General features: G+C 50.7%; 3 protein-coding genes across 4 annotated transcripts in view; 1 reads left to right on the top strand and 2 right to left on the bottom strand.

Annotated features, from left to right (window-relative positions):
- Nucleotides 1-15,571: 15,571 nt before the first annotated feature.
- ELSPBP1 (epididymal sperm binding protein 1) lies at nt 15,572-29,039 on the top strand. Its single transcript, XM_059383039.1, has 5 exons — nt 15,572-15,650; nt 21,850-21,987; nt 25,224-25,370; nt 26,409-26,567; nt 28,882-29,039. The coding sequence occupies exons 1-5, from the start codon at nt 15,581-15,583 to the stop codon at nt 29,037-29,039; spliced, it is 672 nt and encodes a 223-aa protein (XP_059239022.1). The 5' UTR covers nt 15,572-15,580.
- A 3,870-nt stretch (nt 29,040-32,909) lies between these two features.
- On the bottom strand, nt 32,910-39,166 carry CABP5 (calcium binding protein 5). The gene is made up of 6 exons (XM_059382544.1): nt 39,104-39,166; nt 37,732-37,762; nt 36,712-36,855; nt 35,721-35,830; nt 34,188-34,335; nt 32,910-33,086 (listed from the first exon to the last, which is right to left on the bottom strand). The coding sequence occupies exons 1-6, from the start codon at nt 39,164-39,166 to the stop codon at nt 33,061-33,063; spliced, it is 522 nt and encodes a 173-aa protein (XP_059238527.1). The 3' UTR covers nt 32,910-33,060.
- A 1,354-nt stretch (nt 39,167-40,520) lies between these two features.
- The window catches only part of LIG1 (DNA ligase 1), a 38,386-nt gene continuing 9,466 nt past the window's right edge, over nt 40,521-69,440 (bottom strand). For both annotated transcript variants that reach the window (XM_059383025.1, XM_059383024.1), the window contains 24 exons: nt 67,638-67,764; nt 64,803-64,898; nt 63,350-63,451; nt 62,337-62,456; nt 62,094-62,169; nt 59,402-59,482; nt 59,133-59,189; nt 56,392-56,564; nt 55,813-55,979; nt 55,363-55,439; nt 54,434-54,525; nt 54,124-54,223; nt 53,129-53,214; nt 52,293-52,408; nt 51,222-51,317; nt 50,430-50,540; nt 49,790-49,861; nt 47,986-48,130; nt 47,775-47,857; nt 46,731-46,883; nt 44,491-44,544; nt 43,799-43,942; nt 42,291-42,383; nt 40,521-42,166 (listed from right to left, as the gene is read on the bottom strand). In XM_059383025.1, the coding sequence (XP_059239008.1) occupies nt 42,083-42,166; nt 42,291-42,383; nt 43,799-43,942; nt 44,491-44,544; nt 46,731-46,883; nt 47,775-47,857; nt 47,986-48,130; nt 49,790-49,861; nt 50,430-50,540; nt 51,222-51,317; nt 52,293-52,408; nt 53,129-53,214; nt 54,124-54,223; nt 54,434-54,525; nt 55,363-55,439; nt 55,813-55,979; nt 56,392-56,564; nt 59,133-59,189; nt 59,402-59,482; nt 62,094-62,169; nt 62,337-62,456; nt 63,350-63,451; nt 64,803-64,898; nt 67,638-67,764 (2,505 nt within the window). In that variant the 3' untranslated portion in view covers nt 40,521-42,082. The remainder of the gene's footprint in view (nt 42,167-42,290; nt 42,384-43,798; nt 43,943-44,490; nt 44,545-46,730; nt 46,884-47,774; nt 47,858-47,985; nt 48,131-49,789; nt 49,862-50,429; nt 50,541-51,221; nt 51,318-52,292; nt 52,409-53,128; nt 53,215-54,123; nt 54,224-54,433; nt 54,526-55,362; nt 55,440-55,812; nt 55,980-56,391; nt 56,565-59,132; nt 59,190-59,401; nt 59,483-62,093; nt 62,170-62,336; nt 62,457-63,349; nt 63,452-64,802; nt 64,899-67,637; nt 67,765-69,440) is intronic.

The following is a 69,440-nucleotide window of genomic DNA, read 5'->3' as shown; positions in this document are numbered from 1 at the left end:
AGAGAGAGAAATCACAAGTAGGCAGAGAGGCAGGCAGAGAGAGAGAGGGGAGAAAGCAGGCTCCCCGCGGAGCAGAGAGCCCGACGCGGGGCTCGATCCCAGGACCCTGGGATCATGACCTGAGCCGCACGCAGAGGCCTTAACCCACTGAGCCACCCAGTGCCCCTCCTCCTGCTTTTCTTTTCCCTCCTTTCTCCACTCCTCTCCTCCTTCTCTCTCCCTTCTCTGCCCCAAAGCTAGACCACCTGCCTCGCATGGGCAGAATTGCAGGAAAAGAAATACACAAGGAGGAATTTTAAGTTGTTCCCACAATCATCAAGGATCCATGAGCGGTACAGATTAATCCCAGTCTCAGACCTTACTGGTCTTTGAAAGCCAAGCCAGGGATGCCGGGGTGGCTCAATCGGTTTAAGCCTCTGCCTTTGGCTCAGGTCATGATCCCAGGGTCCTGGCATCGAGCCCCGCATCGGGCTCTCTGCTCAGCTGAGAGCCTGAATCTCCCTCTCCCTCTACGCCTCCCCTGGCTTGTGTGCTCTCTCACTCACTCTCTCTCTCTCAAATAAATAAAATCTTAAAAAAAACAACAACAACAACCAACTTGCAATTGCTAAACTACTAAAGTTTGCCTTTACCATCCCTGTTCCGTGTCAGTCACTACAGCAAGGCACGTCACCAATGTCCCACTCGGTAAATCTTTCCTCAGTCACGTTTTCCTTGTTATTAGCCATGTGAGATCCAGGAATCCCTCAGAGTGTGAATGAAGGAAACAGTTTCTCATGAGCACATCTTGCTGGCTATTTTTAATTTCTGTGATTTCTGTGAGTCTGAATGTTGCTGAATGGGCTAAGAATCCACACATCTCATATTATCACTAAACTTCTGCACAGACAAATATAATTCAGGGAAAACTTTTTTGAATCATGCATTTTCTAAGGTTTTTATTTTATTTATTTATTCATTTATGTAATCTCTACACCTGACGCAGGACTCGAACTCACGACCCTGAGATCAAAAGCTGTACACTCTTCCAACTGAGCCTGCAAGGCACCCCCGGAATCATGTATTTTCTAGAACATTGTAACTAGGATTTGCCTGAGCAAATCTCAAAAATCTTCAACGACCAAAATTTGTCGGCCATTTACAGCAATAATCCAAAAGCTTGCCTAAATTTTTAGCCTCTATAGACCTGAAAGAATGTTTTTCTCAAAATGTCTTGTAAAATCTGATGCTTTGAGGTTTGATTGGTGAGAACAAAATGTATTAGGGTCTCTCATTAAAAATCAATATTTTTATTATATCTAGAAAGAAAGATGATTGCACACGGTTACCAGCAAGAGTGCCAAAACTGTCATTATGCTTTTAATTTATGTTCATACTATTGAAAGTGTTCTGAAACAGGATTTTTTGGAAGACAGGTGGCCTACAGGGAAGAAATGTGATTCCTAAAGATTTTGTTTAGCAGTATGAATGTGGAGTACTGAGCAATTATTTACACATAAACACTTATTTTCTGCTTATTCTGCCTTGTTTATAATCATTTAAATCATCCCAATATTTTACCCTAAAGGGATACAATGTATCGCCCTCGCCCCGCAAGGACGACAAGACGCCCTGGTTCGGATGCATCTTCTCTCTCTTCTCTCTCTTTATTTCCGCAAGTCTACACACTTATATACATGACCAAGCAGCGAGCAGGGTACAGGAGGGAGCGAATCAGGCTGTGCACCTAAATGAACAACTTTGCTAGCAACCAATGCTGTTTACTTCCTCTTTGGGCGTTCTGCTTAGTCTCACGAGGCAATCCTAACCTGGCAACTAGCCAGGCGCCATTTTTTAATGGTGGAGGCCGCCCTGGCCAGGGGCCTGCCTCTGACATCTCCCCCTTTTTTCTTTTATGGCAGGGATCGTGCCTGTCTTAGGTTGTCAGTGGCGGGGAATATCCTTACCCGTCATCAGACGGCAGATATCAATGATCTGCGTCCTGTCTTAGGTTGGTTTATTTCCCCCACCAATCTTACCCGTCGTTGACTACCGATCCAGCATACTTAGCCACACTTGGGGGGATGTCACAGCCTCAATGGCTAACAAGGCCTGCACCATGGCTTGGTGTTGCCTATGTTGCTGTCGCCTCCAAATACTAGCAGAATCAGGCCCACTACGAGGATTATCATCAGACCAATTATGCTAGCCCATTGTTTCGTAAAGGTTAACACATCTTGCAATGTTTTGATTATCTCTGGAAGGGTTGCAAGCTCAACTCTGGTGTTATTTATCCTTGTTATGCCTAGTACCAGGTGCTGAGTATAGTTTTGGAATTCTGCGGACTAATTCCCCCGCAAGTATTGGGAGAGCTGTCGGGAGACATTCTGTAGGCTATGGGAGTTACACAAATTGCCGGGAAGGGTGCTATACATCCCAGTCTCAATAGGGCCCCCCATATGTCCACTTGTTCTTGAACCAAATCCACTCTCTGGTGTTGACTATCAGGATTTCTGCTTGCAGATGTGCATTGATCTGAGTCTATGTTTGAAGGGCAGCCGCCGTTCCTTCTGCAAGGGTGTTCACAGCTTCCGCAGTGGGTATAGTTGCAGCAAGTGAGACTGCTGCTGCCGTGGCAGCTGCTGTAGATATAGCCAATGCTGTCACAACGGCAGCTGTGATACCAAAATCTTTCTTTTTTCTGGATAGCACCACCACCGGTAACTTGTCCTCTGGAATGGAAACTGGGATAGGAACATGGGTAGGGATACGCATAATCACAGCCAGCTTGAAGGCCGTGACATTCCAGCACTGGGAAAGATAGCAATTCTTAGTGCAATTCAATGTATCATTCAGCTCACTAGCATTTGTTACGAGGAAAAGGAATGGTGGCCAGACGCATATAAGAACAGTTGAGGAATTTGCCACCATTTAACATGGACACTACTGAGATATCAGTACATGCTCCTAGCAAGTTACAGACCTGCCATGCATCAAAGGGAGAGGAGGGAATATGAGAGAAGAGTTAGTCACTGGTAAAGGATAAGCCATGCTTTAACCACTGCTCACAGCTCTCTGGCTTGAGTCTGCCACAGGAGGTGTAGCATCCCCAGAGTTATCATCAGCATCTTCAGCATCATGACTGGTGTTCGGAGGCAAGGCTGCACGCACCAGCCGTTCTGGGATCCAAATTGGAGCCTCCTTTTCCTGTGGAAAAACACATACAGACCCCCTACTCCATACTAACACTGGATCTGGTCCATTCCACTTTCCTGTGAGGATGTCCTTCCAAAGTACTATAGGCTTAGGGGAAGCGACAGCATCACTTACATGTCTGTCTACAGCTGATTTACTCGTTTTGTCCAACATTAAAAAATTCAAAATAAAGAGAATGGTGTTGAGCTTATCTTTAGGGGACCTGAAGGTGTCCCCTATTCCCCCTTTTTGTTTATAAAGCGCATTTTTTATTGTAAGATGCGCACGCTCCACAACACTCTGTCCTTGTGGGTTGTAGGGTATTCCATGTATCAAGTGAATGTCAAGTTGTTGTAGGAAGGCTTTAAAGGGTTGTGGGCTATAGGCTGGACCATAATCTGTCTTTAATTGGCGTGGCTTTCCCCATGCCGCAAAAGCCTGTAGGCAATGGGCGATAACATCTCTGGATTTTTCCCCTGTATGCACCGAGGCGAAAATTATTCCAGAGCAGGTATCTACAGACATGAACATATCTTAACTTTCCAAATTCCGAAACGTGTGACATCCATATGCCATATATGATTAGGTAACAAACCCTTAGGATTAACCCCCAAGGACGGTGCAGGTAGTAAGATCACGCAATTTCTGCAGGAGACTACTATGTCCTGTGCCTGTGCTTTTGTTATGTTAAATTTGAGGCGAAGAGTTAAAGCATCCTGTTTCTTCAAATCCTCCCCTAAGTGGTCCCATTGAGGTATGTTTAGCAAGCCTTCATCTAGGAACCTTGGAGCCGCCTTTTCCACTATATTCAAAAAGGCCCAAGCAGTTTTTGCTTTTATGTGGACGTTAAAGACTCGCCGCTAAATCCCGGCTCTAAGGCCGCCCCGCTTCTTATTGAGGACTTGTACAAGATTCCCACCACTTTGATCGTGGTCCCTTCCCCGCTTACCTGCTGTTTTAATAAGAAAATCCCGGCTCTATGGCCGCCCCGCTTCTTGTTGCGGTCTTGTACAAGTTTCCCACCACCTTTGTCGTGGTTTTACCCCGCATACCTGTGGACTTCTCCCTTGCAAGGTTTTTCTATTTTTACTCCCCGCTTTACCGCTGAATTCCCACTTTTGAACGTGGCTAATGTCCCCACTTACCTGTGGACCTTTACTCCCCGCTTTCCTGCAGATTACCTTGCAAGATTCCTTTATTTAGTTCCCGGGTGCTGGCGCCATTTATCGCCCTCGCCCCGCAAGGACGACAAGACGCCCTGGTTCGGATGCATCTTCTCTCTCTTCTCTCTCTTTATTTCCGCAAGTCTACACACTTATATACGTTTACATGACCAATCAGCGAGCAGGGTACAGGAGCGAGCGAATCAGGCTGTGCACCTAAATGAACAACTTCGCTAGCAACCAATGCTGTTTACCTCCTCTTTGGGCGTTCCGCTTAGTCTCACAAGGCAATCCTAACCTGGCAACTAGCCAGGCGCCATCTTTTAATGGTGGAGGCCGCCTTGGCCAGGGGCCTGCCTCCGACAACAATGTTCTTCTGAAAGTTAACAATCTAACTTTCTTAATCTTCCTGTAAATAAATTCCCTTATTCTATATGCCTGTTTGAAAGTTTTTTTTTATTTAAGATTTTATTTATTTATTTGACAGACAATGATCACAAGTAGGCAGAGAGTCAGCCAGAGAGAGAGGAGGAAGCAGGCTCCCCGCTGAGCAGAGAGCCGGATGGGCAGCTGGATCCCAGGACCCTAAGATCATGACCTGAGCTGAAGGCAGAGGCTTTAACCCACTGAGCCACCCAGGCGCCCCTGAAAGTTTTTAACAACTAATTTTTATACAAAATTAATGGCCCTCCCAAAGCTATTTTGTAACAGTAACATTGATTATGGTCACATTTTGCTCTTGCATAACAAATTACACATCTCACTGCTGTAATCTCTACATATAAAGTACACAAGATTTGTTTGCTCCTTATGTCTAGAATGCATACTAATATTTAATTTAATATTTAATATTAATTTAATATTAATATCTAATATTTAATATCTAAATGTAAATGTAAACATGAAAAATGAATCGGAAACCATGCCTCATTAGTGTTACTGATGTTTTACCTATTAAAACGCATTCTGTGCATATTAACAATGAAAACAGCTGACGTGATCACAAAAATCACCGATCAAGTTGGCCATCTGTCTGTCTTCTTTGGAAAAATGAAAAGGAAAAAAAAAGTCATTGATCAAACAAACAGTTGGGGATTCCAGGGAAGATATGGGCTGAGGCAATTGGACCGTCTGGCCAAAGGTCAAAGTTGAATACACATTTTAGCCAAATAACATGATCAAAACCAAACTTTCTGTCTAATTCACACCAGATGATTCCTCCCTTTTACTTAAATTTGCGTTTATCTGAACACTAATGCGATTGAGTGTTTCTTCCTCTCTTGCAAAATAAGCCATTCAGCATTCATCTCCTGTTCGTTCCCTTTGACTACATTTGTACTGGGTTCTTTGCCTTTTTCTTATGATCTGCATGAATTCCTCGAGTATGCTAGGTATTAAGGCCAAGTCAGTCCTAGACAATGCAAACACCTACCCCTGCTGCCCCACTCTCACCTGAGCCTCAGGATGCCCATCTTCTCACTCCTGGTCGGGGGGATGGGAGGGTGTCCTGCAACTGAGGTCGGGCATGCCGGCTCATAGCTTAGTCCTTAGCAGCTGTGTGAGCCTGGTCCCCAACTTCCTCTTCTCTAAGACAGGACTAATAGTGTCTGCCTGACAGGGCTTGTTGGGGGGGATTAAATAAGTTCTAGTGGGGGAAGGGCTGGCTGAGTGCCAGTTCACTGTCTTTTCCTCTGTACCTCCGAAGGGGAAGAATTGAGGAAAATTCTTCACCACAGAAGGAGGCAGGAAACGTTTCAAGGAACGCTCTCTGCCTCGCCGTCCCCACTGTGCCCTGTCTTGCCTTAGACGTGCCATTGGCACCCACTGTTGCCGCCACCAGTGTGTCAAGCCCTGTTATCTCTCAGTATATGGGAAGCCTGAGGAAAAGAGAGCCAGCCTTGTCCTCATGAAGGTTCCACCCTAAGCAGGAATGGATGGTACCAGGAAAGTCATTTGAAGTAGAGAGCCATGTTGGCATCCTAGCTAAGAGGATGGTAGCTCGCTCTGTGTGTATGAGAGAGCTTGGTGCTGGAAGACACCGCAGGAGGGCTCGGGGCTCCCTTTCGATTGGTGGTTCCGAGGCAGAGATGAGGTCTCTAACGTTGTTGTTCAGCATGTATAAGGTTTCAGCCACCCAAGATGAGTACGTTCTGGACATGTGCTATCTCTAGCTAACTAGCTAACTAGCTAACGCAGTGTCCATACCCAGCAACACTATCCTATGTGCTTAACAGTTTGTTAAGGGGAAATCTCACGCTGAGTGTTCTTGCACACAAAGCAAACACAAACAAAGGGATGGGAGGGAGCTTTTGGAGGTGATGGACCTGTTGTTACCTTGATTGTTGTGATGGTCTCACAGGTGTATGCCTGTCTCCAAACTTGTCATCAGACAGGAAATGTGTCCAGTTATATCTCAAGAGAGCTGTTAAAAAATTACAAATGCCAGTAGGTCGAGGCTGGAGCCTGGAAGACTTTATTCTTAAATAAAGCTCTCCAGTGATTCCAACATACATTCCTCTTTTATTTATTTCTTTAAAGATTTTATTTATTTATTTGACAGAGAGAGAGAGAGAACACAAGTAAGCAGAGAGGCAGGCGGAGAAAGAGGAGGAAGCAGGCTCCCCGCTGAGCAGAGAGCCCAATGCGGGGCTCGATCCCAGGACCCTGAGATCATGACCTGAGCCGAAGACAGAGGCTTTAACCCACTGAGCCACCCAGGCACCCCTACATTCTTATTTTAAGATAAGGAGTGGTTGGGGGCGCTTGGCTGGCTCTGTCAGAGCACACGACTCTTGATCTTGGGGTTGTGGGTTTGAGCACATGTTGGGTATAGAGATGACTGAAGAATAAAACCTTCAAAGACAAATAAAATAAAGCATGGTTGAGAGAGAAAGAGAGGCAGGGGGATGGACTGAGAGAAAAAAAGAAAGAGGGAGGGACAGAGCCAAATGCACGAGTTTATGGACACACACACGTATACATACAAGTGTGCACATGTATCCGGTGAGACATTCGAGTCAGAATGACACGAGGAGACCGAACAACACCCAGAGAAAGAGAGAGAAAGAGGAGGGAAGAGGAGACGGGGCTTAGAGCAAAAGGGAGAGGGGGAAGAAAGATGGTTCAGAAGAGGCTGAGAGAGTGGATCTCCACGACACAGAGCGGAGACAGAGACAGGAGCTGGAAGGAGGAAGGCAGGAAGGAGGCTGCCATGTCAGACATCGGAGACCTTAAACCCCTTATCTGAAAAAAACCCCCAAACCTGCGAGATGAGAACCTGGCATCAAAGTGACAATCACATGAAACCCCAGACTCAGCTGCTCCAAGTTCCACTTTCCTCACATATTTGCTGGATGATTTTAGCAAGTCCCTGAGCCCATCTGAGCCCCCATTTCTTCATCCTTAAAACCAAGAGGTCCTACCTGTGATCAGTGGTAATGTTTGGTAAATTTCAATGGTGTCAGTCCTGAAAGATACCAAGACAGGGCTGTGGACTTCTGGCAAAATTTTCAGAATGGTAGAATGGGATTTAAAAACGAGGGAAAATGAGATGATGTGTCTCAGAGAGCGGGTGGTTTGATTCGCTCACACCTCCCTTCTCACTAGAAAATTCTAGGGCACTTGGTCTCGCATTATTCACTTAAAACCTGCCCACTTCCTTGTAGCTGCATATCCAGGAGCACTTTCTTCTCTGTTAATTAATATTCCTGCTCCTGGGGCACCTGGGTGTCTCAGTGGGTTCAGCCTCTGCCTTCGGCTCAGGTCATGATCTCAAGGTCCTGGGATCGAGCCCCGCATCGGGCTCTCTGCTCAGTGGTGAGCCTGCTTCCCTTCCTCTCTCTCTGTCTACTTGGGATCTCTGTCTGTCCAGTGAGTAAATAAAAATCTTTAAAAAAATATTCTTGCTCATGATACCAGTCCCTGCACGATCCCATTAATGTACACATGACTGAATTTTATGGGCCTCATGGATATGCATGAGCTCATCTTGGGGCATCATTAACCATGGGGCTATCCCATCCAAATTTCCCCAGTTGTAACCAGTTACAGCAAACCTTCCTTTAGGGAGCTGCAGTGTCTTCCTACAGACAGGTTGGGGCCAAAACGGTCGGGCCTATCCCCAAACAATCCAGAGATTTGGGGAGCACAACCTTAAAGAGGGCTCGTGGAGACAGCTAGGGCCAAGAAGGACTTCTCTCAAAGGTACACCTCAACCTAGAAACTCGGGAGGGGTGTGAGAAGTGGGTCCTGCCCCCCCACCCCCCACAGCAAAGAAGGAGGGTTTAGAGCAATGCTGTCCTTTGGAGGAAATGGAACAAGAGCCATAAATATCATTGTAAATTGTATAGTGGCCACATTAAAAAACAAATAAGAACAGGTTTAGTTTATTTTAATTATATTTTTGTTGAATCATAATATTGAAAATATTATCATTTAATGTATAATCAACACCAAAAAATTTAATGAGATACTTTTATGTTTCTCTTTTCCATACTTCATCTCCAGAGCCCAGTAAGTATTTTACACTTACAACATGGGGCAATGAGAACTCACCACATTTCAAGTGCTCAAGAGCCACAAGTGGCCAGTGGCCACCATACTGGATGGTGCCCTGGAGCTTTGGGAAGGAAAGTTCAGAGAAAGTGGGGAAGGGGGCCGTATGGGGCAGATTCCTTTCTCTTTTAGGCAACTCAAAGGGGTGGGTGAAGCCACCTCTGGCTGGCTTCAGACTGACTGAGCTATGTAAAGCTACGGAAGGCTATCTGTTCCCCAAGTCTGGGGAAAGGAGATGGAAGAAGAGAACTAGCCCGGACAAATTGCCTATTAAGTTCCTGGTAGTCAACTACTGTCTTCATGGTCCCATGAATCTTTGCACTGTCCCTCTAAGGTAAGGCTCACTCTCCCTGTTTTATGGAGCAGAAAGCTGAGATTCAGACATCTTTCTGAGGTCCTGTTACTGCTCCTTCGAAAGGCAGTCCAAATACGTAATAGAAGGGGTGCGTGCGTGTGCATGTGTGAGGAGGTCTCACACAGAGGTTTTGTTTCACACATGGAGTCATCATCTGCGGCCAAAGAATGGAAGGACTCAGTGTTTTGAAGCAACATTAAAGTTCAGTGACCTTACGTCCATGAGCTCTTGTAATTCCCACATACCTTCCATAGTTGGATTTTTATCTCCACTTAACAGATGAGAACTTGAAAACTGGAAATCAGAGAGGTCAAATGATCTTCCCAAGGCCACCCAGGAAATAAATGGGAGAGGTGGGCTATCAACCCTGGTTGGTTGAGTGCCATCTTCTTCTCATGACTCCACTGTGACATTTTGGCTCAAGAGAACCAGCAAGCTGAGGTGGTAGGCTAGGCTGCCCCCTGGTGACCCTTTTAGCACCTTAATACTACCTGGCCTTGCTGTTCCATGTTGGGTGACAGATATGGGTGCCCATGTCTCATCTCTGATTACCGAGGTCAGAAATCACATCCAGTTCCTCTTGGTAGTTGCCACTGCTCTGTATAGATGGTAGGGTTCTGGAATACTTATTCGATGGATGGATAAAAAAGTAGATGGTGGAGGAATGGATGGAAGGATGATGGATGGGTTGGTGGATGGATGGAAGGATGGATGGTGGATGGATAGATGGATGGATGGATGGAAGGATGGGTGGATGGATAGAAGGATGGATGAATGGGTGGATGGAAGAATGGAAGGATGGATGGTGGATGGATGGATGGTTGGATGATTGGATGGTTGGATGATGGATGGATGGATGGATGGAAGGATGGATGGATGGATGGATGGATGGGTGGATGGATAGAAGGATGGATGAATGGGTGGATGGAAGAATGGAAGGATGGATGGTGGATGGATGGATGGTTGGATGATTGGATGGTTGGATGATGGATGGATGGATGGATGGAAGGATGGGTGGAGGGTGGAAGGATGGATAAAATGATATTAACAATGAAGAATATCATTAAGCAAGAAAAGCATTTCCTAGAAGGTAACATTTTAAAAAAAGATTTTATTTACTTATTTGACATAGAGAGAGAGAGTGAGCACAAGCTGGGGAGAGGCAGAGAGAGAGGGAGAAGCAGGTTTCCTGTTGAGCAAGGAGCCCGATGTGGGGCTTGATCCCAAGATCTTGAAATCATAACTTGACCCTAAGGCAGATGCTTAACCAACTGAGCCGCCCAGGTGGCCCTAGAAGGTAACATTTTCAGAAAAGCTTGGAAGATGATAAATAACAAAAAGTAAAAGAAAGAAGACTATCATAGAACATTCCCCAAATAAACTTACTTAATGAATTAATTACTACAAGCCTAACATGGTGAAGAGAAGACTGGCTGATACTATCATCATCATACCATTAATGGCCAATATCTACTGTGATCTTTCTCTACAGCAGGCACTGTGTTAAGTACTTTATATCTTTTATCCAACAACTCTGTGGAGTAGGTATGATTCTCATTTTGTGGATGAGGAAGTGCCCTGCCCACCATCACTCTGCCAGCTTCCGGGGATGTATCCACACGGGCTGTGGATGTGATCCCTGTGAAATGCTGGCACCCTAGCACTGTGCTTTGCTCTGTGGGTGTTTGCTAGATCTGGTCCAACATAGCTCCTTCTGAAAATTAACATTCTAAAGCCAGACATCTATATAGATTTTATAGATTTTCAATTTCATAATTTTGAATGGCCTCATATTGCTTTATCCAAATTTTAACCATTTGCACATTAGTGTGTGAGCATGTGTACATCCAAACACCTGTACGTGTATGTATATAATGTGTGTGTATTTGTGCATATGTGTAAGTATACACACCTGTAACATGTGCACATGTACATATATATGGGTGAATATACATAATTATTATTTTTAATTATGAAAGTCACACACATCTATGGTAAAACATTTAAATGGAGAGTCTCACAGTTGTCCTCAGCTGCTCATTCTCACTTCTCAGAGATCCTATCAACCAAAACTATGGTGAGAATGGCAGGATGCCAACTCCAACTACCCCACGGCCCAGGACAAAAGGTCCTCTGCAACGTTTGAATGTGCCAGTGCTCAGAGAATAGCTTGGTCCTAACCTGAATGTTCCAGACGTGGGTGTCTGGCTATTATGGCTCACTTTATGGTTCAACCATTGTCTTGAACCACCCCCAAACATTTTCTATTAATATCCAAATGTCAATCCAAGGAGACTCATTAACATTCCAGACTATCAGTTCCTATTGGCTCCTTGCATACATACAACACCTCAGATACCTAAGGGGAAGCATCCATGTAGAAAGAAGAGGAAGTGCAAAGGTCCTGAGGTGGAAGGAAGCTTGACCTGTGCTGGAAGCAGTGGAAAGCTTAGTGTAGCTGAGGCAGATCAAGGGAGAACAAGAGTGATAAAGAATAAACTTTGAAGGGAAGGCCATGGTAGGGACTGTGGATTGTATCACAAAAGGGATGGAGAACTATGAATTAATGGATGCCACTTGCCCCCACTTTAGTCTCTCCAGTGGCTTCCATTTACATTTAGAATCTAAGGGTGACTCTGCAGGGTCCGCCTCCATCCACCTTATCAAGCATCTCTCAGGCCTCACTCCTCCCTGCTCAGGCATTCCAGGTGATCCTTAAATACATCTAGCTCTTTCTTACATCCTGCCTCTTTGGCCCAGAAGAGCTGCCACTGCCCCAGGCTCCCCTCACATCTACATCCCACACTTCCTGCAAGCCTGTTTCAGTGTCATCTTCTCAGAAAAGCCTCCCTGACCTCCTGACCAGACGTCACCTTGCCCCAGTTATTCCTTATGGCAGCCTTGGTCCTTCTCTTTTATAACCACGATCATGAGCAAGAGTTTCATGCTTGTCTCTGGTTTATTTCCTTCCTGCCTATCTCCTTCGCAGACAGCCAGCCCCACGAAGGCAGGGTCCAGGCCTGTCTCACACACAGCTGTCGCTCATCTCTGAGCTCTGCAGACTACGCATGTTGCAGGCTCAGTAATATTTAAACGAATGCTTTGAAGCAAGCACCAAGAGAGGCCCAATCTGCAGCCCTGTGGATGGGACAGAGGAGAGCCTGGAGGCCAGGACATCCATGAGGGAACATGACCACTGCTTGGGGGAGAGAAGGTGAAAGCCTGGCTTTGCAGGAGCAGGAAAGACAGAGAGAAGGTGCTGGTTTCAAGAGCCCTTCAGGAAGTAGAAGCTACCGGGGCTTTGATGATTGCTAAGACATGACATGGAGAAAGCTTTACTCTTGGGCTGACCACTTGAGAGATGGGGAAGAACACTTAGTCCATTTGGGCTGCTGTTACAGAAATATCATACACCGGGGGACTTAGAAATAGCAGGTTTCTCGTGGTTCGGTTATCTGGAAGTCCAAGACCGTGGCACTGGCAGATCCAGGGTCTGGGGAAAACCCATTTCGTGGTAGATAACCCCCTCGTCACTGAGTCCTCGTGTGGTGGAATACACAAGGGAGATCTCTAGGGTCCCTTTGACAAGGGCACTAATCCCACTCATGAAGCTTCACCCTCATGACCTCATCACTCCCAAAGATCCTACTTCCTATTGCCAACACTTGGGGGTTAGGATTCCAACCTATGAATTTGGGGGAGACAAAAACATTCAGACCATAAGAAACATAGTGCAATTAAGCGAAGTCATGTGTGTGGGGGGGGGGGTGGGCGAAAGGGATATTTGGGGCTTTATATCAGGAGCCCAGTCTTGGAATCTGAGGTGCTTGAGGGCCATCCAGATGGACATATCCAGGAGGAAGGTGAAAATACAATCTTGACACTCAGAAGTGAAATTTGCCTGGAGAGGTCTGGTATGGACGATGATGTTGGCTGATACTTCTGGTGGGCTTAGTGCACATGAGGTAAGCCTGAAGACAGCGTCGCACAGCAGCTAAGAGCCCAGTTTCTGGTATTAGGTTGTCAGAATTCAGGTAGGAGCCCCACCGTTTTCGAGGTTTGTGATCCTCAGCAAGACGCTTAAGTTTTCTGTGCCTCCATTTCCCCAAATGTGCAACAGAGATGATACTGGTGCCTCCCACTTTGGGGTACTATCAGGATCATAATGAATTTAGAATAGTGTATAGCACTCAGTATTACCTGTTTTTTTTTTTTTTTTAAATGATCTCTCTTAGTCATAACAAGCCTAAATGGTAGGTAAGATTAGTATCCCCATTTTTAAAAAAGTATTTTAGTGGCGCCTGGGTGACTCAGTGGGTTAAAGCCTCTGCTTTCGGCTCAGGTCATGATCCCAGGGATCGAGCCCCGCATCGGGCTCTCTGCTCAGTGGGGAGCCTGCTTCCCTTCCTCTCTCTCTGCCTGCCTCTCTGCCTACTTGTGATCTCTGTCTGTCAAATAAATAAATAAAATCTTTTTTAAAAAGTGTTTTATTTATTTGATAGAGAGAGAGAGATCATGAGCAGGAGAAGGGGCAGACTCCCCATTGAGCAGGGAGCCCGACTTTGGGCTCGGTCCCATGACTCCAAGATCATGACCTGAGCCAAACACAGGTGCTTAACTAACTGAGCCACCCAGGCACCCCAGTAGCCCCATTTTTTTGGTGATGAACCTAAGGCTTGGAGAATTTAAGTAAATCTGAAGGTCACCCGGGTGGTAAATGGTAGAGTCAGGATTTCAGCCAGGACAAGCTAGCCTTCACAATCAAAGTTGGGGGGGGGGGTGTCCAACCTTGGAGTCTGACCCACCAGTCAGGGTTAGTCATGAGTCGGTAGGCAGTGAATGAGGCATTACTCAGAAAAAAAGTTTGGGGCATGGTGCTGTGGTTAAAGAGAATGAGAGAAATCAGAAAATGCTCCCATATGTAGCAAAAAGCCAAGTGAAAGGGTATGTTCAGAGACCCTGGTGCTCAGACCCTGGTCCTGTTGGAGGACTGGAATCAATGGTTTTGGGATTTTGTTTTCCCAACCCATCATTCAGATTTGTTTTTAAGAATTGATGTCATCTGATGTCTCTCCGAGCTTCCCTAATCTTTGCCTTAATTATTCATGAACACAATTAACAATTGACAATGGAAACATACTTTCATATCAGGGTCCGCCTGGACCCTCACGGCTTCCCCCAGAGCCAGGAGTTATGAACCTATGCTCTGCAGGTGAGAAGACAAAGGCCCACAGAGGGGAAGTGGTTTACTGAACTTGAGAACTCCGACGCTGGTGTAAACAGTTCTGCCGTTGAACCCGAAGTCTGTCACCTACCATCTGCGGTGCTCGGTTAAGTTAGGGTTAGACTTACCCTCTGAAATCTTGATTTCGCTCTTCTGTAAACAGAGCTGGTCATGCCTGCTCATCAGGTCGTTAGAAGGTGGCATACAGCAGGCGCTCAATACCAGGTAGACAGCAGGAGCGGTAATAGTAACTGAAACTCGACACAAAACCAGACCACCCATTCCAACCCTGGGTTGCTGTTTCTGTGGAGAACGGCACACCTATGTGTCATTAAGCAAAGGGCACAGAGGCAAATGGAGGTAGAAGTTAAGGCTGGGGAGGATGGTAAATGGGGATCATAAAGGTACTTTAATATCCAGCTGGAGGTGGGTGTGAGCACGAGGAGGGTTTAAGGCTACTGTTAAGACCCCCATGATGAGTAGAGCCTTTGGAGCCACTTACATGGATTAGAATCCTGCCATTTCCTCGCTGTGTAACCAACTGAGGCAGATCACTTGGCTTCTCTGAGCCTCAGCTTGCTCATCTGTAAAATGGGATTAAACTAGCTATCATTTCATTTCATAGTGTGTGTTGAGCTCCTAGCCTGGAAGGGAGAAACATAGTAATCGCTGAGCTCCTAGCCTGGTGCTCAGCGAATACTGTTTCTCCTTCCCAGCACAAGGACCCCTCCGTAATGACTGTGGATATATTTTTTCTTTCCTGTAAGAGTAAATTATTCTTCACTGCCCTCTAGGGGTAGGAAGTAAAATGGCATGTGTGACACCGAACCCTGGAATTAGTGGAAGAAGGAACACATAGGAGCAAAATTTTTGTCTTCCTGGGGCGCTGGGTGGCTCAGTCGGTTGAGCATCTGCCTCCGGCTCGGGTCTTGATCTTGGGGTCCAGGGACCTGGCTCCGTGTCAGGCTCCCTGCTCAGAGAGGAGTCAGCTTCTCCCTCTCCCTTTGCCACTTGGGCACACACACTCTCTCTTTCTCAAATAAATAAATAAAATATCAAAAAAAAAATTTTTTTCCCTTCCTTGAGACCAGAAAGAAGAGGCCAGTTGAGATGAACCCATGGTCCAGTTACCTGTTGGGATGGACGACCTTCGTCCTCTACTCCTTTGAGACAAGTGGAAGTGAGTATACTGGAAAATGATGGGGAGGATTTGGAAACCAGAAAGAACGAATGGGGCCAAAGCAAAGATTGCTGGAGTCAGGTAGAGAGAAGATGGAGAATAGAGAATCATTTGCTTCTGGACTGCCTTGACCATGGATAACTGAAAATGTGGGAAGCAAGATAAGTGGGTAGGGGCTATAATGGACATGGGCATTTTTCATGGCGGTCAGCACATGGTAAGGAAGTGCAGATGTGTTAATTAAAAGGAGGGGGCTCTAGGGGTGCCTGAGTGGCTCAGTTGGTTACACATCCAACTCTGGATTTTAGCTCAGATCCATGAGATTGAGCCCCGCGTCAGGCTCTGAGTTGGGCATGGAGCCTGCTGAGGATTCTCTCCCTCTCCCTTTGCCACTCCCCCACCACTCGTACGCTCAGTCTCCCTCTTTCTCTACATAAAAGGAGGGGGTGTCTATAATTCCAATAGATTGAGTCCTCAGACTCCAACTCAGATCTTCCACTCTTTTTCTTAGATTGTGGTAAAATGCCCAGAACCTGAAATCTACTATTTCAACTATTTTGAAGCACACAGTTCAGTAGAACAGCATTGACTTTGTTGTACAACCAAGAGCCAGCACTCTTTTCAGCTTGCAAAACTAGAACTCTGTACCCATTAAACGACTCACACTTGCCCTCCCTCCAGCTCTGCCAACCACCGTTCTATTTTCCGTCTCTGTGAATTTGACCGCTCTAGATACTTGATGAAAGTGGAATCAAATCGTACTTGTCTTATTGTGACTGGCTTGTGTCACTGAGCATAGTGTCCTCGAGATTCATCCATGTCGCAGCAGCTGTCAGAATTCCCGTTCCTTTTAAGGCTGAATGATATTTCACTGTGTGTGTGTACACACATACACATACATTTTGTTTATCCACTCATCCATTGATGGACTTGGATTGTTTCTATCTTCTGGCTATTGTGAATAATGCTGTTATAAACATTAGGTGTTACAAGTACTTCCTTGAGTACCCACTTAAAAAAAATTATTTACTTATTTTACAGAGAGAGAGCACAAGCAGGGAGAGTGGCAGACAGAGGAAGAGGGAGAAGCAGGCCCTATGCTGGGCAGAGAGCCTGACACGGGGCTCAATCCCAGGACCCTGGGATCATGACTTGAGCCAAAGGCAGATGCTTAATGACCGAGCCATCCAGGCGCCCCAAGAGAACCCACTTTCAATTCTTTGGGGGGATATAGCCAGAAAGGGAATTGCTGGGTCATATGGTAATTCTGTGTTTAAGTTTTTGAGGAACTGCCACACTATTTTCCAAAGCAGCTGCATCATTTTGTATTCCCATCAACAGGGCATAAAGTTTCAAATTTTCCACATCCTTGCTAACACTTGTTTTCTGTCAAAAAAAAAACAAAAAACCCAAAACAAACAAACAAACAAACAAAAACCCAGTAGCCATTCTAGTGGGTGTGAGTCCATGCTCTTAATATATCTAGGAATCTAAATCAGCTCCCCAAAGATCATATGGTAAACACAGAAGCAGAACCAAGAGAGACCCTGATTATATGTAGTTCACTCAAGCTATAGTGAAACAATTCTCCACAATGAATATCCTTTTCTACCTGACAAGCCCTTTCCCTTGGATAGGCTCAAGAAACCCTCATTTTTTTTTTAAGATTTTGTTTATTTATTTGTCAGAGAGAGAGAAAGAGAGAGCATAAGCAGAGGGAGGAGCAGGGGGAGAAGCAGGATCCCCACTCAATAGGGAGCCTGATGAGCGACTCAATTCCAGGATCCTGGGACCATGACCTGAGCTGAAGGCAGAGGTTTAACCAACTGAGCCACCCGGGCCTCCCTCAAGAAACACTCCTATTTTCATGCACTTGGATTCCATGAAGCCCTTTTTCTTTTTTTAAAATAATATTTTTAAAATATTTTATTTACTTATTTGACACAGAGAGACACAGTGAGAGAGGGAACACAATCAGGGGAGTGGAGAGGGAGAAGCAGGCTTCCCACCGAGCAGGGGGCCCGATGCAGGGCTCGATCCCAGGGCCCTGGGATCATGACCTGAGCTGAAGGCAGCCGCCCAATGGCTGAGCCACCCAGGTGCCCCCATGTAGTCATTTTTCAATGATCACATTCTATATTCCAGAGATTTCTAATATCTTTGGAATATAGGTCACTGGACAGGCACTACAGTCCATGAAATCCCGGATTGGTATAAAAAAAAGGTGTGCACTTACCAGGGTAGTGAGAACAGATCTTGAAACAGACAAACTCCAAACCATCAGCAGCTTAGCATGAAACATTTTATTTCTCGTTCCCATAAAGCCCAGTAAGAGTGCGTCTGGTCAGCAGGGGTCCATTCACCTTCCGCTATGGGGCTCTCCACCAACACCGAGGGCTTTTGGGTGCTGTGTGGATTCTTTGCTTGCAGCTGATAGACAAGAGCCAAGAGTGTGATAATCTTGGAAGAGAGGTTTTTTTTTTTTTTTTTTTTTTGGCCAGGAAGTGATATCTGTTCCTTTCTCCCATTTCCACTGGCCTGAACTCACAGAATGCTTAGCTGCAAGGGAGTCTGGGAAATGTGGCTTTGAACAGTACGTTTAGGAGGAAGATGAAGCTGGTTTTGAATCCACAGCAGTCTCTGCCACAGGGAATTATGAGCGTTTTCCCGAGAGAAGGTCTGGCTTCTCACAAGAACTGAGGAGACCCAAAAGGCTAAGAACCCAGAGTTTATTCAGACAGGGAACCATGCCAGATTTCCCAGTTCTTGTCTCATTCTGGTCATACCTTCCTGAGACCACCTCCACATTCCTGTGGCGAGACTTGGCACATATTTATGGTTAACTTATTCATATGGTTAACTTATCACATTGACTGAGTGATTCCCAAAGGCCGGGCACCGTGCAATGGGTCAGAAACATGGCAGTAAATAAACTTATGCCCTATACTCAGAGACCTCACAGCAAACGGGAGTGATAGACATGGAAACAGATAACTGTATTTTTTGACTATTTGGTAAGTATATTGATAAAGATTGGCTCAGAGTATTGGAAGAGTGTGGAAGAGTATTAATCTGGACTGAACCAAGTCTTGAGTAATGGGGAATAAGGCTAGGAAGAAAGAAAAGAGCAGGGTGAGGGCATGAGCCAAATGCCAAAGACAAGAAAGAGTATGGAGGAAGGTCGAGGAAATGTTAATCAGACAGTGAGAACAGAGAGGTCAGCAGGGCCCAGATGAGAGAGGATTTCAACCCAGTTAAGAAGATCAGACCATCTGCTGGGTTACTTTGCAGATGGCTAATAGTATCTATTATGTGTTGATTCTTACTAACAACTCCCAAGGATAATCTTAATCCTGGGTCAAGGGGGCATCTGCCTGCCCTCACTTCACCACCAGCATCCTATGCTCTGGTGGTGTCCCTGACTGAGAATCATTGATGATGATGATGATGATGGTGATGGTGACGATCGCTAACATTCGCTGGGTAGCAGTCATGTGCTCTTCTAAGCACTTTCCAAATATTAACTGATTTCAACTGTATAAAACCAAGACCAGAAAGTTCTGAGACCCAGAGGTTGAAAGCGCAATGTGAGTTCAAGGCCTCTACTTGCGTCAACCCACCAGCGAAGCTCAAAGATTGAGGTCTGCCTTTCCACCCCCTCCCAGGACATCCCTCATCCACCCTTATGATGGCTTAGGTCAGATCATACAGGCTAAGAATCTGATCCAGAAGAGATGGGGCTACTAGGTTGAAGGTAGAGAGGATGTCTTGTTCATCTGTATTGGTAACAGACTAACTATCCCCAAACGTCAGTGGCTGAACTCAGTAGCGTTCACATCAAACTCAGCTAGCACTTCGATGTGGATGTGTGGTGGGAAGCCTCTTCCGTTGAGATTCAGAGACACAGGATCCTTCTGTATCATGGCTCCTCCAGCCCCTAGAGCCTCAAGGTTCTCTGCAGGGTCATCCTTTTTATCTGAGTTTCTCAACCTGGCCACTGTTGGCATTTGGGGCCAGTTGGTTTTGTTGTGGAACCTGTGCATGGTAAGAAGTTTAGCAACAACCCTGGCCTCTACCTAGTAGATCCCAGGAGTACACCTACCAGTATCCCCTTCTCCCAGCTGTACACCTACCAGTATCCCCTTCTCCCAGCTGTAACAACCAAAATGCCTCCAAACTTTGTCTAATGTCTTTTTCTCCATTGAGAACCATGGCTGTATATCCAGCTGACAGAAGAAAGGAGCATGGAGGTTTGCTTGGGAGCAAGGAAGTAGCTAACATCATTTCCACCCACATGAGTTGTAACTGAGTCACGTGACCCCACCTAACTATAAGAAAGTCAAAAAATAGGTTCGAGCTAGGAACCCATTTAGTGAGTCCATGGAAGCTTTGTCTCACCGTGTTTGGAATAGGAACACACACACACACATACACATACACACACATGCACACACACTATATAACCTATCAGAATGTCTTTATCATAGTAAGCCTTCGTTATATCCTTGTGGGAGGGAAAAAGAGAGAGGAGGAGGGAATCACAGGATGAAGGCAAAGAGAAAAGCTATGATTTTGGACCATTAGATAAAAAATTCTAGTTCTCGTTCTAGTTCTGCTCAAAAAAAAAAAAAAGGCATTAAGTTGAAATGATTCCTTATCTTACATGGGTCTTTACTCCCTTCTCCATGATGTGAAGAATTTGAGCTAGAATTTCTTTCTCTCTTTCTTTTAATTTCTTTCTTTCTTTCTATTTCTTTCTTTCAAGATATTATTTATTTATTTGACAGAGAGAGAGTGAGAGAGGGAACACAAGCAGGGGGAGTGGGAGAGGGAGAAGCAGGCCTCCTGCCGAGCAGGGAATCCGATGCAGGGCTCGATCCCAGGACCCTGGGATCATGACCTGAGCCAAAGGCAGACACTTAACATCTGAGCCACCCAGGCGCCCCTAGAATAGAATTTCCTAAGATGTGTTTGGAACATTATTCTCCAAAGCTATCAAGGGATTGGGGAAAAGGACAATTTAAGATACTCCATACACCTCTTGCTAATTCAGTTCTCATTTGCATACTGGCCCTGCTAATGAGTCCTGCATTAAGGAAATCTGTCTAGCTTTTTTTTTTTTTCACGTGGCATTTTCTGAACTTCCATCTTCATTTTGTCAGTTCTTTCTTAAGCATCTTCTATGAGCAAGTGACTGTTCTAGTTTCCAAGGATACACTGCGTCAAAGACAAAGTCCCTGTCCTCACACCGAGGAATACAAAGGCCAAGGGTTGCATTTCTCTAACTTTCCTCATCCAAGTACCACCTCCTCAACATTTGCCATATCTGCACCCCAGCATCACTGGCTCCACCTTCTTCTTTAGATATGATCTCTTCTTCACTTTAACACCCTTATTTTATTTTTTTAAAAGATTTTTAAAATTTATTTGAGAGAGAGGGATTACAAGTAGGCAGGCAGAGGAGGGGGGAAGCAGGCTCCCTGCTGAGCAGAGAGCCTGATGTGGGCCTTCATCCCAGGACCCTGGGATCATGACTTGAGCTGAAGGCAGAGGCTTAACCCACTGAGCCACCCAGGTGCCCCAACACCCTTATTTTAAAGGATAGTTAACATCAGGTCTATAATCTATAAAAATGCTACTACTTGCCATAAATAGAAATTGCAAACAAAAATACTGTGAAAACAAAATCCTATTATTAGATTCTACTAGATGCTATTGTCCCAATACAGCTTTGAGCTTGTGACCTGCCCTCTTTTTGTTGTTGTTAAAAGGGAGATTATTCAAAATTAGAGACATGGTAGAGAAATAGCAGCATTAAAATGAAGTTTTCTCTTTTGTCATCAGAAAGATTGAAAAGAGCACTGCAAAATGAAATTGCTTTTCAGAATTAGTTAATGTGTGTCCTTCCATTACCTACCGTGATATTATGACCTTTACCAGATGTGTTTGCTGTAATGTTGATGGTGCTCTGCTGGTCTGAGGACAACTTTATCCCGGTTGTTTTCATGGTTCATGAGACTCCTTCCCTGTACTCTTGGTCTCAACAAAGCTGGACATGCCCTTATATGTCACAAGAAAGCTCGATGCTAAGACTTCACATGTCACCTTCAGACCCCCCCGCCATGGGAACCAAACCAAAACTCATCCTTGGCTCTTTGACTGTGATGAAGCCCCTCTGTTTTATCTCTCTTTCTTCCAGATCAGAAAGATTCATGTGTCTTTCCCTTCATCTACAAGGGGTCTTCCTACTTTTCTTGCATCAAAACCAATAGCCTCTCCCCTTGGTGTGCAACCAGAGCCATTTACGATGGGCAGTGGAAGTATTGCATGGTGGACGGTGAGTAGTGCCATGCTGTCCCCTCAGGAGGCCTCCTCAAATTATGGGTCACAAAAGAGAATGTGTGGATTTGTATAATATGATCATATTTTTGCACACGAGTTATGATACGTATTTGTGTGCCTAGAAATGCTGCAGGAGGCCAAGCACTGGATGCTAATAATGGGGTAATGATGTTAAAAACGATAGTGTTGAAAATGGAGCTCTCTGAACCACCGTATTCTTTGTCTCTTTCTTGATTTTCTAAATTAATAAGGAAAAACAGAGACAAAGTATAAGGGATTTGAGAAGGGATTTAAGAGACTCTGTTTACTTTTTTCTCAAAGCCCAAGACATTTTTGTAATTGTATGATTTCTATCTTTTGTGCACGGGACAAAGGGCATTTTGTTTTAACCAATATCCTATTGTTGGACATTTTAATTGTTCCTACTAGTAACCAGGTGTTGAATATTTAGAACCTACTTTTCCCTGTACCACTGTTCTTGACTCTCTTAGATCGAATTCTCCCTTTGATAATAAATATAACACCCTTTTTACTATCCCGAAATAAAATTTATAAAGAACATTACCTATTCTAAATTCCTAACCTCAAAATAAATCAACATAATTCCATAACTGCAGAAGAAGAGAAATAAAAAGAAGCAATATTGTTGTAAAGTAATTAAGCACCCATGACCCTATCTAACCTACAAGATATTAGAAAGTGGCCAGACTCTTGTACCTCCAAGCAGAATCTCTTTGATTGCAAGAGCTAAAAATGACTACAAAGAAGCCCCATTACACAGAAAAAACCAAACCAGACCTGGAAGCAGTACAATCCCTGGCTGAAAATATTGCTCAAACAATGCAAATCAGGATCAACTGGCAGAAACTGAACCTGAAAATTAGAGGGTTTTTTTTTTTTTTTTTTGAATTCTGGAACATGTCCCCAAACATGCATAAGATGTACAAAAGGGGACAAAACTCTGCCAGAACTGCATATACTAGACACAGTCAAGGCCCTGAGAGTCAACAACCTGCATTTGATTTAACCCCTTCAGCCATGTCACCAAGGGCTCCTATTAGATGAAGGCATCTTTTGCATCTTCTCCCTCAGATCTGGCTTCTGAACCAAGTACTGCTCTTTGAACCCATACTGGCGGGTATCTCACTCCCTGTGAATAGTGGTGGGGAAGCGGTTTTCCATGGCCATTTCTAAGTACTGCCTCACAGGACGCTTCTCGTGAGTGGAATATGGAGATCAGAAACAGATACCCATGGCAATCCCTAGTGACATTAGCTTACAATATTCATATCACTTAAACATATATTACTGTGCAGATGCTTTTCTGCTCATTTGCAGGCTTCCTCAATAAGGACAATGTGCCACTACTGTGTAAATAGAAGAACAGAGTCATCCCTAATTCTTTCTTCCCACCCCACAGGTGACCCACCAACTAGACTTAATTTTGTCTTCAAAGTAGATACTAGCTTCAGCTTCTGGGGAGCATCTGCTTCCTCTGTCTCCATCCTTCTTGAATCACCATCAACTCTGCCAGCCAATATTTCCTAATCGGTCTTCCCAAATCCCCCTCACCTCCCTCCAATAGATTCTCCGCATATCAGTCAAAGAAACCTTTTTGGGATGTGAAGTCAGGCAAGGCTACTTCCCTGCTCATGCCCTCTGTGGCTCACCGGCACACTTAGAGGGATATCCTGACCCCCAGATAGCCAATGCAATATTGAGAAAGAAAAAACAAAGCAGGAGGTATCACATGCCCTGATTTCAGGCTATATTGCAAAACTATAGTAATAAAAACCTATGGTATTAGCATAGAAACAGACACAGGGATCAATGGAACAGAATTGTGAGTCCAGAAATAAACTAATGCATATATGGTCAATTAATTTATGACAAAGGAGCCAGAAATATGTAATGGGGAAAGGACAATCTCTTCAACAGTGGTGTTGGGAAAATGGCATAGCCACATGCAAAAGAATGAAACTGGACCCTGTTTTACACCATACAGAAAGATCAACTCAAAATGATTGAAGACTTGAACACAAGATGTAAAACCACAGACCTCCTACAAGAAAGCATGGGAGTAATCTGTGAGACATCAGTCTTGGCAATGATTTTTTGGGTTTGACACCAAAATCAAAGGCAACAAAAGCAAAAATAAACAAGTGGGGCCACATCAAACTACAAAGCTTCAGTATAGAGAAAGAAACCATCAATAAAATGAAAGGCAACCTTAGAATGGGAGAAAGTGTTTGCAAAACGTGTATCTGATAAGGGGTTAATATCTGAAATATCCAAAAGAACTCCTACGACTCAGCTGGAAGAAAGAGGAAGAAGAGGAGTGGGGAGAGTTGGAGGAAGGCAAGAAGAAGGAGGGCAAGACGAGGAGACCCCTCACCTTGGTCTGGAAAGCTCCACTTGACCTTGCCCTTCCTGTCCCCATCTTCCCCTCCCTTCCTTGCCTGCTGAGCTCCAGCGACACTGACTGACATGCTTCCTGAGTATTTTGAACTCCTTCCTGTCTTTGAACTCTCACACTTTTATTCCTTCTGTCTGGACCTCAATTATCCCCAGTTTTTGCATGGTTGGCTTCGCCACATTGTGAGAACCTCTTCTCAAATGCCACCTGCTCCAAGTCTTCCTTCATCCCTTCGTCTATGAAAACCCCTCCATCATTTCCAAATGACCCTGATTCCCTCACTTAGTGTGAGTAAATCCACCCACTATAAACATAATGTTTATATTTGTATAAACATTATAAACAAATACAAACTATATTTGTAGCCCTACATTTGTGGTGGGAAATTCAATCTGTCTATGGAAGTTGCCATAAGACACCAGCACCTAGATGATAATTTTACTGTATTTGACCTCTCTGACACTTGACAATTTTTCTTTTTGGTAATGGCAGCATTCCTTGTATGTCAAGGTCTTGGCTTTATTTGTTGGTCATAAACCATCAAAATTCTTTGTCTTGACTTTATTCCTATAGGTCATTTTCTAAGAGATTCATTTTTAAGACACAGTGAAGTATGTTGTTTGTACAGCACACCATGGTTGAGATTGGGAACGTCGCTGGGGAAGTTTTGAGGATGAAAGTACAGGAAAAGGCTTTCTTAATGAAATGCTTGATGAAATGAGTGAATAAAATCTTTTCTGATGGAAGGATGATTAGATGACTGTCCCATGAATGGCCGAGAAAGTGAAACCACTCATGGGCTTCTTTTTGTACAGATTACCCACGATGCATCTTCCCCTTCATCTATCGAGGAAGGTCCCATAACACCTGCATAATGGAGGGCAGCTTCTTTGGAAGGCTGTGGTGTTCTGTCACCTCCAGCTTTGATGAGAAACAGCAGTGGAAATACTGTGAAATCAATGGTGAGGCACTGGCGCAGGGATGGGGTGTTTGGTGGGGAGGAGGGAAATAACAATGATCCTCCTGAGGGGATGGTAGCACAGGGGAGAGAAGAAGAATGGGAGCAGTCTTCTAGGAACCAAATGCCTTCTTGGAGAGTACATTAGGACAACCACAGGAGACAAGAATGTCCTGAGGCCACACTCCCCCAAGACCCCAATGTCAGCATGGAAAATCCAGTTAACCTGAGAATAAAAACCATGGGCTCACATTGGTTTTCAAGTGTTTCTGTTGCCAGAATTGCCAATAAACAGATTCACCAAGTGCTGGACCTTTCCTTAACATTTCACCTTAATAATCTCTTCACTTCTTAATGACCTCCATTCATTCTAGAGCCCTCTCTGTATTAGACTCTGATCCATGACCTCTACATATAACCTCCCATTGAATCTTTCCATGGAAGCTCTATAAGATGCCATTTTCTTCTCTATTCAATAAATGGTTGCAATAAAATTAAGTCCTGCCCAAGGTCACACTCCTAGGTGATGTCAGAGTTAGGATTTGAATTCAAGTCCATATGGCGGTGGTGTCCATGTTTCTCACTAAGTAGTGTTGCCTCCATTGGGATGAAGATTCACGTGAGGCACCTATCCATGGAGCATACTTATTCCTTCATAAAATCTTCACTATGTTCTTCCCTTGGCTCTCAAAAAATCCTAATCCCATAGAACACCTTAATTTATCCTTGGCCCAGCCATCCATCACTTGTATCCTTGTCCCTACCACCCTTATCCTTAAATCTCACAATAACTCTGTTATTGAAGCCCATAGAACACAAAGCCTCTGTTCAAATAGACAGTAAACTGTGTAGTGGTTGACATTTTGGGTTCTCCCTTGTATGCAAAGTAGACCTGATAACATCACCAGGAACTCGTTTGGGTGTGTTCAATGTTATGTTGCCTTTCATGAGATAAAACGTGGTGCCTCGTTCATGTGTGATAAATGGAAGCTCTTTTTGTTGTCTCTTCTCGTCCCTGGGACCTTTCCATGATTATTTTCAGAGTATGGGGGAAATTCTTTCAGCAAGCCCTGCATCTTCCCCTCCATCTACAGAAATAGCACGATCTCTGAGTGTGTTGAAAATGAAAGCAACAAACTCTGGTGCCCAACCACAGAGAACATGGATGCGGATGGGAAGTGGAGCCTCTGCGCCGACACAAGTAACCGGGGAAGGGGACTGGGTGGGCACGGGTGGGTTTCTTCATCCATCTACTTAGCATATGTTGGGAGGTGGGCATATTGGCGATGAGTAATTCAGGGTCTCTGCCTCATGGATCTGATGGGTGAAGAGCATAAACAATGCAACTGTGTGACAGGCAAAGTACAGGCTGCTGAAGATCCAAGAGAAGGGAGCCAGTGTCAGATTTTCAAAATGCAAAACACCTAACACTTGCTTATACAAACATAGAGTAAGCACATACTAAGGGTTTTTTAAAAAATATTTTATTTATTTATTTGAGAGACAGAGATCACAAGCAGGTAGAGAGGCAGGTAGAGAGAGGGGGAAGCAGGCTCCCTGCTGAGCAGAGAGCCCGATATGGGGGGCTCGATCCCAGGACCCTGAGATCATGACTTGAGCCAAAGGCAGAGGTTTAACCCACTGAGTCACCCAGATGTTCCTAAGGTTTAAAGAAAAATCTGGGGTGCCTGTGTGGCTCATTTGGTTAAGGATCCAACCCTTGATCTCATCTCAGGTCTTGATCTTAGGGTCATAGGATCAAGCCCCACATTGGGATCCACACTGGGCATGGAGCCTACTTAAAGAAAAAAGGCTATTAATAAGGGAACTAGAAGGATAGTGAAGCTAATTCAGGGGACATTATAAGAAACACATAAAGTCAGTGAAGAGAAGAATGTTGAGTGCAAGCAAGACTGTTAAGTTAGCTATCAAATCCATTAACGTATAATGGGCAATCAAACCTTTGTGATTATCTTGTCTGCCAGACAGAAGTTACTGGCATCTCTATGGAACAAAAATCATTCACAATGTATCAGTTTTCTACACGTTCCAGAGTTGGAGCCTCCAACAAATGCAACAGCAGGTAGTAAGTGAGATGAAGTTCCCTGTTTCCCTAGAGTAGGGGGTCTGTGAATCCCATCCTGCCTATGGGCCAGAGCTGGACCAATTTTTTTTTTGTTCCCCAACCTAAGAATCATTTTTACATTTTTTTATGATTGAAAAAAGTCTGGGGCGCCTGGGTGGCTCAGTGGGTTAAGCCGCTGCCTTCGGCTCAGGTCATGATCTCGGGGTCCTGTGCTCAGTAGGGAGCCTGTTTCCTCTCTCTCTCTCTCTGCCTGCCTCTCTGCCTACTTGTGATCTCTCTCTGTCGAATAAATAAATTAAATTTAAAAAAAAAGAAAAAGAAAAAAGAAAAAAGTCTAAAGAAGGATGGTATTTTGTGACAAGCAAAAGTATGTGAAATTCGTTACTTGGGACCCATATAAAAGAAAGAGACTGGGGCGCCTGGGTGGCTCAGTGGGTTAAGCCGCTGCCTTCAGCTCAGGTCATGATCTCAGGGTCCTGTGATTGAGTCCCACATCGGGCTCTCTGCTCAGCAGGGGGCCTGCTTTAAAAAAAAAAAGAAAGAAAGAAAGAGACTGTATGAGGCACGAAGCTGAAAATACCTACCATCTGGTACTTCTAGAAAAAGTTTGATGACACTGAGCTGGAGAATCAGGTGACTGTTAGGGACTCTTCAGACAATACTCTAGGAGGACGTGAAAAGGTCATGTGGCAATCTTTCGGTGCCATTGCATGTTTTGGATAATTTTGCTAACAAGGGAGAAAAAATGTAGATTTGGTGGATGATCAGGGCGGAAGCCCTTAAGGAACGAAAATAGAACATTTTTCTGTAAATGTAATATAACATTTCCTCACAAGGCACATTGCAGGCAGCCTGCCTGCACGTCAGGACCCTGGACAGCTCTCCAGCACTGCACTGGTCTAGATATTTGCACGGAAGAGGCAGGGTGCACCTTGCTGGGCTTCAGCTAAGAATGTGGACACTATGTGTCCGCACACGGCCACAGAAACCCCACCAGTACTGATTTGGCTTCCAAATAAATTTTAGCATGTGGAGGATTCACACACTGAGGATCTGGGATTAAAGAGGAGCCCCTGTATTACGTCCTCTCCGTGCTTTCCGCTCCGCTCCCTGGTTCCCTTGGTGACATGATGTTGTCCTTGTCTCTCCCCCTGCCAGGACCCCTTGTGCTTTCACTCTGTCCTTGTTCCCCATTCCACACCCCATGGAACTAAACTCAAATAGCTTCCCAGGGAAGAAAATCTCTGTGAGATTTAGGATTGGGTCAGCATTTCTCTCTACTAATGGGAGCCTCTGAGCAGCACCCAAACAACACACGCAAAGGTATTGTGGACCCAATTTTGATTTTAGGGTGGGCTCCGAAGCCTAAGACTTCACCACAGTGTAAAGGTACAGGGAGAACCACTGTCCTATCCTTTCTTCTCCCTAGGAATTTCCTCCTTGGTTCCTGGGTTTCCATGCCACTTCCCATTCAACTATAAAAACAAGAATTATTTTAACTGTACCAACAAAGGAACAAAGCAGAACCTTATGTGGTGTGCAACGTCTTATGACTATGACCGGGACCGCACCTGGGTGTATTGTTGATGCAAAGGTGAGATGCGTAATGTACCCCTGGGCAGTGCAGTGTCCTTCTAGCATGATTCACTGAGGTTCCCAACAGGATGAGCTCCACGACCCAGAGGTGAGGTGAAGTGGGGGTAGGGAGAGACTGGGACAGCTTCCTGACTTAGAAGGAGGTGGACGAACTCTTTCCGACCCTGAAAGTTACCATGCCAGGTTTTAGGACCAGCAGGCGTTGGGTGTGCAAGAAAAACAGAATTTCTCTAGAGCACGAGAAGAAAAGATAGGCTTGAAAGGAAACCACCAGGACTTCTCCAGTCCCCAGAGGACATGGCACCAGGTCGTTGATCTGCTAACCCCATCACTAAGTAGCCAGTGGAGGAAAAGGTGGGGTCATTTCTGCTCCCCATCATGTGGGTCCCTCCCCCACCTCCATGCATAAGTCTTCCAATCTCTCCACAGGATCCACCTCACTCTCCCTTCTAGCTCTTTCCTCTGGCTTTAGTATTCTAAGGCCTGTGGAAACTCTCAAATAGCTGGTTCTACTGACCTAATCACTCTGATTCTGGGATTTAAACACAAACAGAAGCCCTTCCCTCAGATGTGGGGACAACTCTCGTGTTTCTAGCACTATATACCCTTAGGACGCATGTGGCTTATGGATGACTCCTGAATTTTGGCTTGGCCATGAAAATTATCTTCCTGGAGTAGAGGAGAGGCAAAGGAGTGGCCTTGGGGCTCTGGGTACCATCCTAACAGGGTGGATATTTAAAAACACTCACATGTTGTTGTGCCTGGGTGGCTCAGTCAGTCAAGCATCTCTTGATTTTGGCTCAGGTCATGATCTCAGGGTCATAAATTGAGCTCTGAGTTGGACTCTGTGCTCCCTTCCCCTCATCCCCCCCCCACTCCCTCTCTCTCTCTTTTTTCTCTAAAACAAAACCCAAACCCAAACCAAGAACACCCACAAGTCATCCCCAGGCTGTGGCTAGAAAGAAGAACATTTTTAGTGGACATCCAGAGCACAACTATCTTCTTCAGGCCCCTCTTTCACCAAACCTATTAGTAGAGGTGAGGCTGAGGTGCTCACGGTCAGTGTTTTCCAGTCCCTGTGAGCCAGGTGAAGGGCAGGGGTGTCTCAGCTCCTCATCTTCTGACTCAGTCTTGAAAACCAATATAGTACTTTGGTATTCACATTGTGTTTTGAGTCAGTGCATACCTATTACCTGAATGCTGGCTTGTGATTTTATTTTCCAGGGGAGGAAAAATATCTTCAGTGGAAGACGGACATACCAAGTTTAGAACCTGCTTTGTTTTTTTCATTGAGTCTTTCAAGTTTAATCGCTTTTAGAAATACCTTGCTCGCCATTTTGCTTGATCACTTGGTCCTTTGTGAAAAACGGAGGGGAAATGTGGCATAACCACAGGAGCCCACAGTTAACCCCAGGGCTGCTTTTTGTACCTCTTGGAATGAGAGAGATGGGGAGGGACAGGAATGTGGTGAAGGAAGCGTTGGTGACGGCATTGGTGAGTCTCATGGGGGGAGGTCAGATTCTCAGCCCAGGAGCCCAAGGAAGGAACTGCAGCCTGCTCTCTCTTTCTGGGAAATGGTAGATTTGAGTGGAGCATTTGTAGATACTTGTTAAATCAGTAATAAATAAATTCGAAAGTAAACAGAAGGTAAAGAATGTAGAGAAGTCATTGCACTCGATGTAATGGGTGTTACATGCAACTGACAGATCACTAAATACTACCCCTGAAACTAATAATACAGTGTATGTTAACAGTATAGGAATTTAAATAAAGAATTAAAAAAAAAGAAAATTCATTGCAATCCTACCTTGACTATCCTTCCCCTATGCCAGTGGCAGACATCAGTAATTGATTACAGAGTCTGTTTCCCTGTGAGCCCAGATGCATCCTCGTGTTATTGTTCTCCCTCTCCCCCCCCCCCCCTTGCCCCTCCTCCTCTTTCATAAAACACTGAGCAATTGTGACCACTATCCCACACTGCCTGCAGACATCGGGGATAGATTTAACCATTCAGCCACACGGTACCAATCTGATTGTCTAAAATGACATTGCATAGACATTGGAGAAGCCCGAAGATCTCATTCCATGATGGCTCAAGAACCATCACATGCCAGTCACATACAAACATGCCACAGGAAACCTGGCCTTCCTGCCCCCCAGATCCTACATGTGCCTTGTCCTTGTCTCCAGCCTTCCCTCACACACTTCCTGCCTCTGCCCACTCATTCAGTACACTCCAGCCCCTGCCCTATTCCCGACTCCAGCCTCTATGCCTTGCTTATGTGGAATCCCCTTCCCCTTGCCCTCCTGACATCATTCATAAAATCAGTGTTGTAAAATGTTGATTTAGCAGAATAAAAATAAAATTCAGTTTCTCAGCCTCATTCACCAGGTTTAAAACTCAGTAGCCACATGTGGTGAGTGACTACCATAACAGTGCAGATCTAGAACATTGCATCATCATGGTTTAACCCTGATCCACCCCCTTACCTCTGTCCGACCACCATGGCTTCCCACCATTCCTCCAACACAGCCAACTACCTTCCTGCCTCAGGGCCTTTGCATTTGCTCTACACTGTGTTGGAAGTGCTCTTCCTTTGGATATGCCCCTGGTGCTCCGTAGACTCTCTGATGTCCCTGCATGGAATGGGGACTCCTGCTCGTTCTCAGACCCCTTAAACCACCTTCTTGCTCCGTTTTTCTCCATATCTCTTACCAACTTCGACCATACTAACTAGGATTATATTTAATCATGTATTTTGTTCTGTGTCTGTCTCCTCCCTTTATAATGTAAGTTCTCTGGGAGGAGGGCGGGGATTGGTGTATTTCATTCATCATGGGAGCCCCATGCTTGGAAGAGCACCTACAGCAACAACTTCATATATCACTGTTGAATAAATGCAGCGCAGAAGGGGAGGAAGGCACGGAGGGAAGGGAAGGAGACAGGGAGGAAGGAAGGGCAAAAACGAAATTTTAATTTTACGAAACAAGGCTGTTGAACTGGATGACCTATTATATACATCTACTTAGTGGGTTTCAGATGTGAGGAAAACTTTCTGGAAGGTGGGACACAAATCTTGTACTTTGGGGACCTGGCGTTCCTGGAGCATACTGCCCTCAGGTAAAGGTGAGGAGGAACAGACCCTCCGGTGACAGGGCGCAGGTCAGTGTCAGGGTGTGGGGACTGGCATGACGCCCCTCCTAACAGAGGCCATATCCCGGAGTTCCCTGTGTGGCCCAATGCAGGGGGGCTGGGGTTCTCAGGAATGGTTTCCACACCACCTGGCTGAGCTGGAATTTGAGAACTCCCCGTCCCCCCCCCCACCTTTGCTTGATGACATTTTGCAGGGGATTAACTCCCCTGGGGATCAGCTTGCCCTAAACCTTGGTAATCCAGATTTATGATTTAATTCAGTGGCCTGAGTATCTTACACAAGGAAAAGGAAGTAGGAGGCTAGAGGGGAAAAAGCAGACTGAGCTTCTAAGAAATGAACAAAACGGACTAAGCTCACTTTTGAAAGCCTCTTTAATGAACCATTTCTAAGCCCAGTCTTATCAGGAATTCCATTTGTAGCCCCAAGATCGGCATGCCCCCTCTTACTGGCAGAAAGAAACTGAGGAGATTGGAAGCAAGAAGGGGGAAGTGTGGACTACGGGCTGAACTTTTTCAGGAGTTGGACCCAAGAGGATGCTGGGGAAGAGACATAGGCATTGGGGATTATGAAAAGTCAAAAGGTGTCTTGGGGGAGTGACACTAACCCTAGTCCCAATCTCATTTCCGTATGTAGACTCTTCCTTCTTAATCTCACTCTAGAGAGGTACCCCTCACCCCATAGTGCTATCTGGACAAAGTGACCGCTCCAGGCTAACCTCAGCTCATGCTCTCTCTGCAGGGCCCATCACCATGCACCCTCCCACCCTCTCTCCTGGAAGGGCCCAGGGGGATTCAGTCCTCAGCAAATGTTTGATCCATGTTGGCCAGGGAGGGGGGTATGGGGCTTCTGGAACCTTCTCAGCGAGACATCATCTTCACAAACTCTGCAAAGAAAAGTCCCTGGTGAGACACATATTTGTAAGGGCGGCCAGCTTTACTTTTGAGCCCTTACTGTATGTGTGTGTGTCAGGAACCATGGGGGATCTGCGGGCAAGTCCCCGGTGTACCTCGGTTTCTTCATCTCCAACCTGGGAGTCACAGGACGGCCATATGCCTTCTATAGTCTTTCAGATGGTTAAACAAGATCATGCTTATAAGACACACGAAGTGTTCAATAATAACTGTGATTATCTGATCTCATACTTTCAACTAATCCTGGAGGAGAAAATACCATTTTTTACAGATAGGCAAACAGAGGTCAGTGAGGCTGACCAGTGAGCCTGAGGTCACGAGGACGGTGAGTGGCAAAGCCTGGAATGAAGGCAGGGTGACCCTGACTGCTCTGTGACTCCATGCCAGATGAACTCCAGGGCCCCACCCAGGTCCTGAGGTCAGTCTGTCCCTCCCCTGCCTGGGGATCTGTCTCCAACCTTGTCCAGATTTCCAGTGGTGTCCCCTGCACACCTGAGCCTGGCGAGATCCAGCAGGCATCCAGCAAACGTTTACTAAGTTGTGGTCATGCAATGAATATCTACCAAACTTCCCTCTGGGGACTGACAGTGGACGGTTCAGAGAACATCCCTCATCACCCTCCAGGAATCTGATGGCCCGGAAGGTGAACACAACTCAGAGCATCAAAGTCTTCAGAGATTACTCCCTTTGAAGGGAGAGGAACAGGAAAACGTCTGTAGGACCACAGAGTGGGGTTTAATACACCCAGCTAAGGGTGAAGGGAAGCTTCTTGGCAGAGGCATTGCTGTGCCGATTCCCAAGGGAGAGATGAGACCTAAGAATGCACTGATGGGGAAGGTGCAGGAAGTGGAAGGAACACCAGGGAAAAAGGAATAGGATTTGAGGGACACAGAGCAGGGGCCAAGTGTGCCCCAGAGCACAGCAGCTCAGAGAGAGTTTGCTGAAGTGTGGAGTGGGTGGGGGCAGACTATGGATGCACTTGAATATTGGGTTAAAAATTTAGCTTTTGTCAGAGTGCCTGGATAGCTCAGAGGGTTAAGCGTCTACCAGTGGCTATCCCCATGTAACGTCACCTTCAAAGTCGACGGTACCATCTCCGTTCACATCGGCCTCCTGCACAACCTCCGAGATCTCACGGGGTGTGAGCTTCTCTCCCAGGAGCCTCTGCATGGCCTGCTGCAGCTCCCCGAGGGTGATCTCTCCATCTCCATTGGCGTCAAACTGACGGAAGCAGGGGGGGTGATGTCAGCCACAAGTACGACAATCCCAAGAGCAGTGTTTACTGACCAGTTCACTGTGGGTCAGGAATTAAGATAAGTGCTTTTGCACATGGTGTACAGGCGGGTCAGGTCCCCGAAGGTGGTCATCAGCACAGCCTTGTTCACTGCCCGATTCGCTGCCCTGTGCCCAGCCCCATACAGTGCCTGCCACCTGGTATGCTGAATCAATGAACTCTTTTCAAAACTCCATGCTGCAAACACTTTACCGATCTACCGGAATGTTTCATATGTTCTACATCCCAAGCAGGTGGGGCAGCTAACTATCCTTCCTTAGTCAGCTGATGCTAATGTGGCCAAGGCCACAATCATCTCTTGCCTGGACTATCATGACAGCCCCCCCCCATTGGTCCTCTGGATCCCCACATGGTCTATACATCAGAGCCTTGTGTTCATGTTTGTTTAAAACAAATCAGGGGCGCCTGGGGGGCTCAGTCAGTTAAGTATCTGCTTTCAGTTCAGTCCATGATCTCGGGGTCCTGGAATCAAGTCTCATGTTGGGCTCTTTGCTCAGCAAGGAGACTGCTTCTTCCTGTCCCTCTGCCCCTGCTCACCCCCCCTCTCTCAAATAAACAAATAAAATCTTTTTTAATAAAAGAAAAGGTAGACCACACACCCAAGTTTTTCTGAAAGGAATGTTTCCCAGTAACTGAACTGTGTATTTGTTTTTAAATTCACACAAATTGAATTTATATTCTGTTGAATGTAAGTGAAAATTGAAAAAATAATCAAATTGAAAGTAATCAAAATTAGATAAAATGAAAAAAAAAAATGAGTTCCTCAATCACACTGCTATATATCAAATGCAGATGCTTAACCTACTGAGTCACCCAGGCGCTCCTGAGAAACGCATTTTATTAGGGGATGAAAGCGAATTTCAGCAAGCCCCTCACCTCCCTGGATCTCATTTTTAAAGCGTCTCTACAAGTGGGTTAAACCAGATTATCTCTTTGCATTCCCCTGTGGGATCTCAAATTATTGGATTCCTTCTTCCCATTACGGGCACGGAAATTAGAGGTCCTAGTGTGTGTTCTGGGGATTGCAGGACTTGGGTAAGATTTGTAAATTCCATAAGCCTCATTGTTCTCATATGCATAACTGGGGTAAGGAGTCACTTACCCCTACTGTTCCATATGATGTATAAACTAGAGAGTATGTGTAGAGGGCCTTGTGCTTTGCAAGTGTTTGGAAGATGTCATTTTCCTTCCCTATACATCCATTATAGTTCCCAAAAAACTTGGTTTGGGTGGGTTCCGTCTACACTTGAAGACCAGTCATAGAACCCTGAGGTTTCCTTCAAGCACTGACACCATGAAACCCTTAACTCACTTCCTTGAAGGCATCTCTCATCTCCTGGACACCGATCATCCCTGCTGTTTCAGCCAGCAGTTTGGGCGTCATCAGCTCCACAAAATCATCAAAGTCGACACGGCCACCCACTGAGGACAGAAGAGGCAGGTCTAGTGAGATGCCAAGGAATCAACCCCCCATGACCCCACTGGACCCTTTGAGGTCTGGAGGTCTGTTCAACAGGGAGAACTGTTCTGATCTCCCTGCCTTCTGAGAACTTTCCCTCTCAGCCAACCTGGGCACAGAGTCCCTCTAATCCCAACCAGGATGGATTGGGTGTGTGGGATGGAAGTCACTAGCTGTCCCTGTGACCTTGGGCAAATCTCTTAATTGGTTCAGATCTACGTTCGCTCATCTGTTGGTCTATAGAAGGGGGAGAGTGAATTCAGTGGGAGCCAAATCCCTTCCGGATAGGAACACGATCCCATCCATGCCTAGCCTCATTTACTCTGTGGTACGCCTGGAAGCAAAGCCCAGAGCAATTTTGTCCAAGCTTCCTTCTCAAAATGAGCTCTGAAATCCATCCCAAGTTTGCTTCCGGTGATAAACTGGGTTCCAATCTTGCCCTCTACCAATGCATCTCGGTGGTTGTGGTTGTGACCTCCATAAATCACCCCTTACTGGAGGCTAAGCCTGACCTGCATCAGCTCCTTTATCGCAATCCCACAAGGAGTGACATCATCTCTTCCTGACAGGTGGGGCAACGGACTCAAGCATGGGAGCTGACTCCACATTTCAAAAGTACCACCATCAGTAAATGATAGAAGTGGGTCTTGAAACGAAATCTGCCTTGAAGAGTCACCCTTTTATCCACTTCCAACACTGCCTCCCTGAGTCCATCCTGGAGTCCTTACTTCTAGACTCCTAGGGACCCCTACCCTTTTCCTTCTCTCTGGCTTAGCCTCACATCCCTCCCCCTTCTACCACAGCCCTCCCCCACTCCCAGCAGTTCTTCCCGCCCTGGCCTCACAGTTCATGTGGATTTGTTGGCCCAGTTCAATGAGCTCCATCTCTGTGGGCATATAACCCATCGTCCTCATGAGATTCCCCAAATCTTTACAGGAGATGAACCCATCTCTGTCCTTGTCGAACTCAAGAAATGCTTCCCGAAGCTCTGAAAAGTTAAGAGAGAAGAACTTTGGGGGAACCTGAAACAGTCCATGGGGAGGAACTGGCATCCCTTGAAACCGTCAGGGAGTCACCAACTAAAGACTTTGCAAAGGAGAAGGCATATTTGAAAACAAAAGTTTCAAACAGGAGTGATGTATGAAATGTGGCTGGAGATTGTAACATGCAAGACCAAAATGTACAAGAGAAATGATCCGTGACACTGCAAAGCGACGGCATGGCGGTCCTCCAAATTCTGGGCTGAAATTATGCGAAGCTTTCAAACCACCAAAAGAAAAGTCAAGTTTTTGATTCAACTTAAAACTCATGCATGTGAAATAAGTCAACCGGAGAAAAACAACTATCATATGATCTCCCTGATATGAGGAAGTGGGTTTGGGGGGTAGGAAAAGAAAAAATGAAAGAAGATGGGATCGGGAGGGAGACAAACCATAAAAGACTCAATCTCACAAAACAGGCTGAGGGTTGCTGGGGGGAGGGGAATCGGGAGAGGGTGGTGGGGTTATGGACATTGGGGAGGGTATGTGCTATGGTGAGTGCTTGTGAAATGTGTAAACCTGGCGATTCACAGACCTGTACCCCTGGGGACAAAAATACATTATATGTTTATTAAAAAATTAATAAACAAAAACCCAAAAACTCATACATGTGTCTCTCCTGGGTCTCTGAGATACTTAGGGATGGGTATGTCTTCTAAACACTTTGGGAGGCTCCTAAGTGAGCATGAGGAGTTGCACAACATCACGGCTGAGTGGGAAGAGAGAGGGGGATGAAGCTTGCGTGGGAAGGGTCTACCCTGAGATGCACAGGGAGAAGCCTAGGGGTGGATGACAATGAGGTGGCATTCGGGGACAGAGGTTACCTTCGATCTCATCTTGTCCCAGGGGTCTTTCCTGGAAAGGAATGCAGGGAGAGGGAATTTGGAGAGGGTCAGGGAGCCAATATCCACTTCTCTAAACGCGTCCCCTCCCTCCTCCGAGCAGCCCCTTCCCTTTCCTGTCTCTCCCCACCCCGCCCTCCTCTACCTTCTCCCACATCCTGACTCCCACCCTGATGGTTTCTCACCCTCTTTCTCATCACTTCCCATTTCCTCTCTCCTATCCCGGAATCTTGAACTCTCTCCCTCTGTCTTTCCTGAACAGACATCCCTCCCATTGTGCTGCAAGAGGCTTTCGATGCCACGGCATCCAATCCCCTCCTTTCTCTGGGACAAGAAAACGAGGCTTGGAATCACAGCTAACGTGCTCTGAGCACCAATGTCATTTAAATCTCAGAACCACCCGGGGAGGTAGGACCAAACAGCATTCCCATCTTCCTTGAGAGGAAGCTGAGGAACAGAGAGGTTAAGGAAATGGCCAGAGGTCACACGGCTCCTAAGTGGCAGAGCCCTTCCAGGGGCAGGGAGACACTGAATCACTTTCTCAAGGTCAGGTGCAGTGAGGGCTGAGACTTGAAATCTGAGCCAAAATTCTTTCCACTATACCCCCTTGATTCTTTCCCTATGGGCCCCATTCTTTCTCCCAAGGGTTAGAAGCCGTTTGCATGGGACCAGCATTCAGTTGCATGGGACCAGCATTCCCATCTGAGCGCCACGTCCCTGGGTATGTGGCACGCCACCTGGGGAGCCCCACTAGTCTCAGGCTTCTCCCTTTATTCTAGGCCCCCCCCCAACTTCTCTTATTGTCTCTCCCCTCATCTCCTTCCTCCCACCACCCATCATCTGAAAGCCTAACAAGGAAAGGTAAGCCCCCTGGAATCAAATAGATCTGAATGGACCCTGCCACTCAGTAACTGCGTAAGGCAGGGGCTTTGTGACTCAGCCTTAGCATCTGCATCTGTGAAATGGGAACGCAAGGATGGCCTCGTGGGCTTAACAGGATGAAATAACAGCGGGAAAGCAAAGCCCTTTGCGCAGGGCTGGGCACGCAGCAGCGCCGTGGTGAAGTGGCCACTGGTGTCATCATCGTCCTTGCTCTGGGTGTCCAAGGGAATGGGTGGTGACAAACAGGGACACCCCAGTTCCCCTTTTATTTGTGGGTCTCCCTCTCCCCCTTTTGCTGCTGACTTCTGATTTCACCCTCACCCACCTCACTGGCCCTCCGAGCTCCCCAAATTCTACCTTCTCAGGCATGCACCCCCTGCCTGGGCCCCCCATCTGGCCCCCGGCCCCTGCACCTGTCACGCCCCTTCTTACCCCGCACCCCGGACTTCCTTTGCCTTGCCCGCCATCTCACCCGCTGTTTCTCGGCGATGCCTTTCCTCAAGAAGATGCAGGCGGGGCCCATGGGAAACTGCATGGAGGGGCAGGGCACGGGGCACCGGGCACCAGGCTCAAGGCAGCTCCCCCTCCTTCTTGTCCCCCTCCTTCCCGTCCCCCTTGGCGGGTTGGGCTTCCTTATTTTCCCTGGCACTCCTTCGCCAAGTCTTCCTGCCTCTCTGGGCCTCTCCCTCAGTCCGGGTCCCAGTGTCCGAGAGTTGTGACAGCTGGAGCAGAAATCTCTCCCGAGGATGGGGAGGGATCAGAGCTGTTCCTGCCTCCCCATCTGGCTTGAGTGACGTGGAGGGGGCGCCAGTCTCAGCCTCTGACCTTTTATCCCCAGAATAGAACTGGATGGTCTCGAAACCGGGGATTAGAGCGGAGGGCACCTATTGATTCGCTTTCCAGCGGGCCTGCAGGGTGCTCGCTCCAAGCCGGGTCTCCACCGGCCTCCAGGCCTGTGAAGATGTAGCGGACATGGCCCAAGGCCTCAGGGAGCAGCAATCACTGAGGCCAGTGACAGTCCGACTTCAGGAAGTGGCCACCCACAGCAATTAAGGGCGAGCGAGCGAGGGGGTTGGGGAAAGAAAGCCCAAGGAGGCGCTGAGGGTCTCTACCGGTGGGGTTGGGAGGGAATCAGGACAGGGAGCCAGAGTTCAGATCGGGTGTGGGAGTGAGGGGGTGCCCACACAGTGAGGAGTTCTAGGGACAGCGGGGCACAGAGTGTTGGGACACGGGGAGAGGAGCCTGGCGGGCCCTGTGGGAGCAGCAGCAGCTGAGTGAGAAGATGTTGAAGGCAGGTCCCTAGGATGTCCACTCACGGGGGCAGCATGGTGTAGGGCCTGGATGCGGGGTCAGGGCCAGAAGGGCAGTCCTGCTGCACAGGGTAGGGGCGCGGAAGGGAGAGGGGTGGCACGCAGGATTCTACGACAGAGAAAGGGAAATCAGGTTCCTCACGGGTACAGAAAGGGGGGGAAAGGAGGAGTCTGCAGTATCGGGATGAGAATCAGAGGCACGGGTTTGTACTGGGTTTCGGTACAGAGAGAGGGACCTAATAGTAAACACAGACGTCACGGGTGCACGGGGATGTCATCGAGCTAAGAGGACACCTCCAGCATCCGGGGCTTGACTTCTAAATACCATTCCCCACGAAAAGGGCCTGAGTCCTGGGAGACTAGGCTGCTCCCACGTCTGGAGCAGGAAGAGCAAGTCTAAGATGACCCTAAAACCTCTTGGGCAGTAAAGCAAGGACAGAGTTGTGGGGTCCCGGCAAAGGGACAGAGGTCAGCCGGAAGAAGCTCCCCGGCCATATAAGGGGCAATTTGAAAATCCAAATAAACAACAACAGGGCATACAGGGTAACACAGGAAACCAGGAATCCATACGGTCAGCAGTAAGAGTGCCAGGTGTGGTAGTATTTATTTACATCGCACAAGGTACCCCTTACAATATGCTAATTGCAAAGGAGGATCGCTTTATAGGGGGGACACCGAGCAGACCGTATCTTCATCAAATGATTCAAATGAACATCATCAGTAATGTGACAATTCGAAATTATATATTCGATTCATGCACAATAATGAATGAGTGCTCCTGTCCCCTCCCCTGCTCTGCACACACTTCCCAGGACTCCGCTCCGAGCACCTTCTGCCCTTGATGGGTCTCGACAAGTTCTAGAAGCATTGCACCAAGGAAAGATGTTCTAGCTGCTGCCCCCAGCCCCTGGACCTCTCACCCCAGGGTCATCCCTTCACCATCTGCATCTCCAGCCATTGGCAGGATCTTGTCACTTCCAGACCTTCACTGCTTGAGGGATTAGGTTCCACACCCTCGAGGGGCCACATGAGGCTCCCCCCAAGAGGCACTCTGGGAACAGGGCCTCCTGCAGACCACCTGGACCGAATCCTGGCCCTCTGTCTCCTAGATAGAGGATGTAGGGAAACTAACTTCCATCCCTTTGCCTCAGTGCCCCCACCTGTCAAATGGGGGTATAAAAATTGTTGCACGGGTCTTTGGTGAATGAGGACTTCCCCGCCCAGCCCTGGCAGAGGGCCAGGCGGCCACAGCTGCTCGGGTGCATGTGTTCTCGGGTGTCTGCAGAGGCGTTGGGGGAGAAAGAGCATGCCCCCTGCCCTGCTTTCCTCAGGAAGACTGGGTTCTGTGCCTAAGGGAACCACGGGGCTGGGGATCTATGGGTGACCAAACCTCACGGCTCAGACCCCAGAATCAGCAGTCCCCAGTCGGTGGGCCGTAGAGCTGGGGAGGGGGTCTCACAGTCACTGCACTGACTGTCTCCCACGAGGATGGGGTCTGGAGCCGGACTGCTGGGTTAGAACCCCGGTGCGGGCCTGGATGCCCAATCCCTGCTCTGTGCCCTACACCCCCCACTGCCTGCCTGGCAGGACTGCTGCGGGTTACTGGAGTTAACATTTATGGTCAAGGCCACCGCTGTCTCCTACTGTCTCCTAATAGCATGTAGCATGTCTCTGCTGTCTCCTAATAGCATGTGGCTGCTTAAAGGAAAATTCATGAAAATGAAATAAAACACACCATGGCTCAGTGGTCGGGCACGGCCAGTGGCCGTCCTGCTTGGCTGTGTGGACATGAGATGTTTCCAGCGCCATGGAAATGCATGGAAAGGTGCTGGCATGGGGCCTGTCACATGCCACCCATGTGGGAGCTCCTTGGGGCTGTACCCCAGAGCCCAGCACACATCCTGACACAGCGCCGGGTGTTCAATAATTATTTATTGAAGAAAATGATCGAATAAATCCCAGACCCCACTTAACCCATCCCCCTCACACACACACACACACACACATAGACGCACACACGCATGCACACGTGTGACACTCCAGACCCCCCCCGACCGCAACAGCAGGTCTGCCGAGCAAGAGGACATCTGCGTGTCTGCCCCTCTGCGCCCTCGGCCCCCAGCCCCTGGGCGGGCAGGAGCCTAGTAGAAATCTTCCGGGTCGGAGTCCAGATCCGCGCCCTGCTGATTCTGAATCTGACTCTGCTTCCTGTACAGCGAGGCCACCTGCAGAGAGCGGGCAGTGGCGGAGGGGCTCAGAAGCCCCAGGGCTGCCCCCCAACCTCAGTTCCAGAACCCTCCACCGAGCAGCTGGTGTGGCCAGGCAAGCCCACCCCGGCTGAGGCCTCACCTGGGCGCTGGTGGTGGCCTCCTCTGGCTTCTTGTCTTCACGGACGCGGATAAACCGAGGGAAGCGAAGGGAGATCCCCTTCTCACCATCCACCTGGGGGAGGGGGCGAGGGTGGAGATGCTCCTGGGGTCCAGGCCACAGGCCGCTCCCGGCAGCAGGTCCCCAGCCCGGGTCTCCTCCCCGTGCCTGCCCTCTGGCCTCGGTTTCCTGATCCATACAACGGGGCCAAGCAACGGGTTGTCAAGACCGAATAAGGAAATAAAGCACTTGTAGTAACTAGGAGAGCTTGAGCTCACATTTTTTGGGGCACCCAACAACGGGCTCCATTGGAGCACAATGACAGCTTAAGAGCCAGCAGCTGGGACCTCGGCTGCCGTCCTATTGTCACCCGGGGGCAGGGCAGCAGAGACCCGGGGTAGGTTTGAGAACCAGACAGCACAGTTCGAATCCCAGCTCCCAGCTCAGGGGCTGTGTGACCCCGGCCCAGCACCCTCGGATCCGGGGCTCTACCCACCCCCACCCAGCTGCAGGCCGGGCTCGCTCAGTGCTTCGTGAGCATGGGAAGGTGTGGGGCAGGGCCCGGCCTGCGAGCAGGGCGCCCGCTTCGCTCGGAAGCTCCGTCTACGCCGCTCCTGCTACTTGTCACCGAGGGACCCTGACTGCCTAACAGGGAGCCTGAGCGAGAAATGTTAAGACAGAAATTTGATGTAAAAAGGCGAGTTCTGGGGCGCCCTGGGGGGCTCAGTCGGCTGAGCGTCCAGTGCTTGGTTTAGGGCTCAGGTCACGACCTCAGGGTTGTGAGGTCAAGCCCTGAGCCAGCTCTGCGCTCGGCTGAGTCTGCTTGGGATTCTCGCCCTCTGCACCCCCAACCCCTGCACTCTCTCTCTAAAATAACTAGATCTTGGGTGAAAAAACAAACCCGAGTTCTGCCTTTAAATTTTAAGTCCACTCCCAATCAGAGAGGTACACGCTAGCTAGAGCCTGAAGTCTGAGGGGACTGAAAAGGAAACACATTTTGAACTCAAGCCTTCCCAAGCGCCGGGCCCGCCGTGGAGCTGGCCTGGGGGGCGGAGCCACTGGTCAGGGAGATCAGCCTGGGGATTTAAAAACCTGGCAGCGTGGAAACGAATTACGGTCGGGAAAGATGGGCCCCAGCCAACGTCACTGCCCAGCAGGAAGTGTCCCAAGCTTTACATTCAGAAGAACTGTGTTTTCAAAAACACTGAGGAGCCGAATGTGAGCTTATTGGTATTAAAGAAAATAACTTCAGTGTCTACTTTCTGCACCTGTGGAATTTCTTTCTTTCTCTCTCTCTTTTTTTTTTTTAACATTGAGACGTGGAGCCCGTTGTTGGGTGCCCCAAAAAATGTGAGCTCAAGCTCTCCTAGTTACTACAACCCGGGCACAGGCGTGGGCTCCATCTCCCGTCTTGCTCTCCATCTCCCATCCAGAAGCTTGACCCCAGGTCCCTCCTGCTGCCTTTGGCCCGCAGGGCCCCGGCTACTTACCAGGCCCCGGGCAGCGGGGTAGATGGGGGACAGGGACAGGTCAGCGCATTTCACCTCCCATACGGCGCTGGGGTCCAGCCAGTGGTCAGGGGCCACGGCGCCGTCCACCCGGACATAGGGGCGCGGGCTGGGCAGCACCAGGGCCTGCGGGCAACGGCAGTGGGTGTGAGGACAGGGTCTCGGGTCTCCAAGTCAAGGCTGGGGGTTGGGGATCGGGGAGACGGGTAAGGGGACAAAATGGGGCACGAGTACAGACGGTGACACAGGCATGTCTTAAGGGAAAAGCCTGGGCGGGGATGGGGGTAATGAACAAAAGAGCCAGAGAGACAGAGAGAAAACTGAAGACTGTCACAGAAGCAGAGAGAGCACAGGAAAGGGAGTTGTACCCGCAAAATACCTGTGACCGTGCCACCAACAGTCCCAATTACTAGGGGCTTCCCCAGTCCTGTTGGGGTTCACTCAGGGCAGACTCAGGGACCCCCGCGAGAGTGCTCCCCATGACTTATCCCCTCCCCTCAGGGCAGCAGAGGTTCCCTCACCCACACCCTGGGCTAGCAGTTGGCAGAGCTGGGACTTGAACCTGGACATGTGGGTCTCCTGAGCCTGTTCCAGCACCTGCAGCCCCTATGAGGGTGAAGGGCCAGAGCCTTGCGCACACACAAGGCGACAGGGGGCGAGGCTGTGCCCCTCACCTGGAGCCTGTGGTGGTGCTCCTCCAGCTCCTCGTCACTGAAGCCGGTTCCGAGCTGCGGGGAGGACAGTGGCTCAGCCGTGCAGCCTGGGGCTCCTGCCGCCAAGGACCCAGCTCTGCACAGGGGAGGCCCCCACCCTACCCCGGCCAAGCCAGAACCCACGGAAACCACAGAGGAAGTGCCGGGGGTGGGGGTGCCTGGATGGGGATCCCCTCTCCCAGCGGCGGTCCCCTGCCCACCCGCAACCCATCACTTGGCACTTGCTGGAGAAGCCCTGGCTCCTTCCATCCGGTCCCCAGGCTCGCCCATAGCCCACTGGCCCCGGAGCAGGCTGTCTTCTCCGATCTCCACACTGCCGAAGATTTTCCCTCACCTACCCACGTTGTCCAACCTAACAAAAACTCGGCTGCCGGCAGACATGGCAAGATGCACGTCTCCAAACCACAGATAGGAAATGCCAACCGGAAAGCCCTCCGTGTGTCGAGAGCCTTCGGTGGTTTCTCTGGCACAGAGCTCTTCCAGAACACTGTCGTGGGTCGAGAGTGTGAGCCAGAGCCGGGCTTGTGCCCCGCGATACATCCGAACGGGTAAGGCCACCTCTGCCATGGCTCCCTGGGGCTAAGCACCTTGTGCGGTGCGGAGTCACTCGTGAGAGCCACGCTGGCCACGAGGGACCCGGCCAGCTGCGCGGAGCGCACCCATCTCTTGGAACACTCTTCCACAAGTGTTTGTGAAAAATCCCAGGTCACCTCACTAATGCAGGGTCAGGGGCTGGTTGAGGGAGGCCCCTGATCATGAGTTACAGGAAGGACTGGCCATGACAGAGGCCAGCCCAAGCCTCCATGATGGGCTCCCAGGGTAGAGGCCCCCGCAGGGAAAGACAGATTTTGCTCTCTGAGGAGAAAGCAACCACCCCAGCCACTTAGCCCTCAGAGAAGTAGTCCCCACCCCACCCCAGGTTGGTCCTTTATTCTTTTTCCTCTCCAGTGAACTTTTGTTCAAAACAACCCCTTCCCCTGCCTCTTTCTGTTCCATAAAATAACATTCCTCTCCTTCATGGGATGAGCCCATGGTTTCACCACAGCTTGCACGTCCCCAACTGCAATTCTCTGTTATTTCTGAATAAACCCATTTTTGCTGGTAAAATAAAGGACCGTTTTATTTTTAAGTTTAACACATTCGAGTTGTGCTTCTAGAAGTCCTAAAGACAAGGGCAAACGGTCTAACATCTTTTATCACTATGTTACTTAAATGTATCTGATGACATTTAAAACACGGTATTTCTAGGACAAAAAGCAGGGGAAAAAATTACTGTTATACAAAGATCACAGCTTTGTAAAGGTGTTAATAAGACAGTCCCTCAAATTTTATTAGTGGTTGGGGTGCCTGGGTGGCTCAGTTGGTTAAGCATCAGTCTTTGGCTCAGGTCATGATTCCAGGGTCCTGGGATCGAGCCCCACATTGGGCTCTCTGCTCTGTGGGAAGCCTGCTTCTCCCTCTCTCACTCCCTGTGCTTGGGTTCTCTCTCTCTGTCAAATAAATAAAATCTTTAAAAACATTTTTTCTTACTAGTGGTTATTTCTAAGCATTGGAGTTGTGGGTAACAGTTTATGCTGTTTCCGTGGCAAAAGCCTCACGTTTGTTGGGTTAACAATGTGCGTAGCTTTAAACAAAAACCCAGACCACCGCATTTTCCAAGCTGCCCTGTGCATGGGGGAGGGCCAAGGAGCAGAATTCTGGCCCAAGCCACAAAAGCTGCTCACTGGCTGAGGCTGATACAGGGGACATATCCCTCTGCTCAAGGCCTTCCTCCTTCCTGCTGCCTAGAGCGTGCACGGCCATGAAGGCTGGAGCTCCTGCAGCCACATTATGAAGATGAGGTTGGAAGCCCATGATCAAACCCCTGTGCATGGGGGAGAAGCCTGGGTCCCCAGTGACATCGGAGAGCCACCTGCCCCCCCCCCTTCAGACTTCTCCTTACGTGAGAGAAATGTAAGACCCTCGTCAGCTATCCTCACCCGCAGCTGAACTCGATTCTTGACGTAGCTTCCTTAAAACTTTCTCTATGACAGTGCATTTCTCTACGTGAAGCAAGTGTTACTTACAGGATCAGAAAAAGCACACAAAACCTAGAAAAAAAATAATCCTACACACGGCATGAGAGCCTCTTTGTTCCCCCCCCCCCCCCCACGTCACTCCCCAGGCTGAGTGGACCCTACTTCCCTCCTGCCTCCCCGCACCTTGCATATGGCCTGGAGCTCCTCACTCTCCTCGTCGTAGGCAGCCAGCAGGAAGCCCCCATAGCGGCCGGCCCGCTTGCCACGGCCCAGGTAGGCGCCGATCACCACGAGGTCCAGGGTGTCGCCCACACCATCGAGGTAGTCCTTCTTCAGCTGGGAAGGTAAGGCAGGAGGTGAGGGGACGCTGCCAAGGGGCGGACCTCGCTGCTGGAGGCTCCGCGGTTGGTGGAGCCGGGGCTGGCGTGAGTCTAGGGAGAGCTCCCGCAGAGGCCGAGGACGGCCGCCGGGCTGAAACTGGCCGCGGGAGGAGCTTCTGGATTTCCAGAGCGGATGCGAAAGTGCCTGCCCACAGGCACCTGCTCTGCCCAGCACCACCCCCCACCATCTGCCATTCACGGCCAGCCAGATATCTTGTGCAAAATGATAATCAGACCATGGGACTTCCTGCTTAAAACCTCACTGGTTTCTCAAAACCATTAAAGGGAAACCCAGAGTATTTTATAACAACCCCAAAGTGCTGTCTGATCTGAGCTGCTCTCCACCCCGAACTCACCTCACACCTCAAAGGCCTCGTTCCCTGCTTGTTTCGACCTCAGGGCCTTTGCACTTGTTCCCTCCACCCTTCTCCTAGATACTCTGTCCCAGATTTCCAGGCAGCTGACCCTTTCCTGTCATCCGTGTCCTGACCCAAGCATCAGCTCGGGAGAGGATCAGACCAGACCCCATGACCAGAGCACTGCAAGATCCTCGCTGGCCCCTGACCTCGACTTGCTTTCTTCACGATGCTCATCGACCCCGATGTCATCTCATCTACGGCCTGGCTGACTCCCTTCTTGCTGTCCCCACTCAACCCAGACGGCCCACGCAGAGAACAGAAACGTCATGTAGCTCCATGGAGCTCAGGTGGGGGCAGTGCTTAGAGGGGCGGCCTCAGGCTGGCTGGACTGAGAGCCAGGCAGGACCGAGACCCATGGGGTGAGGTGGGGGCTGGAACCCGGTGTGGAAAGATCGCCAGATGTGGGAAGGGCAGCCGGGCCAGCTCACCTTGAGCCAGTTGTGTGACCTCTTGGCGATCTCGTAGGTGGCGTCGACATCCAGGGTTTTCACCATCAGCCCCTCACAGGAGTCTGAGGGAGATAGGGACAAGGGGCCTTTGTGAAGCCGCGGCTCAGGACAGCCAGCTTGCAGAAGGCACTGGGGCTGGGGCGGGCAGGAATGCGGGACGCACACGGCGGCCGGCCCCAGACACCCTCACCTTTCACAGACTGCTCCAAGAACTCGGCGATCTGCTCCGTGTCCTTGGTGTCCAGGGAAGTGGCGAAGACAAACTCGCCCTCCGTCTGCACAAAGTTCTCCCGGAGCAGCTGCCGGCGTCGGGAAAGTGGCTCGCGCACCAGGGACTGGGTTGGGGGTGGGGCAGGAAGAGAGAGACAAAGGGACATCACTGTGGATGAGAAGAAGCCGGGGCCTGGGACAGACAGGACACCCGAGAGTCACCAGCCACTGCACAGCTCCCGATGGACCGGCTGGACAGGGAGGAACCATGCCGGCACCAGGATTTTGAGAAGGGAAAGGACCAATTTCAAGGGCAGGTCAAGAGCGGCGCGGGGACTGGAGACGGGAACAGACTCCTGTTATTAGGGCTACGGTTCCTCATTCAACACCGGCTGAACAGAGCCAGAAGGAAGCCAACGACCACAGGGATGTAACCTCAATGTGTTTCTGAGAATGTGTTGCATTTTCATCCAGGGGTCAGCAGCCCTGTCCTACAAAGAACCAGACAGTAAATATTCCCGGGTCTGTGGGCTACTTGGCCTCTGTTGCAACCGCTCAACTGTGGGCTATTGGGCAGAAGTCAGAGGACAGGAGCATCAAACCTTTACAGACAAAAAAGGCTGAGACAGATCGGGCCCACAGGCCTTCGTCTGCCGAGCTCTGAGACCAGATCCACTCGTGGGAGAACACTGTTTGCTTTATATGGCGAAACAGACTTGCCAACCTTCTGGAAGTTAATCTACTCTCTGTGACCTTATTAACTGCCCCCTTTCATGTTCTGTGCACTCCCCTGATTTCAGAACAGCCCTGCTGGAAACCAAGCAAACCGATTCCAAGCTGAATCTGGCAGGAAGCCTTGTTCTTACAAACCATCGGGCAGGCTGCGGGAAGAAGTCACCTAGCTCTCGCCCATCCAGCCCCAGGGGAGGCATGGCCCTCCTCCACCAGGCTGAGGTAGGATGCTTCCTGAGATGGGGAGCTCACTCCTTCTGTTCTCTTCCATCCCTGCAAGGGCATGGAACTTATCTCAACAGCCCAGACTCATCTGTTCTGCGTCCAGATTCACTCTGAGACTCTCCTAAGGGGAGACTCTGGTGATTGATCCCAGTAGTGATAAGGAAACGGAGGCCCTGAGAGGCTAGGTCACTGGCCTGTGGCTGCACACCCAGGAAGGGAGAGCTGGGATGTAAAAAGAGGTGGTCTGGCTTCCGATTCTTACCCCAGCCCCAGAGCAGTAGTTGGCAAACTTTCCAGTCTCGGGACACCCCCGACTCCAGACAGCTTGAGTATATGTGGGTTACATCTCTGGATATGTACCAGAGCAGCGACGGAGTACCCGCGACGAAATCGCGTGTTTATACTGGCTACGTGAAAAGTGAGAAATCTGGGCGTTTGTTAATTCATTTAAAATCAACGCCTCCCATATGTTAACCCAACAACAAATTTTTATGAAATGTGCCCGCGTTAGGGAAAATTAGGGAACAGGTGGCATTAGTTTATGTTTGTGCAAACTCTTCCATGTCTGGCTGTTAATGGAGCTGGGCTCTCACGTGTGCATGTGCACTCAGATGGTGGCCTCGCGGGGAAACTTGGCCTCGCCCAGCTGCGGAGCTGGGGAAGGTGGGTGGGGCCTCACAGACTCCCCTGCGAGGGTCCTGGAGATACCCTCAGGGGTCCTCAGGCCACACTTTGAGAACTGCTGCCTGAGTGTGGCCCCACAGACCTCTGGCTCCCAAGCTCACACACAGCCCCCACCTGCCCCCAGACCCACAGCCGGAACTCACCTGTCCATTGAGGTAGATGAGGTCGAAGGCATACAGACACACCTGCACTTGGATTTCTGCTGCATCCACCTCCTGGGTTGGCACAGAGGGGAAAGCAGGGGTGGGGGATGGAGACAGGGGCATGGTCAGTGTGCCTCCCACCATGCCCCAGGCAGACACCTGTCACCTACCACTCTCCCCTTCTCTCCAGCCAACAGGCCACACACCCGTGAGGGTGACAATGCTCCCGGCTCCAGGCTCTGCACCGTGATGGCTCTTAGCTAATCCCAACAACTTCACTCCCCTTTGTCAAATATTTGCTCTCCCAGCCTCCCTGTACATTAGCTACAAGCTAATGGTGTTGATGGGACAGAGTTCGGGCCATTGAGGGAAAAGAAGTTTGCGGGGCACAGACTGTGGGGAGGCCTCCTGGAACTGATCTTTCACGATGAAACAGAGACATAGGAAAAGGGCTCTTCCCCCTTTGTACTTGGCATGCTGGGATGAGAATGCAATGGCTGGAGCTGTGGCAGCCACCCTGTAAAAGGCAGCAAGAACCACATCCCAGTGGACACTCTGTTCTTCTGGGGTCGGGGCAGGGCTGGGAGGAAGAGGAGAAAGTGTGTGACTATGGCAGGCAGCAGAGGGGAATGGAGGCTACCTTGCGTTTGCGGGTGGTAAGCACTTGGAATGGCTGGATCTGCTTCTTTTCCCGGTCCCAAGCCACGGCTTCTGTGTCCAGGATGAAGGATGTGACTGATGGGAGTTTAATCTGAAAGGTGAAAAGAGAGAGCTGGGACTACTAAGAGGTAGGAGATGAGGGCAAAAGACAGGCCCAGAAAAACAAATGTTCTTTTCCTTCCACAGCTCTCGAGATCCACCGATGAACTGATGCCAACTTAGAGACGCATGTATGAATACACACCCTCAATGCCCATAGGAAGGGAAAAACAAACTTTTCTGAGACTTACTACTTGGTCCCATAAGTTGGAAACCCAGTGGCCTTTGTCAGTTCTCCGGGAACTTGTCCACTCCTCTCTGAAATCTCTAAGCCACCACCAGTCCCCCATCTTACTGAGCCCAGTCCAGCCAAGGCCACATCATGCTACCAGTCTCCCTGCTCCTGCATGGACCCTGTGTGTAACCCACTCTCCTCACAGCAGTCAGGGTGCTCTGAGCAAACCCCAAGTCTGATCGCAGTGCATCCCTGCTAAAAACCATCTCCAGCTCCCCAAAGCTGTGGGGGCTCTCCTGGGTCAGCCTCTGGCCCTCCCAGACTCTGCACCCCAGCAGGCCAGTCTCTCTTATTTTATGGACTGGCTAGGCCCCTCCAACCACAGGGCCTTTGCAAATGCTAATCATGCTCGAATGCCTGTCCTTACTCTTCATCTCCACTGGGAGGACTTCTTTTCCCTCAAAGGAACACTACTGCACAACTCCGGCAGATGCCCACCTTGGGGATGCGGCTGATGATGTCCGGGTACTTGCTGGTATTGTCTTCCTGATTCCTGCTGAAGATCTTCACCTCCCCGCCTTCCAGGACATGGATCTGAGGCAGTGGGAGAGGGGAGGGGGACTCAGAGCCTGGCCTATCCCAGCTGGCCCTAGCCCTACCTTCACCGGCAGAAGGTTCCAGAAGCTCTGGAGGAGGAATCAGTGCAGAGACTGGAGGAAGTCATCTCCTCCATCCACATGGCGCCTCCCACCCGTTCATGGAAGCCCCTGCCATATCCTTCCGCATCCTCACTACCCACAGACCCCCCGCCCCCGACCCTGGAGGTTCCGGTGTCTTGCTCTGTCTATGCGGATTTGCCTGAGTGTTAAACCATAAATATCTGAATGTATTGTGTTTTCATACAGAGCCTGGTCACAGTCCTTAAGCAGACCTACGAATATGTTGTTTTACTCGTACGACAACTGCATGTGTGCTAGATACAGCATATGTGACTTAAAACACATATGTATTTTCAAGATCACTGCTGCTACTATAAATCCTTTTGTTTCTTATTTTTTCAGTATCACAGTTTGAAGATCCATCTGTCTCGTTCGCTGCTTCTAGGGCCTCAGAGCACCAAGCATCACCTGCCACATGCGCTCATCTGCCCCCATGATGAGCACGACAAGCATCCTTACAGACCCAAGCAAGGATGTCCCTGACTGCAGGGTGGGGACACCCTCGTACATAGCCAGCACACTGTGGGCTAAGGAGGGGCCTCCCACCACGGCTGGTACAGTGAACAACCCCAACCACAGGGCACGGGCGGGCAAAGCCAACATTGCTTCAATTCCCACTGCTGTGGCTCAGAGATCTGGACGATTTTGTCCAATCAAACTGACTTCCAGTAAGCCCTCGCGGTGGTTACTGACACAGCCACTATGTGAAGGTGGAAACCAAGGCCTGAGAAGTGTGAGGTCGCACGGGCAGTTTGTGGCAGGACACAGTCTGAGTTCAGGTCTGAGTCGCCCACAGACCCCACTCCTGGGCACCTTCCCTCCTGCTGCAGGGGTGCGCCCGCCCCCCTACCTGTGCCCTCTGCCCATCATATTTGTACTCGCAGGTGAAAGCTGCCTCCTCGAAGCGTTTCAGGACCTCGCTGACTCCGCGGGTGGGGTGTGCCAGCATCGGTTTCAGGGGAACCCCTGGGAGGGCGGAGTGAGAGAGTAAGCTGGGGGAGGCGCCAGCAATGTGTGGGATGGGGGTGTGTGGGATGGGGGTGTGTGTGGCAGAGACAGCTGGCTGTGTCCCAGGGAGAACACGCCCTCACCTGGCCTCCCAGCTTGGGACACTCACAGCCTCCCCTGCAGGAAGGGAAGTCCTTGTGATTAGGATGCCGGTTAGGATGCATGGGGAGTGCTAAGTGCAAGGTCTGGGTCACGCCCTCACCCCTCTTCTCTCTCTCCCTCTTCTATGATCTAGAAACCTGAGCCACCTCTGGTCACGCACCTTAAGGTGAAAACCTTGAGACAATAAAGTGACGGAACAGAGGAAACTCAGTCCCCAGTGAGGGGAGAGGGGATCCCTGGAGCCCAGCCACGGTGTCCTCCCTGATCACCTGCCTTCCTCTGGACTCTTACGTGTGAGAAAAAGATTCTGTCTGGCCCAATCTACTGCCTTTTAGCGTAATAACTCTGTTCCAGCATTTAACCCCCACCCCGCCTCATCCGACTGGGACTCCAAACAGAAGACGGGTGGGTTTCAGCACAGGAAACAGGATTCAGTTTTGGAGGCAAGAGGAGGAATCTGCAGGTTCTTGGCGGGACAGAGGAAGCTATGCCAGGAGGAGGGTGCGGAGCGTGCAGGAGGGCAGGTCCCCCAAACCCTGCCCCATGCCCTTTGCCCCCCACCCAGTGGCTTGGTACCTGGGCTCAGCTTGCAATGCTCTGGGAGGTGCTCCAGGCCATGCTCCAGCAGCACAGGGATGATCCGGTCCAGGTCGGGCACCTCACTGGGGCAGAGGCAAACATGAGCCGGCAGCTGTCTTTCCAGAACTCTGGCAGCCTGGAAACCCTGTGCTCTGGCTGCAAACTGTGCTTCTGCCAGTCTTTCCCCTCGTCCGGGGGTCTGCTCGCACCCGTCCCCAACTCCTCCACATCCCCGACTCTGGCCGTCTGTCACACTGCCCCACTCAGCACCACTGCACGTCGCTCCGTCTCCCCTGCTCTGGGCCTGCTGTCACCCCTCCCTGTCACCAGGAGACCAGGGGCCCTCTACCTGAGCTACACATTAGAACCCCTCAAGGATGGATTCAGAAATTTCTCCAAGACCAGGCCCTGCCTCTCAAGAGTCTGACGGAGCTGGCTGGGGGCAGGCCAGGGAGCCCCAGTTTATAGATCCCCCCCGTAGGCAGAGTGGAGACCGCTGCCCTGGCCCTGGCCGGGATGGTGGGGGATTGGCAGGTGCCCCAAGGGCATCTGCAAAAATGCTCCTGGGCCCTCCTGCCGCTGACATTCTCTCTGGGCACTTACCGCCTCGCTGTGGCCAAGCCCCCCCTCCCTGGAGCCCTCACTGTCACCCCATGGATGTCCTAACCCCTCATTCCGCGTTGGTCACTAACCCTGCTCTGGTTCTCTCAGCCTCTGCGCATGTGCGGTCTCACTGGGAGCTCTCAGATGTCTGCTGCACGCACCTGCGGCCAGCACCCCTCCCTGCTCCCTGTTCCCATGTCCCTGGTCCTAACACGGTCCCCTGCCTCATGCCCAGCACCAATCTCGTCTGGATCACTACCCCTGCTCTGTCACCTGCCCCACGATATAGTCACTGTCACCTGCCACGTCACACGTGGCCCTCAGGGCTGAGCCTGCCGCCCCTCTGTCTCCCGCCACCCTCCCACTCTGCCCACAGCCCGGGATCTCACCAGAACGTCTGCTTCAGGATCATGCCCTGCTCCTCCAGCCACATCTTTCGGGCCTCTGCTGTCCTGCCTTTCCCAGCATCCACAATGCCCGGGGGGAATTCTGAGAACAGACCACCAGCAGAGGCTTGGGGACCTGCTGACCCTCCGGCTACCCCGGGGGCATAGCAGGCAACGTCAGTGAAACAAGGAACAGAAACAAGGCTGCCAGGGAAGGAGCCTGGAGAGGAGCGAGGCCGTGTGGATTTCGGGGAAAGGAGGGTTACCCGGTTGACTCTGGTGCTGGGTGTGGGGACAGACCACAGGGCCTCACCTTGGCCAGGGGGCGTGAGGCTCACGGCCTGGGCGAGGGCGGCTAGCACCGACTGCTCTGCTAGCCCGAGACGCAGCCGTCCGCTCAGGGCTCTGGGGAGACAGCAGAAGAGGGGGAGTGGGCTTGTGGCCACCCTCACTGTCTTGCCCTCCACTCCCTGCCCCTGCCTCCTCCCGTCTCCCCCACCTCAACTCTGTAACCCTCTCCTCGAAACCTGAACCACCTTCAGGGCCAGAAGGGACCCGAGAGATCATGCAGTCCCACTGAGCAGACGAGGAAACGGAGGCCAGCCCCTAACAGCCATGGCCGCCGGCCTTCCCTAGGCAGAACCAGGGATCCCGTGATGTCTTTGTCTTTCAGCGGGCCTCTGGGGAATTTCAGTGAGGCTCAGGGCAAGTGAGCCAGGACACAGTGGGCTGGGAAGCAGGACAGGGCCTCCCCGGAGGGGCCCAGAGTGTGCTACTCAACAGCCTGCCCCGCCCCCCCCCACAGGCCTGGCTCTGAGGCACTGCCCTTTAGCACGAGGCATACTGTCCCCGGGCCTCCGTCTCCCCATCTGTAGACCCGGCTGAGGGTGACGAGGCCTGCCTGGCGGCACCTTGGGGAGGAACCACACCCGACTTGGGCCCCCGAGAAACGCTCTTGTGATGGGGGTGACCCATGGTTTCATTTCCACCTGCACGGCCACCGCCAGGCCCGCAGTCCTGTACTGCTTCCGCTGAGGCCAGGCAGGCAATGCTCATCAACCCTGGCACTGCTTGGCCACGAGCCCCGGGCCTTGAGGAGGGGAGTGGCCCAGGGAAAGGGACCCTGTGTTCCCAGTCCAGCCCCTCAGGGCCCAGTGTGAGGGCGGTCGGGGTCGCAGTGGGATTACCACAGCTGGTCTTTCCCTCCCACCGTCGCTCCCAGCCTCCCAGGACCACACCTACCTGGCGATGTATCGGGCTTCTGAGTGGCGGCAGGCGACAAATAGGCCTTTGATGACGTCCATCTTCTTGGCTGTGGACTGAAGGCCGGTGGAGCAGTCAGTGGCTGGGGCGAAGGGAGGGACCCACACCTCCTCCTGGCTGGTCCCCCAAAATAGGCCCTGGCTGTTTCCCCACTCCCACTTCCTATCATCCTGGGAGGTGCGAAGAAAGCCAGCTCCAGCCCGCCTCCCTCCGTCCCTCGAGCAAGCACAGACTATCTGGTGTGGGGTCACATGGCAGCTGCGGAGCAGGTGCCGGGATTGTGGCAGGAGTCCCCCCCCCACAAGCAGGCCCGAAGCAACCCAGCCCCAGAGAGCGTGACTGGAGGCCCCCTGGCCACATGTGTGCCTCTGGGTCGCCCAGGGAAAGGGCAGAGGGTCTGGGCGCGGAGGCCCAGCCTGCCCCACTCACAGCGCTGCCAGCCAGCCGGGCAATGTCTCGGAACTTGGTGAAGACTCCGGCGGCGGTGAGAGCGGGCGGGGGCAGCACGAGTCTCTGGGTGCTGCGGCTGCTCTCCGCCACCAGCCCCACGTCGCCCTTCTCGGCTGCCTCGGCCTTGACAGACTCCAGCTGCCGCCCTGGGGGTGGAGGGAACCCCTGGTAAGGGCGACGCACAGGGCCGCATGTCTGTCTCAGGTCCTCTCTGCTCACACCGGGCCTGGCCCCCGCTCATGGTCTCCCCACATCTCTCCTTGGCCCTCCAGGCTCAGCCGTGTCCCTGGGCCCCGGCCTCGGTCCCAGTGCCCTCACCCCGCTCCCTCTGCAGCCCATCTTCCCAGCCACCTCCTGTCCCCCGGCCTGCCCCATGCCGCCCAGCCTCCCACACCTGGACCAGCGCCCCACGCTCCTCCCACCAGACCTGTCTGTCCGATCGGCCCTTCTCCCCACCTTCAGAGCTCCCGCCGTGTCTCTCACCTCCTCCTCACCTCTGCACCCTCCTCCTCGGAGCCCCCCTCCCCAATGCTGGAACTGCCACCACACCCTGTTTACCTGTGGCCTGGGCCACCGCCTTGAGGAGGACGCCATCACCAACACCAAGCTCCAGGCCCTGCTGGGGCGGCCCGAGGCGGTTGAGGCTGAGGTAGAGGATGGGTAGGAGGTCTGGAGGGGACAGGGCCACCACAGAACGCAGCAAGTTGCTCAGCGTCTCTACCATCCGGAGCCTGGGTCGGGGGAGGGGAGCAGAGGTGTGACCTCCTGGCATTCTGGTGTTAAAGCAGGGAGCAGGTAGAAAGGACCCCGGGAAAGAAGAGGAGGAGCTCCAGTCCAGGTCCAGGTGGTACCACAGGTGCTGGGGACAAGGTGAGCCCATTCCATGCTCACGACCAAGATGGGGACAGCCATCCAGAGGAGCAGCAGCTGCTGGCGGTGGGGGGGGGGGGGGGCTTTTGAGATGCCAGTCGGGGGGGGGGGGGGGGGGTGCTTACTGAACACTCATGGCCCCGCCACAAGGGAGATACTGATATTACCCCCACTTTACAGAAGAAGCAGCTGAGGCCCAGGGAGATCATGTAACTCGGCCAAGGTCACAGAGCCAGTGAGAACCAGGCTGAGACGTGAGCTGAGGCCGTCTACCCGAGGACCCGCGCTTCCCACCCCTGCGCTGGCTGCCGGCTCAAAGAGTAAAACCTTGTTTCTGCATGGCTGCGTTTGTGGCTGAGAAGGCCTCACTGGAAAGGGAAGCCAAGTCTCCCTTACAGAAGCAGCCCAGTGAACACACGGGGGAGGCACGAGAAAGAGAAATGCAAAGCAGTGCGGGGCAGACACCACACACGTGACTTACGGGCAGACCAACGGCATGACCCAGACGGAGGGCCGCCAGAGCCTCAGGACAGGACCTCACTTGGAAAGAGGGGCTTAGCAGGTGTAACTTGAGGTCAGGGTTAAGAGGAGATCATCACAGATGGGTGGGCCCTCAATCCAACAAAAGTGCCCGTATAAAACCCACAAGAAGACACACAGAGAAAAAGAGCCTGTGGAATCAGAGGCAGGGACTGGAGTGACGTTGGCCACAGGCACGGATGCCCGCAGCCACCATCAGCTGGGGGAGGCACGAGTCAGGTTTCCCCCGAGAGCCTCCAGCAAGAACCAGCCCTGCCCACCCCTTGATCTTGGCCTTCTGGCCTCCTGAACCTTGAGAGGACACGTATCTGTTGTTTCCGGTCCCCAAGCAATGGCGATCTGTTTCGCCAGCCCAGGGACACTCCTATGGATGCTAAAACCAGCGGTGCAAGTCTGAGGAGAAATGGGGTCGTTGCACAGGCACAAAGGAAAGCCCCCAGGACGCCTGCTCACTGCAAAGGGGAAGGCGGCAAGTGTGGAGCAGAGGCGCTGGCAGATGGCCCTGGAGCCGCGTAACCAGGAATCAGACTGGTGGCTGCAGAGGAGGACCTGCCGTGGGTAGGGGTCAGGGTCTGGGCAGGTCCTGGCTGGGCAAGGACAATGCAAAAGGGGAAACTGGCAAAACCCAAGTGAAGTCTGGATGTCACCTCACAGTACGTGCTGACGCTAACGTCCTGGTCTCGACCACGGCCTGATGCTGGCGGAAGGGGCTGGCGTCAGGGGCCGCTGGTGCAGGGTACAGGGGAACTGATGATGCTGTGTCTGCAGGTTTTCTCTAAGTTTCAAACTATTTCAAGAAGATTTAAAAAAAAATTATAAAACCCTCCAACTGGGGCACATCTGGGGTTTGGACAGTCGCCCGCGGTTCTGAACGCAAGGACACTGGACAGTGTCTCTGGCCACCGAACAGCCAGCTGTGCTACTCTTTGCTCCACGGATCTCGGTGAAACCTCAACACGGACGAGTTGCACGTGTCTCGTGAAGAGACCGAAGCTCAGAGAGGTCAGGCCACCGGCCCACGGTCACATGGCCAGGAGGCAGAGGAACGGGGCCCACTCCCAGATCCATGTGCCCACCCTGGGCAGGGCTTGGGCTAACCAGGCCCTCCCACTGCTGCAGCCCACAGGTCTGGTGCTTGAGGCCCTTCCCGCACCCTCCGTGCCCTGCAATTCCACTGTGGGGCTTCTGTCCCGGAGGACATTCCTCCCGTGTTCAGAGAGACACACGTGCACGAGAACAAAGTGCTGGGAACAGCCTAAATGCTCCGCTCACGTCTGAGAAGTGAAAGAGGAAGGAATCCCACAGAGCCAGATTAAAAGGGCTGAGACCTACTTAGACCAACATGGAAGGATCTTTTGGAAACAAGGCTGATGCGCAGGTAGGAACCAGAATGGTGGGGGAGGGACCTGATGACACTGACTAGACACCTGGGACTGAGAACCAGGGGGCCAGGGACTAGGGGCCTGGAGAAGGGGGAGGGCCGCAGCCGGGCAGCCCAGTGTGCCAGCGGCCCGACTAACACTCGCCGGGACTGGGGTTCCCACTAGAATCCAGACCCGGACCTCCTCACACTGATGGCAAGAGGGTCAGCGAGGCTACAGTTACTTCTCCCTGCCCAGGGGAGATTAAGTTCCTGCCATCAGGAGGAGGCGGCTTCCCCACTCCAGAACCTGAGCTCACGTTAACGCCTCCTTCTGACCCACAGAAAGAGACAGAAGTGTGGCCCTCTGGGCCGGTGGCCCACAAGGCCCTGCAGCCACTCCAGGGGAGAGGGTGGGAGGGTGAAGCGGAAAGCGCAGAGGCGAAGGGACCGAGCAGCGAGAGCCACTGCCCCACCTGCCCCACCGCCCCACCTGCCCCTGCCTGCCCAGGTGGGCCTGATGAGTTACCGAGCAGAAACTTCCTCAATCTTCTCAAAGGTCCGGGCCACAGCCAGGTAAGGAACCCTGGGGAAGGAAGAGAGACACAGGGTAGCGTGTATAACCCGTGCCATCCATCTGTCTGTCCACCTGCCTCCCTCCACCGTTGGGGCGGTGGTCTTTGTCCCCAGAATGGGAACTTGAGAGGTCTGATGGCTTCCTCCAATGGAGGCCTCTGGGGAGATGCACCAGGTGACAGGGAGAGGCGGAGGGACCGCTGGGGGCGGGGGGAGCCTCACTTCTGGCCTGGCTTCCAGCACGCATCGTCGATGGGATGGTAGTTGTTCTTGGCAGGATTGTAGCTGGGGGGGTCCGGGGGTCTGTGGAGGCAACAGGGAGATTAGACACCTGGGTCAAAGAGAAGCCATTCCTCCAGCTAGTGTTTTCTGAGCACCTACTATGTGCCAGACACTGCTCAAGGCATGAGGGCACAGAAGGGAATGAAAACAAAGTCCGCGAATCTAGAGCTCACATTCTAGCTAGGGAGTCGGGGGAAAAAACCCCAAAACATAGAAACAAATAATTTTAATATCAAAAAAATTTCCAAAACCACAATAAAACCACGCTAGGGGAAGGCAAGATGGCAGGTGCTGCTTCTGAGGAAAAGGCTGGAGGAGACATTTGGGCAGAATGACATGAGAAGTGAGCAGAGTGGGTATCAGGTTGAAGAGCACTCCCAGCAGGAGAAACAGCAAGTGCAAAGGCTCTGAGGCAGAGACGCACATGATGTGTTTGAGAAACGGGAAAGGGGTTGGTGTGGATGAAATGGAGCAACACAATCTGCCTGGTTTCTGGGGGCCATTCTAAGAGGCCAGAAACCTCTTCGGGCCTCCCACCCAAGCCCTGCCTCACTCTCTCCTGATGGAATGGCAAGAAGAGCAGAAGGGTGCAGTCCCGAGATGTCTCCAAGTGCCAGGCACTATGCTCAGGGCACCTGCCTGTTAGCTCCCAGCTACACCAGGGACTCTTCTAACCCTGTTTCCCAGGCAAGTGCTTGAGGAGCTCACACACAGCTAGTAAGCAGCACGGCCCTGGAGACAGCATGCTGAACCTCTCGTTACCACGATTGCCCCTGGAAATGCCACATGCTGGCCCTGCCGGGGGCCCTGTGCTGCAGCCCCTGCAGTCTGACGCCTCTGGGCTCACATCCTTGTGCCGTCACTAAGCAGCCGTGTCACCCCAAGGGAGCAACCTCCTATCTCCGAGCCACACTGTCGCCCTCTGTCCAGCGCGGCTCCTGGGAGTCCCTACCACCATGTGCCATCAGGAGGGTGACAGAAGACACGATGGCGGGCGTTTCTCCTCCTTGGAGCACTCTGTGGGGAGCCTTTTTAAAACAACATGGGCTCCCCAGCCTCAGGCCTGTAGCTATGCAGGGAGGCCCAGGAGGATTGGAGAAGCCTCTGGAGGTTTTCAGGCTCTTGCGGCTGATTCCGACGCACAGACTGTGGGTGGCCATGCTGGACCGGAAGTGTGCACGGCTGTGCACGGGGAGCTGGACACATTCAGCCTTTCCTAAGTGGTAGCCGTCCTGGTGAGCCTGCTGTTATTATGAGATACCAGAGTACTGTGGTTAAGGAATTCCGCAGCGAGGGGGCACCTGGATGGCTCAATGGGTTGGGCATCTGCCTTCAACTCAGGTCATGATCTCAGCATCCTAGGATCGAGTCCTGCGTCGAGCTCCCTGCTCAGTGGGGAGTCTGCTTCCTCCCCCTTTCTCCCCACTGCTTGTGCGTGCTCTCTTACCCAAATAAAATAATTAATTAATTAATTAATTCCACAACCAAGAATCTCAAGGGGGGGTACACTCCTCCTTTGGGACATATGTGAGGCACTAATAGTAAATTCATAACAACAGTAGCAGCTTCAACTTGCTGAACTTGACCATGGCCAGACCCTAGTCAAATGTTTCGAACCCTCAGGAGCAAACTGGCCCAGAAAGGCTATGTCCCTTCCCCGAGGTCACACGGCCGGTGAGGCGGAGCTGGGCTTTCTAGCCACCCAGAGTACCGTCCTGCTCCAACACCTCCCTCTTCCCATCTGTGAAGTGGGGAGACCGGCAGACTCTACACACAGTGGTGCCTGGGGGATTCCAAGCGTCAGGATACAGAAGGCACGCCGCCCGGTGCCCGGCCCACAGTTAAGAGCGGATCAAATGTGTGCTTTCTGTCACCAGTATGTCCCCATTTCTGAGGTGAGGAGCCTAGAGGTCCTGAAGGTGTGTTGGTCTCCTTTAGGCAGTCATCAGAGATGGACAAGTGATTGGGCTGGGAATGGGATAAGAGAAATCACCAAATCCCATGAAATAAAAAGCAAGACAGAAAGCTTTGTGCATAGCAGGATGCTGATTTTGTCAGAGAAACTTAGTCGTAGACATGTAAGCACAGGCACATACCCTGGAGGCAAGATGAGGCAGAAGCCAGGGAAAGCCCAGACCCAGGATTCAGGGGGACCCGAGTCCCAGGCCCAGCCCTGCTCCACCGCCTCCCTGTGTGACCGGGGGAAGCCAACCTAACCCCTCGGGGTCAATTGTTCCAATGCCCATAAAATGACTAAAATACCCTCTCCTCTACCTCCACAGGAGCAGGGCAGAATTGGAAGTAACACAGCCTAAAAGAAACCATCCCGTATGCAACGCACAATCAGTGTGCGAGAAAAGGAGCCGACCATTCGTAGAGTGACGTCACATGCTGACACAGCGCCTTTCAATCTCCCCAGTAAAGTCTCAACTGGGACACAAAAATGACATTAAGAATGCCCAAAACACTGTCATTGTTATAATCTACCGTAATTACCGACGGTTCGAGCTGCAAGAATTTCAGATGCTCATTGGTCTCTTTGGTAAATGAATCAAATCCGCATTACCTGGACCCACCACAGGCCTCCCCTTAGCGCCCCGTCCTCCCCACTCGACAGCCGACACGGACTCACCCCTTGGCCTCCTCCTGTCTTGGAGTGCCAGGTCCCTCTTCTTTCCCTTCTTTCTTGGTTGCCGGTTTCCGGGGGGCTGGGAATGAAGTCAGGCAACTGTGGGTCCCCCTCCTGAGAGCCCCCACCAGCCAGTGAAGCCAGGAGTCGGGGGTCAGACCTTCCACGGGGCAGGGTGCGCTCTGGGGAAAGGCCCGCCTGCCTCCTCCCTGCGCGGCCGGGAGCCGAGGGGCAGCAGACACTCACCGAAGAAGCTGCTGACCGTCTTGGGAGCTCTGGGGGGTGGCTTGGCTGGGTCCTCCTCCTGAGCCTCCTGCTTCCTGGCCACCTCAGGCTCCGAGGTGCTGTCCGGCGGGGAATCTGCCGCTAAAGCGAGAGACGTCAGTTGGGGATGCCAACTTTCACCCCGGGACTTCGCTGGTCGCCCACAGCGTTCTGACTCCACAGACAGAAAACACCCGTGGTTCCACCCTTTTCCTTTCTGTGTGTAAGCGCTGAGCCCCTGGAGTCTGATGCCTTTCTGTCAGTAGTAACAGAGTTCTCCCTAGCGTCCGGCCTGAGACCGGAGACTTTACGGACAATGGTTTAAAAAGAAATCCCAGCATGATCTCAGTGGGAAGAAAATATTCCCACTTCTGCTGCAGTTGGCAGGAAATCAAGTACGGTCCGCATCCACAACCCCATTTGGCTGTGTCACACATAGGAGGTTCCCAGGCACCCGGCTGGAGCTGGAACCTCAAAAACCCGCAGCTCCGCTGGGCTAACTTCATCAACTACCCCTCGGTTAGTAACGTTTAGTACCTGTGATTTCTCAAAGATACAAGTATTTTGTTGAGGGATGACTGGCTCTTCTTTCCCATGTGCATGGGGGGGGGAGGCGTGGATTTTAGCCGTAAAAACAACGAATAAACAACGAATGCAGTAAAACCTCTGATTCCCTTAGAATTTGCATTTTAACAACACTTTTGAGTCTTACTTAAAATTAACTGGCCTCAGGAAGGCACCTGCGTGGCTTAGTCGGTTATGCGTCTGCCTTTGGCTCAGGTCATGATCCCAGTGTCCTGGTCCTGGGATCGAGTCCCGCATAGGGCTCCCTGCTCAATGGAGAATCTGCTTCTCCCTCTGGCCCTCACCCAGATTGTGCTCTCTCTCTCTCTCTCAAATAAATAAAAATCTTTTTAAAAAGAAAATAAACTGGCCTTGTAAGATATCCGACCCAAAACCAGAGAGCCGGGGCCACTGGGGGACTGGAAACTCACAGGTCTCTGGGTGCTCAGGGGACGTCACGGGCTGCTCCCCTCCCTCTGCTTCTTTCTTTTGGGTCACTTCAGGCTCTGTGAGGCTTTCTGGTGGGGTCTCAGCTTTGGATAACAGAAAAGTCACATGGCAAAAAAAGAATTATTCTGATCCCCAGGGACATTTCAACTCCCGAGACGTCCCGCCCCCAATTTGCTCCTGTGCCCATCAAGCATGTCTGTAAAGCGACGGGAGGGGTGAGCCCGCTCCTGCCCAGCCCCAGGCACGGCCGGGCGTCCACGGAATCCACACCCTGTGCATGAGCGCCTGGGCAGCCAGAGACAGACACAACCAGCCAGTGTCTTCTTACCAACGTCTAAAATTATTCACCGCAAGATACGACTGGGAAGAGTTCTAAATGTACATGATAACTTGATGTAGGTAAAAATGAAGTATGTTTTAAACTGGAAAAAAACCCCAGACTTCCAGGACAACAATACACACTGTGTAAGCGAACTTGTGAAAAACCAAGCAGCTTCCTTGCCCTCCCATGGCCCCAGACATTGACGCTGGCTAAAAATGCACAATTCACAGCAACAGTGGATACGGACTAAAAGACGGGGAGCCTAGCGAGGGGCTTTTAGTAAACAAACACTGGCGTAAGTCAAGGCAGCACACGGGCCCCACGGGACCAGTGGTTGTTTCCTGTTCCAGGGGACACTGGGGACACCTGCTGGTGACGGCGGGAACTACTAGCTCGAGGTCTTCCAGATTTCAGCGTCCTTAGCCCCCATGGCCTTGCAGCTCCTGCCCTCACCTGTCCACAAGGCTGGGCTTCCTTCCCGTGGCTGCACAAAAACCAGTGTGAACGGGGAACGGGGGATTCCAAAGTTTGGGCAATTGTGCGGAGAGCAGGACACATCCTCAGTTAGAAACTCACTGTGATTAAGGATGAAACAAAGAAGAGTACTTTCCTTTCACTGGACAAGTGCCTTTTTATCAAATGCCCAAGTTTCTAGAACATCAACAGTTGTCCGGACATAGCTACTTAATAAATGGCACCGTTGAGGTGCTGGCCCGAAGGGGCCATCATCAATTTACTTAGACACTAAGGGTGCTGTTGCAAGACTGGGGATCTCTGCCTCCTGGTCACGTTTCTAAGAACAAAGAAGTTGTGGAGAGGAAAACATTCTCCATCAACACAAACAGAAAAACAGGGTAAAAATGGGAAACTGCCTATGAATGAATCCTAAATTAAAGTGGCCCAAATGATTGCATTTCAAAACGCTCTCATAACCCAAATGCCTGTGTCGGTGTGTGGGCTTCTGACGGACACATCCGGATTCAGGGACACAGACATCAGACCGGGGATCCTCACAGCCTGGCCTCTGGGAGAGGCCCCCACCCTTCCAGATTCCCCACCAAGCACCTTCCAACTCTCTCGCTCTCTCGCTCTCCCTCCTCCTGGTGCCTCACCTTCTTCCTCCTTCTTCCTCTTGGCCTCTCTGTCCTCGTCCTTGGCCTGCTCCTCCAGGACATCCTGGATTGTCCGCTTAGGAAGCTGCTTCCGAGCTGGGAAGACAAAGGGCTCAGCATGATTGACCTTGTGGGCCCATCTACTCCCCAACCCCGTCCCAATGAGCTCAGGCCACTATGATGGGGCTCCCTGAGAAGGCTGCAGGACCCTCTCCCCTTCTGCCCCAGGCACACTTCATCCTTCAAGCTCTGCTGCTTCCTGGCTGTGTGACCCTGAGCAGGTTACTTAATCTCTGTGCCTCCATCTCCCGAGTGCACAGAATGGAAACAATCCCCAAGTGTAAGTGATGCTAGGACATGTTCGGCCCAACACCGAGCCGACTCAAGCAGCTGCCCTTAGGGCCTCATCAGCACCCCTGGGATCTGCCATCAGCGTGTGTCTCTGATGGCTCTTCCAGAGCCTCAGAAGTCCACATGCAGTAGGGAAGCAACAGGCCCTGACAGGGGCCCTTGCTCGTGACGGATGGGACCTGGCACATAAACGCAGTAGCTGCCCTGAACATCCGTCTTCTGCTGTCCGTGTCCCCTTCCCCGAATCACTCACCATCGTGCTCTCTGCACCCCCCAAAGACACGCCGTGTGTCTGAAGGCTTGTTTTGGAGCTCCAGAGGGTACTTCTAGAGGCCTCTAAGCAAGGTGCTCACGCATGGTGAGGAACTCACTGAGGCTATGGCTTTTTTATTGTCACCGGTCCCCTTGCCCCTGGCCTCCTGGACCTGGTAGCTCCCTTGCACGGTCACAGAGGGGTCTACTATCAGCTGCTGCTGGCACTGTCCCCCCTTACTCAGAAAGCTGGCCACGTTCCCCCCCTCCCCATTCCAGAAGCAAGTCTTTTGCTGCTGTGCGACCTCACCTCTCTCCAGCTGACTTTCTAACTTCCCACACCTGACAATCCTGCATTCCCAGCATGGCTGAAGTCCTGCTGTTCCCAAACACAACTCTGGGCCCTGGCACTTGCTGTTTGGGGGCCCTCCACACCAGAGTGCAGAAGTCCTTTCCTCTTAAAAGAATTCCCTGACACCCCCTGCCCCCAGGAGCAACCTCAGGGTCAGCCCTGAGCTTCTGGCACGCCCTGAGCCACTCAGCTATTTCATGATGAGCCCCTCCCCCTATTCTGCAGCCCTCCTGTGGCACCCCAGTAGCCCCAGGACGAAACCTAGGCTCCTGGCCTAGTGCGCGAGGCCCTCTGGGGGCCAGCCCCACCACACACTGTCCTCAAACTCACCCTGCTCCCCAAACTGTACTCGATCCCCCAGAAAGAGGCCAGCGTGTGCCACCCCGAGTGCCACGTGGCTCAGCTCTGCGGGCTGCCCATGGCTGCCCGGCTCCCCCACCAGCCCTGCCTCAGCCCGGTCAACACTACCCCACCTTCCATGGCTCGGCTCAGGTGTTATCCACTCTGTGCTCCTATAGTGCCAAGCCCCATTACCCCTTGAGACTCCTTTTCTTCTTTTTTGTAATCCCAAAAAACTTATTTTAAGTTTTTTATGCAAGTGTAATTCACGTACTATCTCTTAGTTTCAGCTGTGTTATGTATATATATTTTTTAAAATTTTAAGTAATCTCTCTACCCAACGTGGGGCTCGAACTCACAACCCCGAGATCAAAAGCTGTGAGCTCTTCTGACAGCGCCTTCCGGGCGCCCCCAGGTGTGTTGTTTCTCATACTAGCACCACCCCATGGAAATAGACGGTGAGCCACAGACCTGATCTTAAACTTGCCAGGAGCTATACTGAGAAAAGAAAAAAATCCAGATACGCTTTGTTTTAATAACAGTTTATATAACCCAATGTATCCAAAAACACTATTAACTCCAACGTGTTGCGTTTTCAATGTTAAAATAACGAACGCTCTCTTTTCCGTGCTGTCTTCGAAGCCCAAGGTGCCGTCAGCACATCTCAACTGGGCGCTAAGTTTTTCTCAAAGACAGCGGATTTGTGTTTGGATTTCACAGAATTTAAAGCCGAAGAAGATTTATGCACCCAAGTCCTTCTAAATGTGCCTGAGAGTCCTCGCTGACTCAATCCGGCATCCGCTTGCACACTTAAACTTAACGAAAATGCTGCAGCACTGAACATTGGGTCCCTCGGCCGCACCTGCCACACCTGTCACCGAGCATCACGTGAGGGTCTCTCACCGGTGCCTCCCCACCCCGTTCAAAACACTCCCGATCCCTCGGGGGGGATCCCCCGGGGGACAGAGGTGCCATTCCTCAGGCTGGCTTTCCATGGACCTTCTCCAGTGTCCCCACTGGGGGTCCCCAACCTGCTGTGCTAAGCACCAGCACACCAAGCCATCAGTGCCCTGAAGGGCCTTCTCAATGTCTACTTCCTTCTGCCGTTAACCCTTCCTTGTCCTTCAGGGCTCAGCTGGGCGAATCTCTCTTCTGCAAGTCTCCCTCTTCACTGTGCTCCCAGAGCGAGCCGTGCTGCCTCCCTCACGGCCATACCCGTGGTCACAATAACCAACACATCCTGAGCACTCGCTATGGGCCGGGCCCAGGTCCAAGTAGTTTCCCCATATTTCCTCTTAACCTCTGCATGAGAAATGCTGTCATTGTTATCATCCTTGTTTTACAGATAAAGTAATGAAGCTTTGCTTTGATTTCTAAGAAGGTAAGTCATTTACCCAGGGTCACACAGCCAGTGGATGACGAAGCCACGCTCTCAACCACAGCACTAAGATTGGAGCTGTCACGAGGCTGGCTGCCTGGTGCAGAAATCCTTGCAGGGACAGACAGGCAAGGGAAGGGGGCAGGGGCCTGTGTGTCCTCACCCGTCCGCCGCTTCGGGATCCCTGCTGGGGAGATGTCCACAGGAGAGGTGCTGGAGAGGGGAGGGCTGCTCTCGGGCAATGTGACAGGGCTGGGAGGGGAGACTTGTGGAGAGCCCGGGGCAGGCTTCTGGAAAGCAAGAAAAAGCAATTCTTGAGTGAGGAGAGGAAAGAGTAGCTACCTCCTTGTCCTTTTCCAGTTGGGGGTAGAGAGTTCCCTGTCCTCGTTCAGGGCTCCTCTTCTCTTAACCCGGGCCTTAGCCTCCTTACCCTCCTGTGAAATTTCATGGCGCCAGATGTCCCCATCAAGGACAACAATAACAACTCTCTTTTTTTCTAAAGTAACAGAACTTTTGATTTTTAGCTAAACATATAATGGCCCAACTAAAAACCACATTTCACTGCCTCCCCTGCAGCTAGGTGCAGGCCAGAGTCTAAGAGCCACACTTCCCGGCCTCCCTTGCAGCTAGGTATGGCTGGAAGCCCGAGAACCACACTTCCCAGCCTCCCTTGCAGCTAGGCGTGGCCAGGAGCCTTCTACACAGTGCAATACAAGGGATAAGGGTGTACACTTCCCATGGAATGCCTCGCTCTTCTCACTAGCCAAAAATGGACATTTGCTTGGACAAGGGAATCTAGGATAAAAATAATGGTACAGAAGCAGCCTGCGTCTCTGACGCTGAGAGACTGCCATGCTAATCCTGGACTTTTTGTGCTCATTAGAAGGAGAAATAAATTCCTACCTTGTTTAAGCCCGTTATTTGTATGTTAGTTTCAATCCCTAACTCATCTTACAGGGCCCTCTGCCCGTTATTAAGTGACAGTCTCACAGCTTCATGCCTACCCCGTCCACTCCCCCTCATGAGGCTGGGACTCTGCAAACCCCTTTCCTGTTCTGGCAGAAAGCTCCAGGGCAGGCAGCACCACAACAAGGCATGAGAGGGGCCTGCGACAGGCAGATCCGATTTACAGCATTTCCAATTTACAGCATTTCCAACACTCACGGGGCCCAAGACGTGATGCCCCATGGATGCTGTCACTTGCCACCCAGCGCCTGTCACAAAGATCTAACCAGGCCCTCAGGCACCACCTGTAAGCTCAGAGAGCCCAGCAGGCGCCAACTGGCATCTGAAGGTCTCACTGCCAGGTCCACAGCTGCCACCTCCATGATGCCTTCCAGTTCTCTTTCGCTCCTGCAGTGACCCGCTTGAGAACTGCATACCTAGTTGGTAATTCTTTGTCTTAAACTCTCTCTGCTCAAATCACTCATGTGGTTTCTCTCTATTTGCACCCTGATGGGTGGAGGCCCCAAAAGGATGTTGGGAAGGCTCAGGACCCAAAGCCACCTCTGTCCCTCTCCTGCTCAAAACTATTCCACACATCCCTAGCGGCCACGGGGAAAAGTTCAACCTCCTAAAGATGGCCCCTTCTTGTCTCTGGAACCCGTGAATATATTTGGTTACATGGCAAAGGGCAATTAAGGCTGCAGAGAGAATTAAGGTCACCAATCGGTTGCCCACTGGGTGACTTTGGAGCAAAAGAAGGAAGCAAGTCAAGGTCTCTGGAAAAGGTGAAAAGCCCTCTGACAATAGGAGAGACGGGATGGGTCTCTGAGCTCTAATTCTGGCTCATGCATTGTTCTCAGATCCATAGGTGGACTCTTCCTGCTCAGAGTCACCCCGAACGGTAGGTGCTTCCAGGGGGCATATGGTACAGGTGGGGCGGCTGAAGACCGAGGGCCAGAGCCTGCCCCAGGCCACGGGGCACAGGTGGAGCAGAACTGCGCAGACCAGGCCGTCCCTCTGC

Source organism: Mustela nigripes, chromosome 17 (assembly GCF_022355385.1).
Source record: "Mustela nigripes isolate SB6536 chromosome 17, MUSNIG.SB6536, whole genome shotgun sequence".
NCBI classification, from domain to species: Eukaryota; Metazoa; Chordata; class Mammalia; order Carnivora; family Mustelidae; genus Mustela; species Mustela nigripes.
Note: the sequence above shows the minus strand (reverse complement) of the source record. Positions and strands in the feature narration are given on the sequence as shown.

What these genes read in the sequence shown, in the direction of transcription:
- ELSPBP1 (XM_059383039.1), top strand. Translation starts at nt 15,581, where the DNA reads ATGAACCCATGGTCCAGTTACCTGTTGGGATGGACGACCTTCGTCCTC. An exon ending in CTCCTTTGAGACAAGTGGAA is followed by an intron (nt 15,651 to 21,849) that starts GTGAGTATACTG and finishes TCTTTCTTCCAG; the next exon opens with ATCAGAAAGATTCATGTGTC. An exon ending in GAAATACTGTGAAATCAATG is followed by an intron (nt 25,371 to 26,408) that starts GTGAGGCACTGG and finishes GATTATTTTCAG; the next exon opens with AGTATGGGGGAAATTCTTTC.
- CABP5 (XM_059382544.1), bottom strand. Translation starts at nt 39,166, where the DNA reads ATGCAGTTTCCCATGGGCCCCGCCTGCATCTTCTTGAGGAAAGGCATC. An exon ending in GGGACAAGATGAGATCGAAG is followed by an intron (nt 36,856 to 37,731) that starts GTAACCTCTGTC and finishes TTAACTTTTCAG; the next exon opens with AGCTTCGGGAAGCATTTCTT. An exon ending in TGAGAGATGCCTTCAAGGAA is followed by an intron (nt 34,336 to 35,720) that starts GTGAGTTAAGGG and finishes TGCTTCCGTCAG; the next exon opens with TTTGACGCCAATGGAGATGG.